The sequence below is a fragment of the Carassius carassius genome, chromosome 46 (genome assembly GCF_963082965.1).
Source record: "Carassius carassius chromosome 46, fCarCar2.1, whole genome shotgun sequence".
Classification (NCBI taxonomy): domain Eukaryota; kingdom Metazoa; phylum Chordata; class Actinopteri; order Cypriniformes; family Cyprinidae; genus Carassius; species Carassius carassius.
This window is the reverse complement of record NC_081800.1, coordinates 9,539,016-9,611,104: the sequence shown is the minus strand read 5'-3', so window position 1 is coordinate 9,611,104 and position 72,089 is coordinate 9,539,016. Positions and strand designations below refer to the sequence as shown.

The 72,089-nt window shown below is 38.4% G+C and overlaps 1 protein-coding gene across 1 annotated transcript; it reads right to left on the bottom strand.

Annotated features, from left to right (window-relative positions):
• Positions 1-25,144: 25,144 nt before the first annotated feature.
• LOC132129712 (protein SOGA1-like) lies at positions 25,145-71,888 on the bottom strand. The gene is made up of 14 exons (XM_059541394.1): positions 70,593-71,888; positions 68,826-69,050; positions 58,924-59,082; positions 42,403-42,465; positions 40,445-41,758; positions 39,214-39,342; positions 37,820-37,945; positions 37,451-37,681; positions 34,980-35,126; positions 34,676-34,843; positions 29,933-30,193; positions 28,562-28,632; positions 27,028-28,477; positions 25,145-26,883 (listed from the first exon to the last, which is right to left on the bottom strand). The coding sequence occupies exons 1-14, from the start codon at positions 71,457-71,459 to the stop codon at positions 26,731-26,733; spliced, it is 5,364 nt and encodes a 1,787-aa protein (XP_059397377.1). The 5' UTR covers positions 71,460-71,888; the 3' UTR covers positions 25,145-26,730.
• Between the last annotated feature and the right edge of the window lie 201 nt (positions 71,889-72,089).

The following is a 72,089-nucleotide window of genomic DNA, read 5'->3' as shown; positions in this document are numbered from 1 at the left end:
CTGAAGCCTGGCTTTAATCCACGACCCTTCACCAGTCAGGCTGTACCGTTCAGATGCTCTTCATGCCTCCCTTGAGTTACTTCACGCTGTGCTCTGCTAGATGTCATGTTTAGACTGTTGAGACTGTTTGTGTCTAAATCACTGTGCGTTTGACTTCATTGTGCCAGCCTCCAATCAGAAGACATTATGTACAAATACTCATTCACACATGCCGTTGTGACAGATGGATATGCTAATCTGTGTTGACACACCTGCCGCTCATGAGCAGAAGGGCAGATCAAAATTGGGATTCTAGTTTGGGATGGATCGGGAAGGATTTTTAATATTTTTTTCTGGTTACAAATTTCTTGTAGGCTCATTTTTTCTCCTTTATATCTGCCTCCCGCTCCACCAAAAAAAAAAAATAATAATAATTTCAAGAGAATTCCTTAAAAATAAATGTTCTCTCGTCTCAATTTTCGGTTCTGTTATTTCTTTCGTTTTCTATTTCAGATGTTTCACTGGCACGCTCAATGAGGCTTTTAGGGGCAATCTGAAGCTGAGTCATTTGCCCAGTGTGTTTCAACAGAGGAGCTGCTCTGTGTGTCTGAAAGAGATGCTTGACACTGTGAAAATCTGAGCATTTCACCAGTGAATTTTGAAAGTGCCTTCAATGCTTCTCACAAAACCACTGCTGCTGCATAGTTATACAGTTATATTTAACTTTATTGAGCTCCTGTTTTAACTTTTCAGTTCATTCATTCAGCATTAATTGCCCATAAAAATTATAATTCACATACCATACAGTATATATATTACACATACAGTATACGTCATTCAGCGTGACAAAAAAGCGTGACTGAAAAATTAATCACACTAAATTTTATTATATTTTAAATTATTAAAAAGTTCTGGCTGACAGATGGGTAAAACCTGGTATCACATGGCTACTCGTGATATAATATTGATAATGGTGAGGGTTTAAAATGCAACCTATAGAAATCTGCATACCCCTACTGTATGAGACATAGCAGGTACTCACATTTTCTTTTGAAAATATATAATGGTCTATTTCACAGACCATAAGCACCAATCAAGAATAAATGCATAAATGTGTAATTTGTGAAGAGACTGATGAGATTTACTCTTATGATAAATCATAAAAAGGATCATTTGGGGTCTCAGAATAGCATCAGTTAATCAGTCCCAGTAGTGAAGACACTATCACAGCTTAATAGGCACACTATGATTTCCCAGAAATGCCTCAAAGTTCCAGTCTTTAGGTCCGTCTTTGAGGTACAAGCCTGTATCGAACAGCCTGCATTTCAACTGATCTTCCAGACTAATGAGCACAGAGGAAGATAGATGTGAGGAGCAGTCTAGCAGTAACAGATCTCAGACTTATTGCTCCCATTGACTGCTGAGTGATGGCACTGTTAATGTCTTTGTGGGATAAATAGCTAGGAAAGGGTGAAATTTACTATCTATTAAGCTGCCTTTCTGAAACCTAATATTGATCCAACCTGGTAATCCTGTACAGACATGCTGTTGAGGTGAAATGAGGGGAAGAGGCTTTACACATGCACTTTTCTCAAGATTACAGTATTATAGAGATCATCTGATTTGCAGCCTGTCACAGCGTGTTTGATCTCGCTCACTTTTTGCCACTTAAACGGTCTCTGTCTTTTACAGTACATAAGTGGCATACAGTAGGTTAAAAGTCAGCTTTTATGTGTCTCATTGAAACAGTGCATTATTTTCACATTTCTGTTTTAATAGTAGGAATTAAAGTACGTTTTAAAAAGAAATTACTACTTTTGTTTAGCAAGAGAGCATTGAATTGACAATTTATAATGTTACATAGAAATATTTCAAATAAATAATGCTCATTTCTATCTGTTCATCTAAGAATCAGATCAAAAATTAACTAGCACAACTTCTTGCACGGATTGTAATTAGAAATGTTTCTTGAGCAGCAAATCAACATAATACAGTATATCGTGTGACACTGAAGAGTTATGATGCTGAAAATTCAGTTTTACTATCACAGGAATAAACTACTTTTTAAAATGTATTAATATAGAAAACAGTTATTTTTAATTGTATTAATATTTCACAACATTACTGATTTTTACTGTATTTTGAATCAAATAATGCAGTTTGGGTGAACCTAAGAGACTTATTTTAAAAGCATTTTAAAATTAAAAGCATTGAAGCATTGAAAATAAAGCATTGAATATTGAGGTACCATCTATCTTCATTGCAAAGAAATTCCCTACTGAATGTTTGCCAACAAAAACTAGAGCAGCGCTGTTCCAGTTCCAACAGTTGAGACATCAGTCCAGCTCTCGTGGTTCTGTTTTGTTGTTGTTTGTCCTGTTTTGAATGGTTATACAAGATTTGAAATGCAACACTTGAAATTTTAGAAAAGGATTAATTTACATGATATTTTAAAAGATAAATCATTTGATATTTCTACTCAAATAAAATTTCAAAGTGCATACAGTAATCACACTGTGGTGAAGGTCATTGTGACATTGAAACTCATTTGTGTTCAGTGTCCACTATCATATAAATCTATATGATAATCTTATATTTTCCTATTAATTAGTGGTTTGGTGGAACAGTGACTGTGACTTAAAAACAGAGAATCAATGTTTTTTTTTTTTTCAACATTCTATACTTTGTCCCACACATGCATATTTCAGAGATAAGGGTGTGCTGATCTTGGAACATGCCTCTCATGTCCAGTTACTGGGTCCAGCGGACTGTCACGCAATCTAAATGTCAGTGACTGTCAGACAGACCAGCAAACGCACACACACAGCATTCTGTCCTCCAATCAGGGCTCTGATTTGAAAGCATCACTGGTGTGGAGAGGTCAGGAGGGGTTAGTGCGTCTCAGTGCATGCAGATGAGGAGGAGGATGTGAAGACGCTCTGAGAGCAGCCGGGTTTATTTTAGCTTTTTATTTTCAGCTTATTTTCAGCTGAGGGGATGTAAGGGAAAGGTGTGTGTGTGTGTGTGTTTCAGCAGTGCATTAGCACAGCCCAGCTGGTGGTGAGGACACTGTGGGAGAGACCTGAGGGGCCCTTGACATTTTCACTTCCTGTTCTGTATACTGTGAAAAAAGGTGTAGCATCTTATTTAACTACAGAAACAAAACACACATACGCATATAGTGATGATGGTTTCTAAGAGAGAAGACAGCCATAAAAACTGTAAAATTGTGAAATATGTTTTCTATTCTTTGATGTTTAGTGAGCTAAATTTACAGCAGTCTTCAGTGCCACATGATCCTTCAGAAATCATTTTAATATGCTGATTTGCTGTTCCAAAAACACTTCTTTTTTTTTATTATCAACGTTGAAAACAGTTGAGCTACTTAGAGGGGGGTACAAGGGTGTTTCGTGTATTCAGAGTTGTTCACAGTGTTAAAGAGATGGATTCTCATGCTAAACATGGCCAAAGTTTTAAAAAATAATTTAGAAGAATGACTGAGAATTTCTGTGCCGAAAATCTTACTTCCGGGTTGGTACAAGTTTCGGCTGATTTTTTTCGACCGTGGATCTAATGACGTAGACGAGAGCGGAACTCCTTATATGAGCATTTCTATCGGAAAAGCATTCCAGCGCACACACATTGACCAGAGGAGAGCGAGACCGCGCACATCAACGCGCTTGGAAATCAGCACATGAGTGAATATATGTTAATGGAAACAACACGAAACATCAGTATCATAGCTCCGCCCACGTTACGCTTCCAGGAGCTCGACTTTTTCTGGAAAGCTGTATTTTTCTTGTATAAATATGATCAAACTAAAGACTTTTTGGAGATATGAAGGATGCAGTACTACTCTATAGGTACTCAAGATTAACATGAGATTAGGTGAAACTGTGTATGTTATGTACCCTTTAATATTTTTGTAGAAGCCATTCCAATAAATAGAAAGCTCAAACAAACAGTATTTATTTTAGATTGAAAATCTTTTGTAACATTTCAAATGTCTTTAATGTCACTTTTCAATTTAATGTATATTTGCTGAATAACAGATAATGCATTGCAGCATTAATAGAAAAAAAGACAATTTCTATATTTTGCAATAACTGTGGTAATCAATTAGTTTTAAAATATTTATGTATTTTTATAGGCCAAGTAGAATTACATTATAAAATGTTTCTAGGTTTTTTTAACATCTAAATTAAATGTTGTTGATTTAAATAGTATACAATTTCTGCCTTTTAACATATTCAAAAATGATGTTATAATCTATTCTTTAATTTTTACTTTTTTTTTTTTTAATCTCTAAATTGTTATTTTGAGGCTGGTGCTCGTGTACGATGATTTAACCCCTGTAGCTCATCTGTAATTGGTTAAGCTGATAGTTGAACCTCACCGCACGCTCTTCTCTACAGGTGTTCAACATTAGTATCTCTGAAATGAATCACACAGAAATAATCACTTTTATGAGAGGCTCCTTTATCTTTTTTTCTCATCTGCCTAAAATTCCTTTTTCTTCCCATTCACACTCTCGTATTCTCTTTCTTCTTCACCTGTCACCTTTTCCAATTTCCTTTTCTTTCAGCTAAAGAGGAGCTTTCAGAGCCGAGCATGTGGGGGTGATCATTTGATATATAAAAGTGCCAGATTATCAAGACTCTTAAGGAGACTTCTCTCCTCTCTTAATCAGCATGTTAATAAGAGAGCAGCCCACACACCTCCTACATTTCTAGTGAAAAAGCTCCACCTCACCTTTGATGAGTAATTGAAGTAAATGTTGAATATCAAATCTACTCTAGGTATTATTTTCCCCTTGTCTGAACCATCTTGAGATGAAGTCATCAGAGCTTAAACTTGACCATCACTCCATAATTTCTAATCAGTCATGATAGAACCCAGAGATTTAGACTGATACCTGTTTCTCTCTTTTCTAATGAGAAGGTGGATTTTATGGCAGTGGTGTCTGAATGGAGTTCATGATTGATTTGTATGATAATTGGTAATTTACTCTGTTTCACCTACTTGTACAGTTCACAAAATGAACCCCTTACACAGGTGTAAACATCCTGATCACATTTTTATTTTGTGATAATTATTTGTTGCCTGTTCCTTATATCTTATGTGCACTACTGTTCAAGTTTGGGGTTGGTAAGATTTTTAATAAAACGTCTCTTATATTCACCAAGGCTGCATATATTTAATTAAAAATAGAGTAAAAACAGTGATATTTGTGAAATATTATTACAATTGAAATCTTATAATCAACATTTAAAACATTTGTGGTGCTTAATATTTTTTGGAAACAATATATATTTTTTCAGGATTCTTTAATGAACAGAAAGTTAAAACAAAAGAAATAGAAAAAAAATAATTATTATTTAATTACATTTAAATGTCTTTACTGACACTTTTGATCAATTGAATGCATTCTTGATGAAGTATTTAATTATTTATTTATTTTTAAAAAGCATCTTACCATTTTGAACCATATTATGTTTTAACTACTAAATTTCCTTCATTTAACTTTTCTACTTAGAAATGATAAGAAATAAACTGGGTAGTATTAAAGGGATGGTTGATTGCGATTTCACTTTTTTAACGTTAGTTAGTGTGTAATGTTGCTGTTTGAACATAAACAATATCTGCAAAGTTGCAGCGCTGACAGTTCAATGCAAACGGAGATATTGTCTTTTAAAATGCTAGCAGTTTAATACCTACAAAAATAGCTAGCTGTCCTCATGCCCACCTCATCTCCAGCTCTGAAGGCAGCGTTCCATGTCTTCAGGAATCTGTAGACCTCCCCTGTCATCTACGGCTTCTGATTGGCCTGGACAGTGTTGGTATTGGTGACTGTTACATCATCAATACACTTGGTGATGTAGGCAGTGACAGTCTCTGAGTACTCTTGGAGGTCTGTGGTGTTATTGTATGTGGCAGCTTGCTTAAACATATTCCAGTCAGTTGTGTTTAAACAGTTTTGAAGAGCCCATGACGATCCTTCAGGCCACACTTGTATTTGTTTGTGAACTGATTTGGTGACTTTAGCAAGCGATCTGTATGCAGGCATTAGCATGACAGTTCATTTAGTGCCTCGCTCTGCATCTCTCTCTCTTTCTTTTTCCCTCTCTCATTCAGATTGTCAGATCAGCTCCAACAAACTGTTCCATTTATACACTTATTTTCACAAACCAGAGAAGTGTTATACATGGACCCGTGTACGGTTGCTGTGCTGTATTTAAGCTTTAATCAGAATAAATCCGCATATTAAAAGTTAACAGAAGCAATAGCATTTACAAACAACAGTGTATCTAAAAGTATGAGACAACTACAATCAAACATACCATGCTCGCACAGGTTATGCGCAATCCACTTCATTAATATTCTCTGTCTCAATCGGGCTCAGATTAATAAGCAAATTGATAAACCACCCCTTTAAGTGTTTTTTTTTTTATTTTATTCAAAAATCACACTATGAAAAGCCAAAGCACTAATGCTTTTATATTTTAATTTCAATCTTAATGTGAATCTCTTATAATGTTATTTTGAAAAAAAAAAAAAAAAGCAAGGACATAATTGTGACAGTCATTGTGTCCTTGTGAGGATAGTCTGAGAAAAAAATCTGAAGAATAAATTTGCGTCTCAGTTCTGCAATGCATTATTCAGTTGTGTTATTTTCTGTTTACTGCACTGCAGATTCCATTAATTACTGAGATGAATGTTTGAGTAACAACAGATAATGGAATAAAATAATGCATTTTAAATTGCAAGTGCTGTACAAATGCATTTTGCATTTATGGGCAAAGTTTAGTTAATATTGTGCATTTCCGAAATGCCTTTGGAAATGTCAATTCTTTTTTTATTTTACCAATTCTGTTTTTATTATACCATTAAAAGCAGTGTAGGTGTAGCAGATTTGATCTGTAGGTGATTTTAAGGACGTCGGGACCTCACAGTGGTATGGAAGGTGACCTGACTCACTCACGGCATTTGTTAAGGTGATGCAGCTATTTATCATATCGTTACCGCCACCAGTGAACGCCCTCGCACTGACGAATCCCCTCATGGGATTCTCCTCCATTAGGGCCAGGGCATGCTGGGAAATAATCTGCTGCTGTATCCTGCCACGTTGTTCCCTCCACGTTGACAACAGTTTCCATGGAAACAAGGACAGGGCACAGGAGGGAAATATATGAGGGGTGCACAAAGAGAGAGAGAGTAGGGCTTATGTTTAGTTTCAGAGAAAGCAGGGTGGCAGAACTGTGAAATGTCTACTGTTGGCTTTTCTTGAACAATAGATGTAATAATGAGAAAGAATAGTGTCTGAGGCATGTCAGTAATTTATCATGAAAATAATAGTGATAATATTGAGAATTTATTTTTTAGTTGAAGGGCTTAGGATAAGATGCTTAACTTATTTTTCAATTATGGATTATTATTATCCCAAAATATTTCCTGGTTAAAAATGTATGTGAGAAAATGCTTTACATTTTTCTAAGACGACTTGTTTTTGTGTGCATCAGTGTGTGATAGAGAACATGGTCTCTTTGCTCTAAAATGAGTTTCTTATAGGAACATTTCCACATGGATCTTTTCACATACTAATTAACACCGTGTGAATGAAACCGCTGCAGATGAAAGCAGCTCCCGCTCGGTTTCCACACAACACACACACACAAACACAGACTGGATTCCTGCTGTAAGTGAGAAGCTTGTGATCCAAAAGTGTTGACACTGTGATTTCTGCTTTAGCATGGACAGCTTAAATATCTGCTGACTCCCTCTCCTTAACCCTTTCTCATGTGTGCAAACATAAACAATAAACTTAAATGGGCATTAAAAATGAATTACTGTAGAATCAAAGTCTGTGCAATGCAATAAACAATCATCATATTATCCATAAAGTCAGAATAAGGTTAATAAGTGATAAGGGTTAGTGATATAAGCAACCTCCTGAACCTAAACTGAGGCTAAACTCTTTGTTTCAATCAGTGTGAAATCATTAATGCTAAATAAAGTGCTCAGGTTGATGTGCTTGCTTATATGTCACAATTTGTTACAAGTTGTTACTTATTACAAGGACTGCTGTGTAAGAAAAGTAAAATGAAAAGTGTTTGAAACAGAGAGATTATTTTCAAATCTATCTTTATTTACCATTCTTAATTTCACTCCGATTGAAACAAAGAGTTTAAGCTCAGTTTAGGTTTAGGAGTTTTCTTATATCACTAACCCTTATACACTAATTAAGCTTAGTCCCTTCTCTATAGATTTCTTCAAAGCATTTTTTCATATGGCTGATTTTTGTGTCAGAAGGGACTTTTACTTCCTCTTTTCTCCTTGAATTCCATTTGAACAAAAACCCAGTGCTACAGGAAACACACTGCTTTAGTTAGTAGGTATTCCTAAGTAATGAGCTGTGAAGAGTGTGTGTGATGGATGGGAGATTCTCCTGTCTCCTTTGTAGGGGCTGAGATTGTCCTACATTAGCAGTAGCTATCGCTTCTGCTAAATGTTTTTCTTTTTTTTCTTTCTGTTATCAGCACCAGACTTTAGCATTGTTCTGTTGTTCTGTAATCATAGAAGATGACTACAGGCCAGGTAAATGTCAATATCTGGTTGTTTTATCTTGTGTTAAAAAAATTCAATTTTTAAATTGAAATGTAAATGTGAAGTTATCTTTTAATTACATCCAGTGTAAATTGTCCAAACTCTAAAAAAATGTTAAAAAAATGGAAATTATACTGAAATGTGGAAATGTGAGTTAAAAAAATGGAAATTATACTGTGTATATATATATATAAAAACCCACATGTACACATAAATTTATCATAATATTTTTCCATAGTGCATGTTTCAATCTATTTGATGTTTGAAGGAGAAAAGAGAGAATTTCAAGTACTCTCCTCTCACCCCTGATACTTCCACTTGATTCTTCTTTTTAAATTTTTATTGTAAAGCCAATAAAAGTTTTGAGATCAAGATTAAACAATATTAAACAATCTTTTGTTTTTGTTCGCTTATGTCTCTAGTAATGTGATAAAAAAAAAAAAAAAAAAACTTTGTTGGCCCACAAACACCTTGCATATCCACAGTATTTACGGCAATCTTTTAAACTCAGCAAGCCTGAATGATGAAACAAAAACAGTTTCAGATGAAGAAAGAATACACTTTTGATGTCAGTGTAGACTGCTTTTGAACTAAATGCTAAATGTCAATGGAAGCATTTACTTTTTTCAAGATTTATATTCAATTAGCAATGCTAAAAAAGACTAAAACCATGTACAAAAAAGGGGGGGGAAAAGCCAAAGCCTAAACAACAAACATTGTTTTTCATTCTTTATGTCATAACAACTGTAATACTCAGCAAGATGTGACTGTTCCTAACCTGTAACATGTTCTGAATGACACTTTTAACAGGGTTATTGTGTTTACAGGGTGTACCCAGGGCTCAGTTCTCGGCCCCCTCCATTTTTAATTTACAATCTTCAATTTAGACAAATAATCACATCATGTTTTCAGTTTCCATAGCTATACTCAACTCAAACACAAACTCTACATTATAAATAAAAGTTAGGCATATTTTATTATTTAATATGTATATTGTAATTATTATTACTGTAAATTATTTTATACATTTAATATTAATTTTTTTGTCAATGGATTGTTTATTATTAATGCAAAATGTATATTTATGTTATATTAAGTTTTAATTATAGAAGAGATTATTATTATTATTCTCAGTTTAACAGAAATCCAGGTCATGTACCTAATTTGAATGTGTAAGGCTGATTATGGTTATGATTTATGTATTTGCGTGGAGTTGACCGAGAGATGGATTTAGCAGACAAGCAGCTTCAGGCCAAGAGGTTTTGTGACATTCTGTGTTGACAAAAAGAGACATGACTCTGGGGTCAAGGTTGGGTGAAGTGATCATGAGGCTATAGAGGAGGGGAGATTAAATATTTCCTTTATCTTTTTGATGAGATGTAGCCCCCACCATCACCTCACCCTCCTCTTTATCTCATCTTGTAAGACAAGGATATTCTGAATACAAAGCTCAAGGTCAGAACTGTTATTTAAATGTTCAAAAGCAGGATTGCAATGTATATTTTTTGGCTTCATTTCAATCTTTTATAGGTCTTTGGTGTCATCCGATGAAGTAAATATTTGTTTGTTAGGTTAGAGAGCAACACATGTCATAATGTAATTTGAAAATACAGCAGATGTCTTTCATGCCTGTCTGGTTTAATAATGATTTTGCACTCATAAAGCTCTTCGCACTCAAACTAAGAAAAGGAAAAGCTCTTAGCTACAGCATCACAAACAATGACATGCTACTGTTCACTACGGAAGCATTCAACACTCAGAAAAGACACTTTTAGCAGGAAAATCAGCTTCTCATTTCACTCTTCTCAAGTTTTCCTTTCCTTCCACTCGTATGTGTCATATTTCACTCTTCTCTAATTTGATTATTAAAAGTGGCCTTTTTGTAGCTCATACTGCAAATGACCCTTACTTGAATTAAAGGACAGTGTGGATTGTGGATAATAACAGTTGAGTGTGTATAATAAAGAGGGAGATAGTGTCTATGTGTGTTTCTGGTGCTCAGAAAAGCACTGCAATTCAAAGCAACTAAAATAGTCAAAAAAAAATATAGCACTTCCTCTCGCCTTTAGTTTAATTGCATGCACAAATGGTAGGGAGGCTATAGCTAATTCTGTATTCGCATTTTGCAGCTTTGTGTGTCTGTATTAGTATGTGAGTAACTGGAACAAGGAATGCCTAAGCACAGCTTTGAACTTTAAATGACTGCATTACTTGAATTATGTATTTATCAATAATATATGGTGTCGCAATGAAGAGTGGTAAGTCCCCAGGCCTTGATGGGTATCCCATTGATTATTATAAAAAATTTAAGGAAAAACTTGCACCAATTCTTTTTGAGGTTTTTAAAGAAACCTTGGAGGCAGGCTCCTTGCCTCCAACTTTTTTGCAAGCATCTATTACACTCCTCCTTAAAAAGGATAAAGACTCTACCCAGTGTGAATCGTATCATCCTATTTTAAACACAGACATAAAAATTTTAGCTAAAGTGTTGGCATTTCGTTTAGAACATGTCCTTCCCTCGATAATCTCAGACGATCAAACAGGATTTATTAAAGGTCGCCAATCTTTTTCTAATATTCGTAGACTCGCTTACATAATGTATCTTTCTAATACTGCTCTGCACCCGGAGGTAGTTATCTCTTTGGATGCGGAGAAGGCGTTTGATCGAATTGAATGGCCATATTTGTTTGCAGTCTTAAAAAAGTTTGGTTTTGGTAATAATTTTATATCTTGGATAAAATTAATATATAATTCCCCTTCGGCATCAATTCGGACTAATTATTCTCAATCAGAATTTTTCCCATTAACGCGAGGGACTTGTCAGGGATGCCCATTGTCCCCACTTCTTTTTGAAATTGTGATTGAACCTCTTTCAATAGCTTTGAAAACAGCCACAGCATTCCAGGGGGTTAGGAGGGGGGGTATTGAGCATCGTGTGTCTTTATACGCCGATGACCTTTTGCTTTACAAAAGTGACCCCGTATCTAGTCCTTTAATTATATCCTTATTAGGTCGGTTTGGTACCTTTTCGGGATACAAATTAAATTTCCAAAAAAGTGAATGTTTCCCCATTAATGATTTGGCATTACAAATTCAACAAGAATCATTACCCTTTCATTTTTCTCCAAATGGCTTTAAATATCTTGGAATTCATATGACGCGCTCCTTTTTTCTTTGTTTGAAGCCATTTATAAAACTCAGTTCAAAGAAGTAAAGGCTGAGTTAGAAAGGTGGCGTAGTCTTCCTCTTACTTTAGCTGGAAGAATAAATTCAGTGAAAATGACAATTCTTCCCAAGTTCCTTTATTTGTTTCAGTCCCTACCTGTTTTCTTGCCCAAATCCTTTTTCCAATCAATGAATCAAACTATTTCCTCTTTCATTTGGGAAAATAAGATCCCCAGAGTTAACAAACATATTCTTCAGTGGACCCGTGATACAGGTGGTTTAGGCCTCCCAAATTTTACTTATTATTACTGGGCATCAAATATTCAGAAAATATTATTTTGGCTTCATTGCCCAGAAACAAATTGGTGTTTAATTGAAGCACAAACATGTCACTCTTCCTCTCTCCATGCTTTAGTGTACTCTTCCCTACCTTTGAAAGCTTCTCGATTCACATGAAACCCTGTAGTACTTTCCACTCTTAAGATCTTTAATCAGTTTCGCTGCCACTATAAATTTACATCAGCATCAGTTTTGGGTCATATTTACAAAAATCATTTATTCCCTCCCTCTACAACAGACTCATCATTTAGACAATGGGCAACTTCCGGGTTAATATGCATTAAAGATTTATATACTGAAGGTTTATTTAACAGTTTTGAGAACCTCTGCAGACTGTTTGACCTCCCAAAAAGCCATTTTTTTAGATACCTTCAGATTCACAATTTTGTTAAGAACAAATTTCCACCCTTCCCTGATTTTCCTCCTACCTCACCCTTAGATAGTCTTACTCTCAATTTTACTAATAAAGGATTGATTTCCAAATTATATTCCCAGCTCATGTCTTTGAAAGGGTACAATCTGGATAAAATAAAATCCAGATGGCAAGATGAACTGGGCATAATGTTACCTGAGGCTTTTTGGAGGGAGGTGCTTAAAAGGGTCCACTCATCATCATCCTCTGTTAGGTTAGGGCTCATACAATTTAAAGTGCTTCACAGGGTTCACTTGAGCAAGGAATGGTAAGCAAGAATATATCCCGGGTTAGATGCAGCCTGTGACAGATGCTCTTTCTCCCCAGCCAGTCTGACACATACATTTTGGTCTTGCTCCTCTCTAAACAATTACTGGGAATTGGTTTTTAAAACTATCAGTGAGGCCCTTGGGGTGACATTGCGACCTTGTTCCTAAATAGCTATTTTTGGATCTCCCAGTGACACTATAACAATTACCTTAACTGCAACCCAGAGGGACATCATTGCTTATACTTCTTTATTGGCCCGCAGAAGAATTTTGTCAAGTTGGAAATCCCCTACCCCTCCATCAAAAATTTTATTATTATTATTATTTCTCTCTCTCTCTCTCTTTTATGTATGCATTTATAATGATACTTTTATCATCAGTACTTTTGTTTTGGTTGGTATGCATGGGTACATGCCTTGAGATGGTGTAGTGACATAATGGTTATATTTTGCCTTTGTAACCAGACGCTATGTTATTCTGTTGTATTTAAGCTGCCCAGGGAAGGGATGTTTGGGTGTTGAGGGGCGTTGTTATAGTTACAAATAGAAGGAGGAAAAATTTAACTTTCATGGTTTCACTGTATATTGCTTTACTCCTTTCAATAAAAAAAGAAAAAAAAAATAATAATAATATATGGTGTCAGCTCATTCTCTCAGAGAGAAAGAGCAAGGAGCATCTGAAAACACATTAGAAGTCATTAAAACGCTGTCATTATTATCATCATGAACATCCCCTTTTGTGTCTCTCTATTGAGTTTCACTCTAAATATGTCCACAACAAACCTGTGATGAATTAATTATAAGGAACACCTGGAAGCTCTCTAGACTGTAGTCTGAGTCAGAGGAACCCACCCCATCACGTATAGAAACGTCTCTAGGTTACGTATGTAACCCTAGTTCCTCGAGGGAACGAGACGCTTTGGGGAACGCGCCCAGCGTGAGCGACTCTGAATATGATATCAAATCTGTCTTATAGAAGAGCGTGACGTCACAGGCGGGGTGACGTAAGCGACCAGGGAGCTATAAAGGCACGAGCCGCGCAGCTGCTCCAGCTTCGAGTACCAGCAAGCGCCGGCAGGGGTGCCGGGGGTATGGCTCCGAGACGCAGCGTCTCGTTCCCTCGAGGAACTAGGGTTAAATACGTAATCTAGAGACGTTCCTCTTCAGGAACTCGAGCTGCGTCGAAATGCTTTGGGGAACGAGTACCAACGCCGCCAGACTACCAAACCCCTGTCTAGTGTGTATCCGGAGAGCACAGCTTAGGACGAGGGGACTGAAGTGCCTGCAGTGACTGGCATGTCTAAGCCATAGAATCTTGCAAAAGTAGAAGGCGTGGACCACCCCGCAGCATTGCAGATGTCCAGCATGGACGCAACTGCTAGAAAGGCCTTCGAGGCCGCCATACCCCATGTAGCGTGAGCCTTGGCTCCCGACAGCGGGGGACGACCAGAGGACTCAAAGTGGCGTTGATAGTCTCAACTATCCAACGACTAATAGTATGCTTAGAAGCAGGAAAACCCCTCTTGGGGGGGACCGCAGCATGCAAGCAATTGGTCCATTTTTCTCCACAGGGCAGCTCTGTGGGCGCATGCATCCAGCGCTCGAGCTGGACACACACAATTTAGCTTCTCTTGGTCGGGCTCCCGAAAGGGAGGAGGACAGAAGACCTTCAGCACTACAGGTTGTGGTGTGATAGAGGGCACCTTAGTAACATATCCCGCTCGAGGGTATATGAACACTTTGGTCATGCCACGTGCAAAATCAAGATAGGTAGGGGCCACTGAGATCGGTTTGAATGGAGATTTGCAAAGAGCCTCTAACACCACACCAAGTCCCAGGGGGGAACACGGGACCGTACTGGAGGTCTCAGCCTCAGCGCACCGTGGAGGAAACATGTAACTAAGGGGTGTCTTCCCAAAGACTGGTCATCGAGAAGGGCATGGTAGGCCGCAATGGCCGCCACGAAAACCTTCAGCGTGGAGTGGGTCAACACTGCAGAGAGCCTGGCCTGTAGAAACTCCAGAATTGTACCAACTGGGCAGTTTGCTGGGTCTAGCTGGCGGTCTCTGCACCATGAGGTGAAGAGTTTCCACCTCAGGGCGTACAGTTTCCTCGTTGAAGGAGCTCTGGATTGGAGTAGGGTCTCAACAACCTCAGTTGAGAGACCAGCTGCTAACAGTTGTGCCCCCTCAGGGGCCACACCCACAGCTTCCACAACTCCGGGCGAGGGTGAATTATCGTACCCTGCGCCTGTGAGAGTAGGTCTGTCCTGATCGGTATCTCCCATAGAGAGCCGTCGAGGAGCGAGACCAGATCTGCGAACCATACTCGGCCCGGCCAGAGCGGGGCTACTAATAACAGAGGGACCCCGTCCCGGCGTACTCTCGCCAGAACTCCCGGGAGCAGAGCAATAGGGGAAAGGCGTACAGACGAAGCCTCGGCCAGGTCTGTACCATAGCGTCCAGTCGCAGAGAAGCTGGATGAACTAGAGAGAACCAAAGGGGACATTGTGATGTCTCTTGAGTTGCAAAAAAAAGGTCTACTTGAGCCCTGCCAAATACTCTCCATATCTGCTCCACCACCTCTGGGTGAAGCATCCATTCCCCGGGCCTCGGCCCCTGCCTCGACAGTATGTCTGCCCCCATATTTAGCTTCCCAGGAATATATACTGCTCTTAATGAGAGGAGTTTGCTCTGGGACCACACCAGGATCTGGTGCGCCAGCTTGTACAAAGGGCGCGAACGCAGACCTCCCTGGTGGTGATGTAAGAGACCACTGATGTGTTGTCTGTGCGCACCAACACATGGTGACCCCTCAGGTCTGGGAGGAAGTGCTTCAGTGCACAATAAACTGCTAGCATTTCTAGACAATTTATATGCCATGTTAGATGGCGGTCGCTCCACAGACCACGGGCAGGGTGGCCACTCATGACTGCACCCCAGCCGGTGAGGGATGCTTCCGTCGCTAGTGTCACACGGCGACAAGGAGCTCCCAGCACCGGGCCCTGATTCAAGAACCAAGGTTTCTTCCACATGTCTAAGGCATGGAGGCAGCGCCGCGTGACCTTGATAGTGCGAGGTGGATTGCCCCTCGGGGAAAATCCCTTGGTCTTGAGCCACCACTGTAGGGGTCTCATGTACAGCAGTCCAAGAGGTACCACGTTGGACGCAGCTGCCATCAGACCCAACAATCTCTGAAATTGTTGGACAGTGAGTGACTGGCCTTCTCTGACTCTCCCTACTGAGCTGAGGATCGACTCGATACGAGCAGGGGACAATCGTGCCTGCATCGCGGTCGAATCCCATACTACGCCTAGATAGGTGGTTCCCTGAACCGGAGAAAGTACACTCTTCTTGGCGTTCAGTCTCAAACCCAGCTCCCCCATATGTGCGAGCACGACATCTCGATGCCGAGTCGCAACCTGCTCTGACTGAGCCATAAACAACCAATCGTCGATATAGTTGAGAATGCGGATGCCCTGCATGCGCAGGGGGAACAGAGCCGCATCTACACATTTTGTGAACGTGCGGGGTGAGAGTGCAAGGCCAAAGGGAAGGTTTCGATATTGGTAGGCTTCGCCCCCGAAACTTCCTGTGTTGTGGAAGGATGGAGATGTGAAAATATGCGTCTTTGAGATCTATTGTGACAAACCAGTCCTCGGACCTGATCTGAGCTACAACATGCTTGATTGTGAGCATTCTGAACTTCAGTCTCATAACTGAACGATTTAAGACCCTCAGGTCTATAATCGGACGCAGCCCCCCATCTTTCTTTGGAACTATGAAATACCGGCTGTAAAATCCGGACTCCCTGTCCTGAGGAGGGACCACCTCGATGGCCTCCTTCTCTAATATGGTTTTCACTTCCTGTTCCATAACCAGACCCTGCCCGGGGCCGACTATCGTCGGCATAACCCCGTTGAATATCGGCGGTGCAGAGCCGAACTGAATCAGTAGCTTTTTCTACTGTGTGCAGGACCCATGAGATACATTTGGCAGTAGTTTCCACGCTGCTAAATAATCTACTAAGGGAATCAGTCTCTCGAGACTGACCTCTGGTGTAAGAGGCCCCCGACAACTCTGACTATAGACTGAGAGGGCTGCTCCCGCCCAGCAGCCCCTCCAGTATATATAATTTCTGAGAGTGAGATAAGTGTCATTATATTCCTCAGAATTTAATGCAAACAAACAATCAGACGAGTAAACACGGTCTGCCTTGTCGGTATAATGCCGCTTAGTCACACAAACAATATTAATCTCCTCGGAGATAAGTAGCTGCAGCTGCGAGTTCACAGAGGGAGAAGGAACCGCTTCGCGTGCTTCCGAACCTCGAGAATGAACTCTATATCTAGGGAATACGGGTGGAGATAGGCAGAACCGTCTTCGCCCCGTCCTTAGATATGCGAGAAGCACAGTCAGCCCCCTTATTTTATTTTTTCTCTCGAGAGCTGACTGAGAAAAAAAGGCGGTGCGTCATGGCCGTCACTCGGGGGGTCTGGCGGGTGAGGTAGGAGATAGGGACGCGCCCGTCTCCATACCCTCCAGCAGATCTTATCTGCGAACCCAGCGAGTGCAGGCGCCGCTCCGCCTCGGCGAAAGCGGGACCGACACCGCCAGGAACGCTGGCGAAGACTCCCCCTCGAGAGAGTCCTCCGGGATCGAAGCGTCCACACCGGCTTGTACCAGTGCGGGCAGTCGCCTCCCTCAAGAGCTGAAACAGCGTGCCTCAATCCCAGTCCCCCAATTCCCACTCGTGATGAACACATAATCTGAAATGCGATCTGGATTCGCCTTTCAGATGTCTCGTCTTAACTTTGCTCTTTGACTATTGCTTACTCTTCGAGGAGCTAATAGTGACAAACAACAATAAATAAGACTGACAAGACAGAATGACATGCACACACAGAGCGCTTGCTGAAAATACGCGAAGCTGGAGCCAGCTGCGCGGCTCGTGCCTTTATAGCTTCCTGGTCGCTTACGTCACCCCGCCTGTGACGCCACGCTCTTCTATAAGACAGATTTGATATCATATTCAGAGTCGCTCACGCTGGGCGCGTTCCCCAAAGCGTTTCGACGCAGCTCGAGTTCCTGAAGAGGAACCGCAGTATTAATACACTTTCTCTAAAGTTTAGGGTCAGCAAAATTATTTTTGTCTTTAAATTCATGTTCTTTTCAGCAAGGATGCATTCAAATGATCAAAAGTGATTGCAAATACATTTTTATAACGTTACAAAAGAACTTACAAAAGAACAAAACAACTGTTTTCAACAGATAGTTAAAAAAAAAAAAAAGTTTCTATACCTTTACCATCACAGGAATAATACTTTTTCAAAATATATTAAAATATGAAACCATTATTTTACATTTTAATAATATTTCACAGTATTATTGTTTTACTATATGTTTGAGCAACTTAATACAACCTTAGTGAATACTGTGTAAGAGAAGAAAGAGTGTTTACTATGAGATGTTGCAAGAAATAATAATCATTTTAGTGAAATAAGAAGGAGAGGGATTCCTGAAGATGAGGTTGAAACGAGGAATGAGAGATACACATAATTCATACATTTATGTAATTTCTACATGTTCTTTCATTCTAATACAGCTCATCAAATGTTTAGCAGTGCGCTGTTATTATATACTGTCCTTTCAGTGACCGTATGGAACACAAGTGGTGTCAGCTAAATATATTATTCATGAGGGTCTAATGTACAGCTTTACATGATCCAGAATGTGCGCCAGAACCAAGGATACTAACATCACATAATAACATAGCATGCATACTATTTTTACAGTAGGCTATATAAAAAATATATTGCATTAAATATCCATTTACTATAATGGCAAAACTAGAATCAGACAATCCAATGCACTTGACTTGACTGCACAGTGTTTAATGTATTACACCAAACAAATGCAATCAAATGCTGTTTCTTGCAATCAGTGTGAGAGTGAGACATAACAGAGACATAACAATGTGTTGCTTCATGTTATAATTGCATGAAAAATGTAGATTTCTTCTACTATCATAAGACCCTCAAAGTCCCCTCGAGAGAGACAAGGATCTGTCTTTCTCTGGTACTTGTTTTTTTCCTTCTGCCACTTCTGCCATTGACCCAGATTTCCTGGCAAAGCATGATTGTGTTTTGGCGAGAGAGAGAGAGAGAGAGAAGGAGAGAGAGGCTTGAGGTTAAGTGAAGTTCAAACTAGTTTAATCCCTAAAACTGATGTTGTTAACATATGGTTTATGGTTGTACCCTAACCTCTGGAGTACACTTGTGTAGTCTGCGCAGGGATTGGTCATGTAGCTGCTAAACTGTAATCACACAATATAAACTCTAATTATGGGATGAACTTAATTACCATCATTCTGTTTGGTCTTGTGGTGTAAAAAGAATAGTCTTCCTGTCTGGGACTTTCCGGATTTCTTTAACTCTCCTTATCTGTTTTATGCTGTTTTGTCTTTACTCTGTCTCATCTTTTAACTTATCTGACCTGATTTTCAATTTGTGTTTTATCACACTTTGTTTTAAATTAAATCCTAACTAGTGACAGCATGGAGACCCACAGGAAAGACTAATCACAAATTAGATCTTTTTAATATCTGAATAGTTTCTTCTCCTAGACAGTAATAACATTAAATGGAGGGCAAATGAATGCTTTCGGAATAGTGTCCACTAGAGATTCAGAAGAACAAGAAAGAGCTCAAGAATGTTTTAAAAAGTGCTCAGGTTTATGGCCAGTATATGGCCAAATATCAGTGTTATTTCTAGGATTAAACGCTATTATCTTTGAATGATCTACTTTTTACATTTTCAAATTGTATTTTATTTTAGTAAAAAAAATCTTTTTTTTTTACTTATGTATGAGGTTGTGATTTAAATTTGTATCATGTGATTCATATGAAAACATGATTTTTAGAAGTAAACAACTGTCAGTGGGGCATAAGTATATCAAACAAAATTACAAAAAATGTAAAAGAAAATATTACAAATGAGATTCATATGAATTACCCCTCAGTTCACCAAAACATAAAATAGTTATAAATTGCTATGTGTGACCAGTAAATCATCTGAATAAAACACACTATGGACGTTTTCTGTTACATTTTCACCTAACAAAACTGTTTTTAGTCACTGTGTTGTTGTGTTGGTATAATGCGTGTGTTTACTGAGAGGGGATTTGATGTAGCACTCTCATATGATTTTTTTTCAGTATGTCTATTCAACCTGCTTGTTTTTCCCTAATTTCACGCCGAGGAAACACACACCCTTCCTTCACATAGAGCACTGTGGCCAAAACACACCTCACAACCATCTCGGTGCACTGAGATATTTAGAGCGATATTTCCAGCTCAGGTTGGCTCTTAATCTGCAGCGACTGTTTGCCTGCATCCTGTGTTTGTATTTTATCCGCCTCCATCAGTGTGACGGCTGACTGAGAGTAATTGCACAAAACAAAACAAGCTGGCTTCATTTGATGCCTGCCGTTATTTATTTGCTAATTTGTTCACCTTGTTACTTCTTTAATCATTTGCTTGCCAACATATGTAGACCTCAGATGCAAAGCAGACTGCAGAAGAAACGTTCAAGACTGTACATGCTTCTGCTGGCTCTTTTCAGTAAGTTTGCTGCAGTCAACAGGGACACTCTCGTTTCCCAGCTCTCCTCCTCCAGAATGACCTCAGCATGGGTGCGGAGTATGATTGATTTGGTTGGGAGGCTTCAGTCTTGTGGGATCTCTGCCTATCTGGTCAAAGCACTGACAGCTCTACAGCAGCTAAGTGAATTCATTCCAACCCCTTTCCCAACCATTTGAGGGACAGGAAAGGAAATAAAGGATGAATTTAGTATTTTACTGAATGTTATACATTTTAAAGTTAAATGAATCAGTCTGGGAACTTAGGAGGCAAAATTAAGAGCGCCAACCCCTTTTCAGTGACCAGACCGAAAAGAGTAAAAGGTCTTTACAATGACCTGCACGTGGACTTAAATGTGAACGCAAACATCTTTTTAGTTGTGATAGTGTCTCAGTCCATATCACATTCACACTGGTTTTTTTAAGAAGGAAGTTTTTTTTTTTTTAATAAACAAGAGTTAATAATAATAATAATAATAATAATTGTTATTATTATCTCTATAACAGTAATATATTAATATTGCAATACAGCAGCACTGTAAATGTAAATGAAAATAAATAAGTAGGTTAATAATCATTTTGCTTTTCAGCAGTAAAATTAAATATTGTATTCCAACAGCTTTTATTATGGCGGAAAACTGCAGGGAGATCTCTAAGCTTCTGTGGCAACAGGTTTACAAATGCTTCTCATTACAAATCTAGTGAAACACTGTGTAATCAAATGTTGAAAATTATGTGAATGGAAAAATAAAGTGCAACTGGCACATGCACTTTCCAATTTGCCCAGAACAACAATATACGCTATACTTAGTTAATTTGATCACAGTTACAATTTTATAAGTGCACAAAGCCATCAAAATTTTAACTTTAGCTCAAATGATACTTTGCCAAAGAAATCATGCAAGACATGATGTTAGAGATCTTTTTGTTATTTTGAGAGGTGTAAAAGCCCTATCTGTTAGTTCTGTCATGAAACTCTAGAAAGCATAGACTGGTGGGTCGTTAACGCAAACTGATGACATTCACAACGTTAAACTACTTGTCACAAGCTGATTGGTTGCATTCACAACCAGTGAGTTTGCTGCTTTACATTTAAATGGCTGTTTAGCCTTCACTACAGAGTTCCTCTGAAACCCTCCACCTTCCCCAGCTCCACCTGCAATCTGCTGTGGATTATTATATATACTGCTTGTGCAGCATAAGTACTCACAGCACTGTATCGGCATATGTATTGGCAGTAGCAATAATCTACAACAGCAATAAACACTATTTCTTTGTTAGAGATCACTTGATATGTCCTGATTATGTGTACGTGTCTAACCAAAGTCACAGAAGGCTCCACCTATGAAGGACATAGCTTGTTGAACAGACACATATAAGTTAGCTTACTATGCAAAACTGTTAACCAATCATATCAGTGGGCGTTTACTTCCGAGTCTTCAATGCAGCACACCCATAACAACAGAGCATTTCTCTAGCCGGCCTCAAAACCAGGGTAGAAAATAGCCTATTAGTTTTTAATTTTGATGTTTTTGAATGTATAATCCACTCAGACGTCGTAAGTGGACCTCAGACAACAGTATAAAATCATTTTAAAAAGCCAGTTCATGAGCCCTTTAAGTAATGGTGCTGAATGGTGAAAAGTCGATGGTATTTAATAAATAGAAATAGCATTTAAATATAAAACTCAGAAAACGTCTAAAATATAGAAATGAACACAAACAATCACTTATTTCCAGTTAGTAGATAGTTGTACTGAAGTTCATCCTGCCCATTTGTATGGACAAGACAGCACCGGTTGCATTGTTTATGCTCAGTGGAGAATGAAATGCAATGTATTATTGCTGTGCATCACAGATTGAAAGCAAAAAACCTCATAACACATTCAGAGTCATAGTTTTTCCCTTATGGTTTCTTTTTCCCTTTTCTTCTCTGCCTCTCGCACTGAATCACAATATGAATGTTAATGCCGTTGTCATCACATTGCGACAGGAAATCTCTTTTTTTGAATGATGCAACTGTTTGGTAACATCCCGTATCTCTCTCTCTATCTCTCTGCACTCAGATTCAAATGTAAACTTGTTTATTTTCAAAAAAAATTTAACAAATCTTGGTGGGCAGGCAAATTATCCTGAAGAAAATCACAGATGTTCTTCCCAAGTTAACCCAACACCACACACACAAGCAATGATACACAAATGATCGAGAGTTTCCTTTCCGTGGTTCCAGTTATCAGCTATGTTGTGTGTGTGTGTGTGTGTGTGTGTGTGTGTGTGTGTGTGTGTGTGTGTGTGTGTGTGTGTGTGTGTGTGTGTGTGTGTGTGATGTAAGGAGGAGGAATCCAGCTGGACTGAAACTTACAGTCCACAGCTGGACATGAGCCGTTATATCCTAGAGCTACAATTAACACACCAAACACACTACCCCGTCACTCTTTCTACATGCTTCATTTTCTTTTCCACCATTTTAATTCCAAAGGGTAATAAATAGATGAGTAATTTTCTCCACAACAGATGCATGTACTTAAACACATTTACGCTTAAATTAAAAGAATGTGCTCAGTTTAAAGACTCATTAAAATGGCTTGAGTGCAGATCGAAAAGTTAAAAATGAATCACACAAAAAATATTAAATTAATAAAAAGAAACACTTAAAGTAGAAAGTAAATAATTATAAATAATAGCGTGTAATATAAATAATATATATAATATATATATATATATATATATATATATATATATATATATATATATATATATATATATATATATATATATATATAATAAAGGACAGCTGGTGCACTTTGTTGTGCAAAACAGGTAATAAATGCTAATTACTTTTTTTCTCATTTCAGATAACATATGAACAGTTAGCCTATAGTAAGCTGATGTTTTTTTGTAAATTGTGAAAAGTATAAAAATTATGTTTGCAATAATACTACTTTAGTCCCTAACCAGATGTTAAAAAAGAACAAAAAGTCTGAGGAGAAATTTTCAGCACTTTTATTTTTAAAATGTTTCTATTTACACAAAATCTCATGTTTTTATTTCAGGTGTGAAAAGGTCAAGTTGGCAGAGACATTAAATATATCCTACACAAGGATAGAAAGAGTACAAATTGTGTATTTATTTACAGTATATTTGACTTCAAGTTAAAACATTTAGAAAGTTTTCTCCATGTCCATCTGTCATCAACATTTCTGATTCAAAAGAGATTTCAAATGGAAACAAAAAAAAAATATACACGCATTTTCTTTATAATAATTTAGCAGACGATATTGACAACAATGACCGACAAAGTGTTGTATATATATTGCTAGGCATTAAAACAGGGTGTTGAAGTGATGAAGACCAACATCGTGAATGGGACGGCCAATCAGCGAGCTGCTCCCATGAAAACAACATCTTTAAATATAAAACCAGCAACCACATGACCTTTTAAACTTCTGTCAGCTGGTTTAAGAATTGCTATAAAACTGTCTGTAATTGCTGTCATTTACAGCCTTCTGTGAAACCAACAGTGGGGTTTGATGTAGGACTTCAGCATTTGATAAATTGACTATGGAAGCACTCAAACGGAAAGCTCCTGAACTAAGATCATTCCCCCTGCTTTTTCAGAGATCATGTGACCAAAATTAGAAGCATGAATTCTAAGACTAAATGGTTAAGGGGCACTTGAAGGGACGTTACACCATTTGTCTAAAATATTTACTAGGCAAAGCAACATCATCAGACTCAACTCAGGAAACATTCAAACAAGTTTAAATGGCTTATAAATAAAGGTTGGATTGATAACAAAAGCAGATTTCACTCATAAATGACTTCAAAATGTATTTTGGCTTCTGTTATAAATTACAATATACACTATAGATTGAATACAGACTTTGTCTCATTTTTGTCTTTTTCAAAAAACGGGTTCAGTAGCTATCAAGCAGTCTTCTGATCTGTAGTATCATTGCCATCAGTAGATGGTTCCTCATAAACCTACTTCTAACAGATTTTTTTTTTAAAGGCACTCTAGTGACCTTCAAAATGAAACATGAATGGGTTAAAAATTAATGTAAGATACAGACTTGAGTTAAGAGGTAGCTGTGGGACATGGCAAGGCTGTGAGAGATAAAGAGGACACATTGTCTGGGATATAATAGGCTGGGTTTATAATATCTGACTTTGTTTTTGTTTTTGTTTTTGGCCAGGCATTGAACAATTGAGAAATATAATATTCTGATACTTTACTAATGCCCGATTTATAAAATAGCTGAATCAACAAATCCTTATGGCTCGGGAAATGCATACAAAAATGTTTCCTCTAATTTACTGTCATTAAATCTAAGAAAAGCACCAGCATGAAGGACTAAACTTCAGTTCCTGCAGCACCACTCCAACTGGAGATTGAAGAAAACACATTACAAACATACTTGACTCTGATGCAGGAGCAGATACAGGGAGGCACACACTCATATTACGGTAACTGCATAGCTACATGAATGGTCAGATTATGGATTATATTTTGGGATCATCTGATAAGATTTTACTAATCTCAAAATCTCACTGAAGCATTCAGTGTTTCAGTCTTAAGCATAATTCTGTTGATATATGTGATATCTGCATAATTAATATTTTGTGAGGCTTTCAAATGTGTTCTGGAAAATAGGATTATGGGGGTTTATCAGGGTAGATGACATTCAATTGGGCATTAATGAGACTGACGTACTTTCCCAAGTGCTGCAGTAGTTTATAGGTTTCAAAAGGGTGCTAACGGGCACCCTCTTTAGGCCGATAAGCAGCTTTTATGTACACTTTTGCTGAGCCTGCACTGATGCAGACTCCACAGTTACTAGCTGACAGTCTATGCAGCATAAATTGACCAATGTTTTGACTTAAAGGACAACCACAAGCGCTTAGAATGATATTTAGAACAAGGTCTCAATTCAGTAGGTTTTCTAGAGTCACAACTAATTTTCCCAACTCATGTTGTGTAAAGTTTTTCCCAACACACAATAGTAACAAACACCTACTAAACTGACTATACTTCTATCCCATACGTTTTTTTTTTTTTTATTCCAATCAGATGAAAATTGGTGCCTACCCCAACTAAAGTCCATTAGGGTTATTTCAGCATAATGATGGCGTATGAAGAGGTAGAAAGAGAAATTAAAGAGGAGGACTGCAGAAGATGCACCCAGCAACACATCTTCTGTAGAACTACAGGGTTGAATAAAAATGATAATTACACTTTAAAATTTGTGAGGACATCCTAGACAGGGAACAGAGATTTACGTTAGTGCTATAATGTTCAAACACTTTAAACACAGTACAAAGTACCAATGCAAACAAAACAACTGCTTTCCTCCTGCTCTACAGCTACCAACGTGCTCTTCATAAACATCTTCAGACAGCATAATGAGAATATTTATTTTTAAAAAGAACACACTCATAATGCAATGATATATCATGTCATCCAGTCCCTTTTTTTTTTGTAAAGAGAAATCCAAGGGTAGATTCAGAGTTTAATATTTTATATTGGCTGGTTTGAAAATTGATGATGATCCCAAGTATTTGCAGAGTCTATACAGTAGTTAAAACAAGCTTGTTTGTTTGATGATTGTCTAAAGAGAACATAAACGAGATACCACGTTGGATTTAGTTGACAACATTTTTTTTTTACCAATGAAGGCAAAAGTGGTTCATTGTAGACTCAAAAAAGGCGAGTTGAACAAGAACTTGTAGAATCCATAAAGGGCTGGTTATGGGACAATTTTACAGCTGCTCCAAGCATTGCGGTTTGTGGTAAAATGTAAGGGCCACTGGGCAACTGTGAGATAAATAATCTTACTGAAGGCCATGTTGAGGTTCTTGGTTTGAGTAGTTCAATTGCATGCTGTATGTTCCCTTTATATCTACATGACTTCATTAAGACATGGTGTCAAGTTCTTCCATGGGGATTGAAATGGCTGGCTAAGCTGTCCTGTTGGCTGGATGAAGAACAGAGGAATGGCAGACTATAAGAAGAGATCTGACTGGATGACTGTGGAATGGTAGAATGATGGACTTTAAAGGCAGGTCTGGCTGGTTTACTCTGTAATGATTGACTTGTAATGTGAAATCTGACTGGTTGACAGTGGAATGGTGGACCTAAAAGGGAGGTCAACTCTTTCCCTTTCCCCTCGTAACCCTGAAGACTTTTACTGAAGCTATGAAGTATGTATTTGTTTGTTTAAGGGTGCGTCTCTGTGTGTACTGGTGTGTAGCAGTCTGTGTGGAGTGCGTGTTGACAGTTGTTTTCTTTGTATACTTTCTGGGTGTCAGAAGAGGCCACCTTCATTCTCATTCATTACTGGTATCGAATTGTTCTTCAGGTCCTATGGGTGACTCTTGCACTGGATGTTTGCACTGGCCATGGGTATGTCGTGTGTCGGAGCGGGAGTGGCGGGCAAAACAGGAAGTGACAGTTTGTGAGCTGCAGTCACAAAGTGAATCCTGCAAAGAAAAAAGATTTAAAAGATTTTAAGATATTTACTTCATTTAGGGTGTATGCTTTGGAGGAAGAGGAGATGTTCATGATTAAATGCAATCAACCAGCTCAACGGTGGAGAAACTAAAACTTGTTTTAGACTGTCTCACCTCCAGGTTACTAGAGCTTGAGCTCACTGCATCCTTTCCGCTTGCTACAAACTCGTCTCTTTGTGTTTTCATAAACCTCTTATTGACGATCTTCGTGATGTTGTCTGTGCCGATTAAGGCTCCAGGTAGGCATTCAGGCTTTGGTTCGTCAATGGTCCCTGCTGGTGCAGTCCTGCCACAAACATTGCGCAGAAACTCCTGGACCAAGCTGTACTTCTGAGCTCCCGCTTCCCCCAGACCAATTCCTATGCTAGGACAAGAGGGTTTCCCAGCAGCTTGTCTCCCCGGGCATGTACTTGCTTTCCATAAAGATTCAACACTTCCAGAGTGTTCCACCACACTGAAGAGACTGGTCAAACCATCATTGAGGCCACTACGCACTGGGCTTTCTCGGGTGGTGGTGGAACGTGCCCAAGCAGATCCGTTCTGAGATCCACTACGGTTATGAAGATTCCATACACTGCGATCCCTTGAGGATGTTGACGAGGTCTCAAGTTTGGAGGAAGAGGTGGAGACCCTGCGGGTAAGCTTAGGTGAGCCATATTTCGGTGAGCAACATGGTCTATCAATGCGACTGTGTACTTTCTCTAGAGATGAAGAGATCTGTCGGGTGCGTGCAGATGAAAGTGAGGTGGATGGACGAGGAGACCATGCTTTCCCTTGAAGGCCTCTAGTTGTTGAAATGGGGCCATCAGTTTGTAGGCCAATGCTGACAAACTGTGCTGTTTGTGTTCCTGTACTTGAAACACCAACTGTCTGGCTCCCAGTATCTTTGCTGCACTTCCTCTCCAGGGAACTAGAACGAATGGCCTGTCGCACACAGTTGGTCATCTCCTTCATGTCATCACTAAGGTTGCCTGACATTTCCAGTCCGTGGAATGGTGCAGAACCTCCTGTCCGTCCTTCAAGTAGGCCTCTATGCTGCTGTGAAAGTGAACTCAACCACTGCTCATAAGAGGATGAGGAAGTGGTGGACAAAGGTGCAGATGCAGCAGTCTGACCAGATGAATCTATCATAGGTCTGTCCCAAGATGATAGTCCTTGCTGAGGATCCTGCTGGGACTTTTCTTTGACTGGCCTCTCCATTCTCCTCACAGTCGGAGGGCTGTAATAGATGCGAATACCCGTCTTATCTGGTGCGGTGTAGCTTCTCTGGATGTACTCCTTGCTCAACTCCAGTCCTGGGAAGCTGCTGTTAGAGTTGGTGCTTGGGCAGTCCCATGTCTTAAACTGGTCACCCTTCTCCAGCATTGCAGAATCATTGGTCAAGTATTTCCAATTCTTCTTATTGAGATCACTTAAGTCAGTGCAAGCCAGAATGGAGGCAGGAACAGTAGATTGATGCTGTGCAACATTGCACTCTGGTACCCCACTGACCTTGTGACCAGGAAGGAAGAGACTGGTGTCCAGCAGACTCTTAAAATCAGAGAGGGAAGAAACTGATTTGGTCCTGTAACGAGAGAGTGGGGATTATCATAAACAATCACGTCTGACAAAACAAGGCACAACTGAGACTTTAATCAAGTCAGTTTACCTTTGCAGTCCTGAACCACTGGTGGCTGCATCTGCTGAGATTTCTTTTTCAGAAGTTTTATCATGAAGAGACTGAAAAAGAAATTATCTATTTTAGAGAAGTTTTAAAAAGTGGCATGCTGTAGTCATCCCTTCGCACAGTACTCCCATTCATTCATGTGGTATTACTGAGTCAGTATTCTCTTAAGGAAATGAGGTCATTCAAAACAGCTAGTTTCCTCTGTGGGGTAATGCTGGTGGTATGATTCACCACGTCTATGAAAATGACCTAAATTCTCTCAGTGAGACATGGTATCCAGGATGTCATTTAAAACAAAAAAATTAGAACACAGAGCTTGATTGTCACAATATGAAAGATGCAGGGAATGAGTGCAAGAAAGCGAAAAACTATATAGTCTCATCTCTTTTTTTCCAGTTTCATTACTTACAGTGTGGTTAGTACAGACACACTAACCACACTGTCTCAGGCTTCTTTCCAATTGGACTAAACACACTGTGCACAGCCACATGGATATGCAAAACCAGCAATTCCAGATAAGTGATGCAACATGCAGAGAGCCTGTCTGCAGGAGCTCTGCGGAAATGTTTAGAGATACTGTCATATCCACCCATTATGTGAGGGCAACCCTAAGTCAGTGAAGGAAGTGTGACATGATGAAATCCTCACAGACCCAAATAAAACAGAAGATTAAAAGGACAAAGATTTGGTAATACAAAACAAAGGTTCCAAGGCATTTTAATGCACTTGAAACTTTACCATAAATGTTAATGTTCATGTTCTTCTAAAACCATATGACTTTCTTCTGTGAAGAACAAAAAAGAAATTCTGCTACTGTACTTTGCGAAAAATATGTTCCAAGACTCGGAAAAATGTACAGAATTGTGTTTGAGTGTCCCCTGAAACTTGAAAGTGAAAAGCAGAGTCAGAATTTGTATTTTTGTGTTCCACAGAACACAGTAGGGGCCCTTTAATACACCCCGCGCAATGTGATGCAAGGCTCAGCGCAAGTGTGTTTGCTAGTTTCAGTCCGGCACCGTTTGCATTTTCCTGTCCAGCGCCACGTCGTTTAATTAGCAAATGCATTTGCGCTCATTTGTGCGCCCATGGGCGTGCTGGTCTAAAAAAGGCGCATTGCTATTTTAAGCAGCTGAAAATAGACTGCGCCATAGACCAACTCAAACCTGCGCCAACCGTTTTTCCCTCGTTAAAATAGCAAAAGAGTGCACCAGTGCCGTGCGCTTTACACTTTGCGTTTAGATCGTTAAAATAGGGCCCTAGGTCATACAGGTTTGGAATGACATGAAGGTAAATAAACAATAACATTTACAATTTTGAGTGAACAAATCCTTTAAACCCCATATGACATTTGACCTGTGTGCCTTTGTTTTGGACATCTCGTAAACGCTGTTCCCATTGACTTCTTTCCTGGTTGAAGTGCTCCAGAAGCTCTAGCCTCTCTCGACTCCAGTTCTTCTCACTGATCTGCAACTGTTTGGTGAGGTCCATCACAGCAGCGTAAGAGTCCGCCAACAGGTGTTGATGCTCCTCCCTCTCCTTTTTTAGTGCCCCCTTGAGGTCTGGAGAATCCTTTTCACCCCCAGCCACAGATGCCTTTCCCATCTTACCCTCCAGCTGATAATAAAAATAAAGTACAAAATGAGAGGGTGAGATAAAAAAAGAACACTTGATGTTTTAAAAATTGGAAGAGTAACCACAGAAACAGCCCCATGGTACACAGTAAGCATTTGCAGTCAGATGCTGACAGCTGCTCCATCCAGACCACTTTATAGATATTTAGATATATACAGATATTTATTTCCCCCACACCATTAAATAAGAAGATAGAAATGCAATTAAAGACTTTGTTCAAAATGTAAATTTACTCACCCTCAGGCTACCCAACATGTGTATGAGTTAGTTTCTACATTGGAACAGATTCTAAGGAATTTAGCATTACAGCAATTGTTCCACCATTGTATCCTCTGCAGTCAGAATGAGAGTCCAAACAGCTGATAAAAACATCACAATAATCCACAATTCACATGACTCCAGTCTATCAATTATTGTTTTGTGAAGTGAAAAGATGTGTTTGTAAGAAACAAATCCATCATTAAGGCATTTTAATGTTCACTCTTGGCCAAATTATGAGTCCTTAATCCATGAGGGAAGTCATGGCCTAATGGTTAGAAATTTGGTCTCCTAACCCAAAGGTTGCGAGTTTGAGTCTCAGGCCGGCGGGAATTGTATTGAATGTACAGTGCTCTCTTCACCTTCAATACCATGACTGAGGTGTCCCTGAGCAAGGCATTGAACCCCCAACTGCTCCCCGGGTGCCGCAGCATAAATGGCTGCCCACTGCTCTGGGTGTGTGTTCACAGTGTGTGTGTGTGTTCACTGCTGTGTGTGTGCACTTTTTGATGGGTTAAATGCAAAGTATTGGTCACCATACTTGGCTGTATGTCACGTTACTTTTTTTTTTATAACACTTCCTCCATTTAAAAATGTCCATCCCCTGCTGGCCAGTTTAGAACTGTTTTCACCTATAACCTGTTTTCACTGGAGAAAGCAATAATAGCAGTAATATAGATGGAGAACTGTCTTGTAAATAAAGGTATTTTAGCCAGAAGCAAAAGTTTTAAGTTAAAAGGTGCTTTTATCTGCTGTTTGAACTCTTATTCTGATGGCACCCATTCTGATGAACAAACTCATCTAAAACTCCTCATCACCTAAGGGATTTTAGGGTGAGCTATTCTTTTAAATGTGCTTAAATGAATAAAAGCAATAATTACATTTATTTGCAGTCTATTCAATATACTACTTGGTATATTGAACACACCTCTGAACACACCTCTTTTTTAGACCAGCACGCCCATGGGTGCACAAATGAGCGCAAATGCATTTGCTAATTAAACGACGTGGCACTGGACAGGAAAATGCAAACGGTGCCGGACTGAAACTAGCAAACACACTTGCGCTGAGCCTTGCATCGCATTGCACGGGGTGTATTAAAGGGCCCCTACTGTGTTCTGTGGAACACAAAAATACAAATTCTGACTCTGCTTTTCGCTTTCAAGTTTCAGGGGACACTCAAACACAATTCTGTACATTTTTCCAAGTCTTGGAACATATTTTTCTCAAAGTAGCAGAATTTTTTTTTTTGTTCTCCACAGAAGAAAGTCGTATGGTTTTAGAAGAACGTTAACAGTAACATTTATGGTAAACAGAAGATTATTGTTCCAAGTAGTATAATGAATAAACTGCATGTTGTTTGCAGGCTCTATACATCATATTGGCAGTTTTACAACTGCTTCAATCACAGCTCAGCCAATTAGATTGTTGTGATATTTGGTTGTATTGTGTATTATGTTTCCAGAAATAGTAATTATGAAGCCAACCTACTCTTTATCCCCCATTTAAATTCCTTCTGCTCTTTCAATTGAAGCCACAGATCTTCAGAACTCATATATTTTGTGAGCTTACGTGAGTCAGGTTATTAAAACATGCAGCCTGCTGGGAACTCATCAGACAATCAGTGACTAGCTTCTCACGGTGATAATGCCTAATGAGTTTTGCTTTGGATGGCAATAAGAGGTTAATGGGCTGATGAGGTTTAGTAAAGAGGGTGAAATAGATTTGTTCCAGATACCTCCTCATAAACCGTAATAATTAAAGGAAAGAAGAATGATCCAGAAATGTTTTTATTTCTATTAGACTGCTGACGTGGCTTTGTGGATTGTGATTTATTTTAATCACTTTTGACTTACATCATGAATTATTAAAAGCAATGTACAGCACCAACAGAAGACTTTATAGCATTATGCTAACAACATTACTGGGGTGAATAAACCTGTCTTATTAATGCAGTGATAAATCATTTTCTGTGACAGGTTGTTATTAGTGCCATGGAGGTCACAACTAATACTAAAGCGTAAAATCCCACCTCTCCCATTCCTTGTATTATTGCATGACTTATTCTCTGAATAACAGTCTTAGAAAAACAAACGAAGTGCAGATAAAAAGGAGTAGTGGCAGGGAGGAAGGGAGCCCTGTAATATTGACCTATCAGAGCAGTAATGGTGAAAGCGGCAGTCTAGTATCATTAGGTTCTCTGGAGAGCATAGGGCTATTGCTTTTGGTGCAATCTATGGTATGTGTGCTTATTTTTTCTGCTGTAACCTTTTCAACAACAAAGGGAAAAGAGTGAGTATTTTAGCTAATCTAAACACAACTGATTGCATGCCCTGGCTCTCTATGCACTGATTAAAGCATCTACAAAGTAAACATACTTGACTTAAAGCTGCAGTGCAATTTCTGCTCCATTAGCAGCACCAAACAGATTAGCAAAAATATTGACTATCCAAATAGTTTTCTTAAACACTCCTCGTGTTCTACTGCATTTTTTTTTTTTTTTTTTTTTTTTAGAATAGTCTAAAATGCATGCACCACTGTATTATGATATATTTACTTATATTGCTATATTACCTGCTTTTTAGATATTTTTTTATTGTGTCAGCCATTGAAAACCCCATATTGGTTGACGACTATTTGTCAAGTGCCCCAGTGTTTATTGTAAAATCATACTGTGATTGGCTTACTTTTTATTGTCTCTGCACATTAAACTGGTATATGTATTTTAACACTGAAAGATGGCACAACAAAATGAAGTTTATTTGATAATCAATTAATCAACTTTATTTATAGTCATCTCTCAAAAAAAGATACATTTAAATTGCATATAAGGCCGTTTTGCTCCGTTACCTGTTTTAGCTCATCCACCAATACTGACAGTCAAAACTTGCCATTTCGCATATTCGGCCAAATTCATCGCATCGTTAATTTATTCCATATTTGTTTCTCATCTGTAGCCTTCTGTGTTTATCAGACAGATCCACAAACTGTGCCTAAGTTCTCTTCCTCTCACAGCTCATTAATTAAGCCATTAAGAAAACTTTAGTCATGAATGCCTCTCAGAGTAAATATATTAAACTCATCTTTCACCATCATGCTCAGAAACAAGCGTGTGAGCACACACACACACTCCCTCTCGGCCCCCTGTGAAATGCCACATTGCTGCTGATCCACTGCAGATGGCTTGCACAGCTCTCTTCTCAGACTACTGGTGCATGTCCTAACCAACACCAGTTCAAATAACAAAACTACAGGCCACATCCAGCATCTTTTCAGCCTGTGTGACAGCAAACTGAGCACAAAAAATGTATCTGGCTTCAGTGTTCAAAAGCTCTTCTGCCAGAGGTTTCCAGAATGAGTCTCCCAAGAGGAATTACTGTAATCTGTGTATGTTAAATCAATGACAATGGAGTTAAAACACCCAGTGAGATCAATGTTAAAGTAGTTACTTTACACCTACAGTGCAAAGTACATATAAAACGATTCACCTCTATGGACTCTTTCAGATTTTATTGTGTTACAAGCCACAATCTATTTAACAGAGAATTTCCCCACTCGACAAAGTACTCTGTAATGTATCCACAGAGCACTCTCTGAATCAAACATTTTATTAAGTTATTAAAAAAATAAGTAACAGAAAACTACTGTATGACTAATTATTCCTTCCACTGCTGTACATCTTTAATAGGCGCATCTCTAAAAGACATTACTAAGGCCGATGATACATGGGGCAACTTTCTGAGCAATTTTGTCGAGCAACTTTTTTTGAGCAATGTTTCATGGCCACTTTCCCATTAAGAAAGGGTAACAAAACTCTATATGGATACTTTAGATCAGTCGTCAGCCCTGGGTCTCACCTGATTGCCCTTTAACGGCAACATTAGCCAAAGTTGCCCGGCAACATTGCTCAAAAAGTTGCCCTGTGTATTATCAGCCTAACACTTTAGTTGTATTGATTACAACTGGCTATATCAGTTTTGGTCTCTCTCTACATACCATACGTTTTCCCTCCAATCTGATTAGGGTTTCAAATCAAAGCAGGGAACAAACTGTATTTTCAGGTAAAATGAAGACATCAATTATGGAAATGACAAGTTATAAATTCAGCCAGGCGAAGCTGAGGTCCAACATTTACTTCCTGCCCTAATAGTTTTAATTGTTTGACTACCGTAAGTTGCTTCTCATCTGGACTGTCCTCCGACTCACCTGAGTGATAATGCTCTTGAGTTCCAACCGTTCGACTTCCCATGATGCTTTAGCACGGGCAAACTGCTGCGTTAACTCCTGTGAACTCTGACGCTCCTCGCGCAGCTCAGCGCTCAGGTCCTGCAGCGCCACCTTCAGGTCCGAGACAGTACTTCCGAAAGCGCTAGGCTGCTGAGGGCAACAAGAGATGAAAATAGGTTACATTTGTGTAGCCTTGAAGACTTGACTATAAGGAAATCCAGATGTAAAGCATGTTAGTGTCCTGCAGAAGTTAGGTGTTCTGCCAGTCTCTGTTGTAACCCACCTGTAGGAAGCTTTTCTCTGCCAGGCTGTGCTCTTTGGGTGTAGTGTTGAGTGGCTGCTCCTCAGCAGCTGCCATCTTGTTGTCGCCATAGTGGGAAGACAGGCCATCTTCCTCAAGCAGGATATGGAGATCTTTGACACTGTTAACCTGGAAAAACATATCAGACTTAAATGGTATTTACAAAGTACACCAAGGCTGCATTTATTTGATTAAAATAAAAACTGTGATGCAAAGTTGAATTTTCAGCATCACTACTTGAGTCTTTCAGAAATCATTCATTATATGCTGATTTTGCGCTCAAGAGACATTTCTTATATTATTAATGTTGAAAATTGTTCTAATACAGGTGCTTCTCAATAAATTAGAATGTCGTGGAAAAATTCATTTATTTCAGTAATTCAACTCAAATTGTGAAACTTGTAGATTAAATAAATTCAGTGCACACAGACTGAAGTAGTTTAAGTCTTTGGTTCTTTTAATTGTGATGATTTTGGCTCTCATTTAACAAAAACCCATCAATTCACGATCTCATCAAATTAGAATACTTCATAAGACCAATAAAAAAAAAACATTTGGTAACACTTTAGAATAGGTAACACTTGTTAACTATTAACTATGACATTTCTCTCAATAAATTCTTCATTTGCTGCTAATTAATAGTTAGTAAGGTAGTTGTTAGGTTTAGGTATTGGGTAAGATTAGGGATGTAGAATAAGGTCAAGTAGAATAACATTAATATGTTCTTAATTAGCACTAATACATGGCTAATATTCTAGTAATATGCACGCTAATAAGCAACTAATAGGTGTTACCTATTCTAAAGTGTTACCAAACATTTTTAGTGAATTGTTGGCCTTCTGTAAAGTATGTTCATTTACTGTACATGTACTCAATACTTGATAGGGGCTCCTTTTGCTTTAATTACTGCCTCAATTCAGTGTGGCATGGAGGTGGTCAGTTTGTGGCACTGCTGAGGTGGTCTGGAAGCCCAAGTTTATTTGACAGTGGCCTTCAGCTCCTCTGTATTTTTGGTCTCTTGTTTCTCATTTTCCTCTTGACAATAGCCCACAGATTCTCTCTGGGGTTCAGGTCTGGTGAGTTTACTGGCCAGTCAAGCACACCAACACCATGGTCATTTAACCAACTTTTGGGTCTTTTGGCAGTGTGGGCAGGTGCCAAATCCTGCTGGAAAATGAAATCAGCATCTTCAAAAAGTTGGTCAGCAGAAGGAAGCATGAACTGCTCCAAAAATTCTTGGTAAACGGGTACAGTGATTTTGTTTTTCAAAAAAAATCATCTCAGACTGTGGAAACTTAACACTGGACTTCAAGCAACTTGGGCTATGAGCTTCTCCACCCTTCCTCCAGACTCTAGGAGCTTGGTTTCCAAATGAAATACAAAACTTGCTCTCATCTGAAAAGAGGACTTTGGACCACTGGGCAACAGTCCAGTTCTTCTTCTCCTTAGCCCAGGTAAGACGCCTCTGACGTTGTCTGTGGTTCAGCAAATTCCTCGACACGTCTGTGTGCGGTGGCTCTTGATGCCTTGACCCCAGCCTCAGTCCATTCCTTGTGAAGTTCACTTAAATTCTTGAATCCAGTTTGCTTGACAATCCTCATAAGGCTGTGGTTCTCTCGGTTTGTTGTGCATCTTTTTCTTCCACACTTTTTCCTTCCACTCAACTCTCTGTTAACATGCTTGGATACAGCACTCTGTGAACAGCCAGCTTCTTTGGCAATGAATGTTTGTTGCTTATTCTCCTTGTGAAGGGTGTCAATGATTGTCTTCTGGACAACTGTCAGATCAGCAGTCTTCCCCATGATTGTGTAGCTTGGTGAACCAAACTGAGAGACCATTTTGAAGGCTCAGGAAACCTTTGCAGGTGTTTTGTGCTGATTAGCTGATTGGCATGTCATCATATTCTAATTTGTTGAGATAGTGAATTGGTGGTTTTTTGTTAAATGAGAGCCAAAATCATCACAATTAAAAGAACCAAAGACTTAAACTACTTCAGTCTTGGTGCATTAAATTTATTTAATACACCGGTTTCACAATTTGACTTGAATTACTGAAATAAATGAACTTTTCCATGACATTCTAATTTGAGAAGCACCTGTATTAAGTGTTTCTGTGAAAAGCATGACAGATATTTTAGGATTTTTTAAATAATAGAAAGTTACGAAGAATAGCATTTAATTGAACGTTGAAACAGAAATCTCCTGTAACATATCTTTACTGTCATTTTTGATCAATTTTATTCACTAACCACCAAACGTAAATTAATTTTGCTATGCTGATTGCATTCAGACCTTGTGAGCATGTTTTGCACTGTTTCCTAATTTGCATAGTTCCTTCAGTGAATCAGGTGATAAAACAATGCAAACAGTCTGTGCAAATAAACCTGCGTTCAGCACAAACAAACAATTCCTACTGAATTCACCCTCAGCTGTTAAATAAAAAAGGCTCCATACCTCTAGGATATCCTTGCTCTCGGTGTCTAGTTTCTTGCCGAGTCTCCACTGTTTGAGGAGCCAGCGCAGCTTGAGGCTGATAAGGAGCAGGCTCTCTTTAAGCTGCTGTGACTCCTGCACCAGCAGGTTTCTCTCCTGACTCCATAGCTTCTGCTGCAGACGTGTCTGTAGACTCAGACTCTGCAGCTGGAAGTCTCGACGGAGGAGAGCCTTCTGATTCTCTTCCTGAAGCTAGAGAGAGAGAACGATAGAGAGACTTTAGGAGAATGATATCTGGATCAGATTTTAGGGTTAGGGTTAGGGTTTTGCTTTATTCGGATGTTCAGAGTTTGATCTAAATTAGTACAGCATCTATTAACATGTTTGCACCTGAGAGAGTTTATGTGTGTCATTGTGGCGCGCCTCTCTCTCTTGTGACAGCTCTTCCTGTGCTCCCTGAGCCTTCTCTCTCGCCTCAGACAACAGAGCGTGCAGCTCACCGACCTGCTCTGTCAGCTAGAGAACAGCATGAAAACAGAGAGAAGGGGAGAGAGAATGTAAGTAATTGGTAAAGGCTGTAGCTGCACAGTATTTGTAATAGAAGTTATCTGGAACAAATAGTAAAACTTGCTGCTTTGTAAATGTCAAAATGTTTCTGTGCTACAATGCCAAAATAATCTGTCTGATGATCAAGACATCAAGTTTGCAGAGAACACAGTCTGTTTTATTTGTCTATCTGTAAGACCATGGATTAGAACGCAACCCACAGTCCTAGGTTTTTTTTTTTTTTGGTTTTTTTTTTTGCATGCTTAGTCTGTTTCTACTCTAGCAACATCAGTCCAACATTGAATGAGACCTCCCTAAATTTCAAAACATGAGACCCTGAGCTTGATTACAAGATCACAGTTTTTTTGTGAAAACCACATTTGCTAGTAAGTGGATACGGTGGGTGATAAATTGTTTGGGTGAAAACTGTTGATGGCTGGAGGTTTTGCTGGAATGCTTCAAGGGCGTTTGGCACAGCGTGTGGGACACCAAATTACATAATGCCTTCTTTCATGATTTAAAGCTTGGCATAATGGACTACTTTTAATCATGATGTCAATCCTTTAAACTGTCTTTAATTAAACAACTGATTTTTATGAAGTCTTGTACAAACATAACGGATCCAAACTGCACCAAATTTACCAGAAAGAAATAAAGTAGGCCTCAGGCTCATAAGGCAGTCTGTACAAACACATCAGTTTCTGTACTGAGGTAAATATAGTGTAATGTAAGAACATAGTGGAATTAGGGCAAAACTAAACCACCCTGGCAGTGATAACTACACTGCTCATATCTCTGCATGGGTGAACAAGTCTTGTTTTATTTATGAACACCATTGGTATTTTTATATTTTAACCACATAAATATTCTTCAGAGTCTATGAATGTCCCATTTAATAGACTTTGCAGTCATTACTTAAACCATAATTTCCCAATTCTCTATGAACCTTGTATTGACCATAGCCTTCATTGTAGCTTCTGAGATTTTGAAATTTACCAATCGTCAGCTGAAAGAACTAAGAGCACCACTGATTCTATCAATGAGATTTTTGAACTTCTTGTTGTGCATTCTAGGTATGCCTTATGCATGATGGATGCACAACATGCTGGCTCAGATTTTGTCCAAAAACAGTCTAGGCAAGCAGTTCACTGGGTTTTGGAACAGAGCCATTATGCATTCAATTGTAAGACACAAGCAAAAGTGAAATGGTTTTGTGTGTACATGTTTTAGTGCCTTACCAGATCCGAGTTTGTTTCCTTTAAGTCATATACATCAACTTTGTTGCTGTCTTTGTGGCTGTTGCTCTCCTCCTCTGCCTTGCATGGGTGAACTTTGACCTCACAGTCTGGCAGGTCTCTAGAGTCAGGCTGTTGCATGCATGTATGGGCAAGTTAATGAAGAAAAAAAAACAATAAAAGATGAGCATGATAGAAGACAGACAAGATCAAGAGAATTACGATGAAGGAATTAAAAAGGTGATGTGTAATGTGGGTAAAAAAATAGATTTATTTACATATTTAAACAAAATGACAAATGAAACACAGAAAAAAAGTCATAATGATACCCATAAAACATCACCAGAAAATAAAACATCACAAGACAATGAAAAGTATGCAAAGAAAAAACAGTTTGGTCATTGTGGTATAAGACAAAATGGCAAAAAGAAACAAAATGACAAGGAGTGAAAGCATCATCTTTGGTTTGAGGAGGAGGAAACAAGAAATTGGGTAGAGGGAAATGAAGGAATCATAAAGAGAGGGAGAAGAAGAAGAAAAACAAAGGAAGAAATGTAGCAGCAACCACAGGTCATGGTGCCCATGCAGTGAGGAAAAAGAGAGAGTGGAGGAGAAAGGGAAGAGTCTGGATTGGATCTCAAGAGTTGGGCCTCTAATGGAGCCTAAATGAATGCCTGTTCAAACTTTACGGACCCTACTGACTTTCATTAGATGAACAAAAACAGTTGAAACAGTATCTTCTTTTATGTTCCACAGATGAAAGAAACTCAAACAAGTTTTGCATGACATGAGGGTAAGTGAATGATGACTGAATTCAATTTGTTAGGTGACCTGTTCTCAACTTATTTTGAAATATCTATGAATATAAAATAATGATTTTACACTTATTTGCTAACATGCATGGATCGGCTTGCTTATTATGTTTGCTTTAATAGTCAGGCCCAATATGTATTGGAAATAGCAACAACAAACCTATACTATTGGGTCTCATCTGCGATATCTACTCCATTAGAGGCTTAAATGCTATCCACTATGAGGCCTTATAACACGGTACAAGCATGCATTGTTTTAGTGGTCAGCAAACCTTTCTAAAGGAAAGGGTAGTGTAAATACAACTTAATGATCTAGCAAAGCAACAAAAAGAAAAATTGCTGATAAAAACAGACAAAACTCCATGCAAAAAAGGGAGAACAAAGATGAAAGGGAATATTTGACTAAGAGATTGTGTGCATACCTTCTGTTGGTTCATATTCTGGTTGAAATGAGCATCTGCAGGGCATGAGCAATTTGCTGCAGGGTTTTCTGCCTCAGACAGCAGGGGCATCAGGGACAGCCCTTCTACATGCTCCCTTTCTGAGGGCTGACCCAGGGCATCGACCCTCTCACTGAGCGCTTGTAGCTGAGCCTGGAGGGACTTCAGTCTGCCATGCAGAACCTCCACCAGGGGCAGCATGGAGCTTTGGGTCTGGCTTCTATCCAGTAGAACTGGTTCCGCAGACTCATTTGTCATAATCTTATGAGAGACAGTGTCTGTTGAGATACAGGAGGGGTCGGGTGACGTCAGAAGCTGAATGGCTGAGGTTACAAGTTGTGCCTGGTCGCGGATAGCAAAAAGGTATTTTATGCTGAGGCACTGAGCAGTATGAATGTGACTTGTTCCTGAAACTTTCAGATTCTTCTCCTCCATAATATCATTCTGCTCATCACCAACTGGACCTTCGCGGTGCGCCTGGATGGGGACGCACTCAGCCGAGTCCCCTGCTTCAGCATCGGTCTCCAGCGCTGGACATGTGGAGCCCTGGTTGGAAGCCAAGTCGCATCGTTGAAGGTTGGACAGTAGCACACGGTTCTCGTACTGGAGCTTTTTTACTTTGCTGTTCAGCTCTGTGATCTGAAGCCTGGCAGCAAGTAGTTCTTTATGGCTGGCTTCATTTAGACCAGATCCTTCATCTTCAGAAGCACCAGGAATGATCGTGGGTGAAGTGATGGCTGTGGATGATGACAGCTCTATCTCGGTGACAGTGGGAAGCTCAGACTTGTAGTGGTTGAGCTCGTTCATCAAGAGCTTGTTCTGCTCTTCCATTTCTATCAGGGAGCGCCGCAGCAGATCTGCCTCTTCTTCCACAAACTGTAGGTGGCGCTGTAGCTCCATCACATTTTCAGATGTGGAAAGCAACAGATGACTTCCGACTCCACCCATGATGCTAACTCCACCTGGGGAATCTTGGATCTTCATGTCGTCCATTTCGGCACGAAGGCCGCGATTCTCCACCTCCAACTCTACGATCCGTCGGCTTAGAAGGTTTGCCTCCTCTTCCACGAGTTTCAGGTGAACTTTGACCTCAGCCTCTCTGGTGTGAGGAGAATCGGCAACCTCTTCTACAGTAAGTGAAGCATCAACCTCTCCATACAGAGAACAATACTTTGCCAGTTCCTCCCTCATGGCCTCGTTGTCTTTCACCATCTTTGTGAGCTTCTTGCACATTAGAGCTGACTCCTCCTTGGCGAAGTGAAGCTGGCACTTTAGGTCTGAACTGTCCTCTTGAGGCTGGAGATGAACATTTGCAGAGACCAAACATCTATTAGACACTACAACATTAAACAATACGCTGTCCCTTTATACCCCTTTTCCACCACCACAGTGCTGTTTTCGGAGCTAGTGGCCTTGCTCCACACAGTTCTTGAATGGAAAATCTGGCTCTGCACAAGCTTTTTAAACTTGCTGATCTTGAACTAGGTTTCAAAATTTTCAAAACACTTGTTTGACTGACTCACCAAAAATTGCCCAATGTTACACATGTTTGTCATGCTACACAACTACTCCAGTCTATTTTATCCATTTGATTAAATTATCTAAATTTTCTGAAGATGTTTAAATGTTCTCAAAACTCAAAAAAGTTGACGTCAATGGCTGTGATGCCTCATGTTTTTGTAGGTTATGTATTGACAGATATGTTGTGGTTCAATTCTTAAGTTCCGGTAGGAGAGATTATGAAGGAGTTTTATGGATACCTCTATAGGATCCCATATAGGATTACAATAACAATGAAAGTTTTAAATTGATAACACCCACTTCTAAAAGTACAGTCTGCTATAAATGCTTTACTTTACCAGTCCTCTTTCAGATCATAATAATATCACAACTGAAGCAAACTAAGACATCAAATTTATTGTAGTATTAGAGTGTATTACCTGAGGCGATGCTTTTTTATCAGGTTTGTTGTTTGGTCTGGCACCTCTCTTCTTCAAAGAGTTCTAGAGGGAAAAGATGATAAATTAATTTAAAATGTGTAAAGACATGAATGAGTAAATCTTGTTATCCTCCCCTCCCCACTGCATATCCACTCTGATATCACACCATCACTTCTGTCACTCTCTTTGTGATATTTTCACTCATAAATCATAATTTGGCAGCAAACCAGCATGGAATTAAACTGATACACATCCCAGCGTGAGGTATTTCATTGTTTCCATGAAATGAAAAAATTATTCAATATTCTTGAGCGCAACCTCTTGTATATTATTGCAAAAATCAAACAGGATAACTTCTAGTGTAATTTTTCCCTAAATCATGTAATTGCACCAATGTTTGTCTTCAGAAAAACAGGATTGGGTGCCTTATGTGTGCTGACAGAATGGCACAGGTTAATGGCAACGCACTTTTTAATGGCACTAAACTATTAAAACCAATAGATTTGTGCTTAAAGAAAATGAAAGCATTGACATAACAGTGTATCGAGCATTTTTTGCCACTGTTTATTTTAATTTAATGTGGTTTGCTGAGTCTGTGGTAAAGAAGTCTGAACATAATGAGATTATAGCACCGCTATTTATCCCACTGGCCTCATACACAAGGGCTGAACATGTAAAGGCTATACAGTGTGTATGTGAGGCTTGTACGGGAGGGTTGCAAGAAAAAAGCCACTCCTCGAGAAAGGCGACATGAAGACATGACTGAGCTTTGCCAAAATGCACCTTGAAGATTCTGAGGCAGCTGAGACTAAAACTGAATTATTTGGCCTCAACACCAAACGATATGTCTGGTGGACATCCAATACAGATCACCATCCAAATAACAGCATTCCTCCAGTAAAGCATGGAGGTAGTAATATATTGTTATGGGGGTGTTTCTCTGCAGCAGAGACTGGAGCACTTGTCAGGACAGAAGGAAAAATGGATGGGGCAAAATACCATCAAAATCTTGAGGAAAATCTGCTGCCCTCTGCCAGAAAGTTGTGATTAAGAAGAGGATTTGATGACCCAGTGACCCAAAGCACACAGCAAAACTGAACAGACATTGGTTAAAGAAGAAAAAAGTGAATGTCCTTGCATAGACTAGTCAGAGCCCAAACTTAAACCCCACTGAAAAACTGTGGAATAATTTGAAAGCCGCAGTCCATCAAATTGAACTGAACTTGAGCAGTTCTACAAGGAAGAGTGGGCAAATATAAAAAAAATGGTTCAACAAAATACTGACACAAGGGGGTGATCCTTTTTCCAACTCTGGGATTCTGTTTTTGCATTTTTTTTCTGACATGTTGGTGTTTTATCTTTTATGAGTAAATACAGCTGGATAAAACAAAAACTGTGTCCGTCTTCATTTCAGGCTGTAAAGCAACAAAATGTGATTATTTTAAAGAGGGGTGGTTCTTTTCTATACACTCTGTGGGATTTTCTTCTGTTTATGACTCCTCCAGCACAAACCCTCTCACAGTGACTCTAGTGACTGAGTGTTTCCTACTCTGGCGCTCCATGCAGTTATGATAAAATTCCAACCACTCACAAGGCTGATGCAATTCTGCCTTTCTAATGCAATAGAAGTGTGCTTCCCAAACAGAGTCTCTTTCTTTCACCATTTCATATATACAAATGTATATAGAGTAAAAATTGGCATTTGCAAGAAAATTTGTGGCAACATGAATATGGAATATTCCTCACATTAAGCAACCAACATGAAGATATGGGGAACAAAATCACAGTACAAGCAGTTTTACTTCCTGTCCTGTGTATAGGACACTAAAACACAATGTTATTCTTGGTAAGAGATATTAATGGTCTGTAAATTTTCTCAACTTAGTAGCACTGGCAGGCATGGCAAAACATTTTGGACAGGTTATGGACTAAACTTTTTTTTGTTTGTTTTTTTCATATGTTGGGAATAACAACAAAACAATAACCTGTTCAAAAACTGATCACTTCTGGTCGAAATTCTGCAACTACAAGTCAAGATGAAAATTAAGTATCAAGAGATCTTTTCTTTCACATTGTGACACATCTGAGTGTAACATTATTGAAAAATAAAAAGACTTGGCTCTGTGCATCGATTGCTTATTAGATGTTGAAACTGTGGGTGTTGCACTCACAAATCACAAGTTCTAAAAAATAAAAATAGAAACATAAATGAATTGTTAGCAATCCATAACATGCTTTTAGAAAAAGTGCATTTTCATTTCATGCCAACTTTAATAAGAAACATTATGGTAAATGTTTAATCATGTTAATCACTGCATAATGTAGTCTGTCATCTGATCACTGAATTCCCACCTGAATTTCAACAACATGTAACCTAATGCAGGTATGGAAATCTGAGAACAAGCACACACACACACACACATACACACACACACAGGCCTATTCAGCCATGGCCTAATCTTGTGCCTGCTTGATTTATTCTTATGAAACACTTATCATCCAACACTGGTTGTAAGGAATAAGTTGATGTCATGTTACAGTCGCATACATATATAATCATACTTCATTTCCTTTCATGAGAATAGAGGTGACAGAGAAAGCTGGGAGGAGAGACACATTGGTAAGTTGTTGATGGATTATCTATTTTGGGAATGAAAATAATTCCATGACCAACAGAAAATGCGAACTAAGGTGATGTTAGTATGGCTGCACAAATAATCAAAACCAATATCACAATATGACTCCAAATCATGGCTTTTTAGCGAAAGCTGTGATTATATTAAATATAAATGCTGCATGTTTTAGAGTGAAACACAGCACTGTGTTCATTTGCACGTGAGCAGCTCATGATCTGGTGTTTCAGATATCAGTCACTCAGTTCACAGTAAATATTGCTCTACACAAACTTATGACTAATAATAATTATTATTATTTTATAGTCATATTGATTTATAACCTAAATTTTGGGCCAAACTTTGCATCCACACAATAAAGCAAAAAGTGCATTATAAATCCCAATGACAAAAAAAAAAAATTTTTCTTCAATTGCTTATATTGCTTACACAGACTATCCCAAATTTGTAAGTAATATCAGCAACAGTTATTCTCTTTGTCTTGACTTTAAATATTTTGCAATTTTTGGATTAAAAATCAGGGTATCAGCTCAAATGTAAGCTGACCTGCACAAATAAAACTGATACCGTCTGAGTAGGGCAGTAGGGCAATGTCTATGGTTACATATTAAACTGTAAAATAACTGTAAAAAGCATGATTTACAGTTCAGATACAGGTTTTCACAAAAACAGTTTAATAAAAATAAAATTATAAACTTCACATTTCAGCCTTTAAACCATTTTTAACTAAATGGAATCATCAAAAGTATCAACAACAATTATCAATCAATTCTTAGCTAAATAAATAACAAATATATTTTACTTAATTGTTTCGATTTTTATAAATGCATTCAAAATCGTCTTGTCTATCCACCAGCTCACATTTACAACTCGTTGTGTTTGCAGTGTAAAAACATATAGGTTTTTACATAGGTTGATTTTCACATTGGTCTTAAAACAAACAAACAAAAAAAACAAGACAAGGGCTTAGAAATGTACATTCTGCCAGCAGGTGGCGCTTTTGGAATGGCAGAAATAAAGCGGTTTCCCCGGTAATGGCAGCACAGCACCAGACTTTGAAACATGCAGTGCTCATATTTATTCCATGAAATCATAGACTTCTTAAGTTTAATCATCACATTAAGCTGGTCTTTCCATCCCCAAATTTAAGACCTCATGAAATCATAATTAAGACCTTCTTGTACCATTTAAGACTTTTTATGGCCTTCAATTTGATGCAATTCAATTAAAGATTTTAATGACCCGCAAAAACTCTGAAAATGTAAAATAACTGAGCGCCACAACAAGCAAAACATCTTGTGACTACAATGCATTGTATCATGCAAAGTATTATACTACTGTGTGAAATGTTTATCATTGCAAATGCATTCTGATTCACATAAAAATTTGGCTGGTTCTGTCCAGTAGGATGGATGGAGTGCACACTCCACACCACTCCAAAAGCTGGATATAACCAGAAAGAGAGGCCGTGGTAAATCCATTTTCACTTTGTATGTTTTGTCTCAATTCCCAGACCACAGAGACATGAGTCCCCGACCGTTCCAGACCATAATGGGTCCCATGACAACGGCTTTTGTGAGCAGTTCCACTGTAGAGTTAAATGGAACAAATTGATGAATAAATGGGGGGAGGAAGTTGGGAGAGGGAAAACAGGAAATCACAACCTTTCAAATCTATTTGACATGACGAGGCCCCTCTCCTCCAGCACAAACAGGCAAAACAACTGCAGAAAATGACCATGCTTCTCCAGCTTTCTCTCTTACTAACTGCACTAAAACACAAGGGTGCTAAAAGCCAGATCATTAGCATAGCGTTTTTCATAAAGCAACCGAGAGCCTGCAGGTGCTGCGTGTTTCCCACACATATTCTGTCCCTCTTCACATGATTAGGAAATGAGATATCCTGTCGCTTTGATCCACAGCAACAGAATGTTCACAACAGTAGTATGGAAATGATAAACACTATGCCTTACACAAGTCGCTGTGAAAATTGTCTACAGCTGTCCCCAAATAGCCACAGGTCCACAGGTTTTCTGTCTACATTAACCTGAGGCAACTCAAGACCAGTATCCACTTTAACCTACTTCTGTTCATCCTTATAACCACATGCTGACATTTCAGTGAGATGGTCACAATTTTCTAGCATGTTATTTTGTACCATGTTTAATGTTAGCCAAGGTGTATTGAAACAAAACTATCAGATTTCATCATGATTTACCTCTCTGTGCTATGCTTCAAATTAAACCGGCTGTTTTAGGTACTGTACCTTTAAGATCTCAACATGTAAATGACCTCTGATTGGCTAATCTCTATGAACACTGTTAGAGCATGCAGAACATTAGAGTAAACATACAATGCGCATCAAATGCTATACATTTTTTTTTTTAAAGTAAGGAAAATCCTAGTTTGCAGATACATTTCCTTCAATAGATTCCTAATTGAGCACATACACTTATTTCTTCATGCACACACACACAGGTGCATGCAGCTTCTCTTTCTGCCAGGTTCTGCTGCTTGCATCTGTCACCAAATCACAGTTGCCATTTTACCAATGCAAACACAATGTGTGACATATTGGGCTCATCCTGTTCTTGGATAACTTATTCAAGATAAAGTTTTGGCATATAGCAGCATTTGCCTCCAGCTTTCTCGCACTCAAGAAGAGTGACATATGCTTCTGTCCAGCCATGAGCGGGACGCTTCTTTTACATGCATATCAGGCTGAGTGTTAATTAGAGCTGGGAAACACTTTTAGAATCACACATGATGTCCTGATGCCCTTGAGAGAAACGTAGATATGAGTGTGTGTGGGGAAAAAAAAGAGAAGTGATAGATGGAAAGTATTTCATGTGATCCTTTAGAAATCATTCTAATGTGTTGATTTGATTTTCTTTGATGAAAGTTCAGTAGAATAACATTTACATGTATTTGAAATAGAAATTTTCTCTAACATTATAAATGTCTTTACTGTTACTTTTGATCAACTTAATGCGTACTTGCTGAATAAAACTATGGATTTTTTCCAAATAAAAATATTAACTGTTCCCAAACATTTTAATAGTAGCCTATATATACACGTTTGTTCACATGGGCTGAGGAACACTGTGTCCTTCAATCTCGTTTTGTTACACCTCTACAGCCGTGGCCAAAAGTTTTGAGAATTACATAAATATTGGAAATTGGAAAAGTTGCTGCTTAAATTTTTATAATAGCAATTTGCATATACTCCAGAATGTTATGAAGAGTGATCAGATGAATTGCATAGTCCTTCTTTGCCATGAAAATTAACGTAATGCCAAAAAAAACCTTTCCACTGCATTTCATTGCTGTCATTAAGATCATTTCAGTAATCGTCTTGTTAACTCAGGTGAGAATGTTGACGAGCACAAGGCTGGAGATCATTATGTCAGGCTGATTGGGTTAGAATGGCAGACTTGACATGTTAAAAGGAGGGTGATGCTTGAAATCATTGTTCTTCCATTGTTAACCATGGTGACCTGCAAAGAAACGCGTGCAGCCATCATTGCGTTGCATAAAAATGGCTTCACAGGCAAGGATATTGTGGCTACTAAGATTGCACCTAAATCAACAATTTATAGGATCATCAAGAACTTCAAGGAAAGAGGTTCAATTCTTGTAAAGAAGGCTTCAGGGCGTCCAAGAAAGTCCAGCAAGCGCCAGGATCGTCTCCTAAAGAGGATTCAGCTGCGGGATCGGAGTGCCACCAGTGCAGAGCTTGCTCAGGAATAGCAGCAGGCAGGTGTGAGCGCATCTGCACGCACAGTGAGGCCAAGACTTTTGGAAGATGGCCTGGTGTCAAGAAGGGCAGCAAAGAAGCCACTTCTCTCCAAAAAAAACATCAGGGACAGACTGATCTTCTGCAGAAAGTATAGTGAATGGACTGCTGAGGACTGGGGCAAAGTCATATTCTCCGATGAAGCCCCTTTCCGATTGTTTGGGGCATCTGGAAAAAGGCTTGTCCGGAGAAGAAAAGGTAAAATAAAAAAAATAAAATAAAATAATTTACGCCACTACATCTCCCTTTCTTTCTATTATCCTTTCATTTTTACATCCTTTCACGACTGCACCACAGTGCCACTGTTTCCATATATCAACTATTTCAGCTGAAAGATTTTACCATTAATTAAAACACTGCAGACCTGCTCAACCATCTCATGAATATAACAGGATGCAGACCTGTGAATTTCTGGTTGACAGTTGGCCATCACTTAAAACGCTGCATTTGGTGAAGTTCAAAAGATTAATGACTGAAAAACTGAGAAGAAAGAGGTGGTGAATCACACCTGTACTGAGCATGAAGTAATTGCTCCCAGGTGTAGGCCAATCAAATCTAACTACAGCAGCCTGTTTCTCATTAACACCACTGACACAGCAATCACAAGCAGTCATAGTTTGTTTTACATCCAGAAAACGCTGTCGGATCTCTTTATCTGTAATCTGAGAGAAAACTGAATCAAAAACCATGTTAAAAAGATCAAATTTCTTTCCATAGATATGAAAATCTTTACATTTATATTGATGAGAACTGACTATAAACCTGTTTCGAATCAGCCTGAAGGAACTGCCCCCTTCATCTATGACCTGTTCTAGATAACACCAAAGCTCTAGATCGAGTATCTGTCCTCATTTCCTGCATGAAAGATGGGAGAAAAACATCTAGCTCCCCACAGCCACATAAACTGCTCTTTGTCTTTTTATCTCGTCCTCCCGTATCAGAGGAATTAAATCAGGGAGCCCATGTGCTTGTTAGAGAGAATAGCAAGCACTTGACGCTCATTAGTGTGTCAGCTTGTGAACCCATGCCCTCTTGATGGATGAAAACTCTCCAAACATTCCACTCATTGCTCACTTTGTTCTCTCATTTGTATTGAGATTGACATTTGGCGTTCAGAAAGGGAGGTTGGATTTGGAGGAGGTTTTTGGAATCTGGGGAAAAGATAGAAATAGGTCAGATTCCTCAGTTTACAAGCATAACAATTGATGAAAATATATGGGTAAAGTGTGTAGGTTTGCAGACATCTGAATGGTCTATTCTTCACTTTTGCATTAGCAGACTAGTCTGTACTGGTCCTGAACTAGAACACATCTCAGACTCAGTTCTGAGGCTATATGCAAAATCTGAAAGTCTGAGCAGGAGAAAATATGATGGACAAGTAAAACACAACAGCACTATATCATAGGATATGGAGGGGAGGTCCTGGAGAAAGCCATCCATAAGCATTCTCATTCATCTCAATGGCAATTGTTTGGCTGGATAAGGATGTCAATGAAAGCAGGCAATTTGAAATCGCACTCAATTCTGCAGCCAGGCTGATTTGAGCCATATGATCCATTGATCCATGAGCCATTGATGCTGACTGAAGAATTATTGATTGATATGCTTTCCAAAAATTGCTTGGTCAAAATACACTGACAGGGTCAATGGATGTTACAAGGGGTGAGGTAGTGTGGTTATGGCATACTAAAAATGCTAACAAACCCCTTGATGAGACACTTTATATATTTCATTTTTTCTATGGTTCACTAACTTATCTCAAGCACAAAATTAGATCACTGATGCAGAGAAGTCATTGAGACAGCTACAGAGTTGGTGATGGGTACAGAAGACAGGGACAATTACAGAAATTTACATTACTAATTACATTTACATTAGATTTTGTGATTACCGTTAAAGCTCAAAAGGAAATGTTTTAGATACTGTCGCAGCAAGCTATTGGAAAATAATTGTTCGATTATTATAATGGTCAAGCATTTAGTCATTATGGAGCAACATTGTTTCAATGTTAATCTGTTTCAATAGACCACAGTCGTATAAACCAGAACGATTTATCCCGGAGCTATGTAATTAGATTGTGAACCATTTAATGACTTGTTAATCAATGGTCTTTCTCTATTAATGAAGATACTGGTCTATAGTACATAAAACAACAAATGCATTGCACCTCAATTAGTATTGAATGGATCTGTTGTTAAGTCACTTTGGATAAAAGCATCTGCAAAATGACTAAATGTAAATGTAAATTCCACTGAACTGCACTGGCTGAACAACCTGGAGTATGAATTCAGTATGAGAGCATGATGAATCAGTTTGCATGCTGGTATAAGGATTTCAGTTGTACTGTAACTCAAGGCATACAGTAAATATATTTATATATTGTGCACTTGCAGAGAAAACTGGAGGTAATACTGAATCCCGCCACAATGCAATGTATTTGCAGCATTGAGCTGGTTTTATGGGGCATTTTTCTTCTGTGTGTATATATGTCTATGTCATGACTTTACGCACTGTAAAAAAAAAAAAAAGTTATGCATTGTAGAAAAAATTATTATCAAAATTAACTTGCTTTATTACATCAAAAAAGTATTACCTAATATCACTTGATTTGGATCAAATAGAAATTACTTGGCAAGGTAAGTACAGTTAAATATTATATATATATATATATATAATATATATAATATATAAAAATTTAATTAAATGTATTCGCATAAATATGACTGTTACATTTAAAACAAAATCTGGATCAATGCATATTTTATGTTATCCGTATCTATACCTAGGCCTGCGTTAAAAGACTAATAAATCGGATATTAAAATATAAAAAATTGAAATCCCAAAAATGTTTAATTCCAGGGTCACTTTCAGCTTTTTTTTTTGAATCTGATATATACTGTGCAGTATGTAGTAAGGACTACAGCAATACTCCATTCTAATAGAGCTGTAGTTTCTGCTGGCCATGTCACCTCAGGTTATTGGTCTAAGCAGATTACATTGATAAGGTGAGCAGGTCACTGGCCTGCAGTAATAAAACCAATTTGCTGAAGAGAATCACTGAAAGTGGGATTAAGTAATCAATCTCACTCTCTTCTCACTTCTCAAGCCATTATATCTAAAACAGAAGATCCTAACTACAATCACACTTCACACCCACAGCGCTTTTTCAAAAGCATTTTAAGAGCTTTGTCTGTAATGAACCAAGCAGATTTTACGATGACTCATGAATCTATATTTAAACCACAGGATTCCCATTTTTGAAAGGCTAAAATAATAAGAGTCTGCGGATTCCAACAAGCCATAATGAATAACCCTTTAACAGATCAGTGAGGTAAAGACGCAGATGATTGTTGATAGTTAATCTTATGCAAAGGCAATGAAGCGAAGACTGTTATCCATGCTCTATATAAATCAATTCAGCAAAATGCATGCGCATGCTTTTCTATAGCACTCAGTGTGTGTGTGTGTGTGTGTGTGTGTGTGTGTGTGTGTGTGTGTGTGTGTGTCATGAAAGTGGAAGATTGTTGATTGACCCAGATGAGGTTCACAGGATGTGGAGTTCCCGAGAGCCTGGATGTGAGAAGAAAAGTTTTATATAAGATCCGTCTCATACTCAAAGTCAAAGCAACAGCTCAGGGGTGGACTTACCCATTTGGCAAAAGTCCGCGACTGCCTTGGGGTCCCAAAAGCCAGGGACCCCCTAAAATGCTTTTCATATAAAAGATTTGGTTGCTCTTCACGATATTTATTACCAGGACATTCGTCTGCATGTCCACGTTGAACATGCTTCTTGTGTATCCTGCCTGTAGCAAATGAAAATATCATGCATCTGAGGCTGTAATTAAATATTGAGTAACAGTCTGTATTATATGCTTATTGTTTTAAATTTTGCTTATTTAAGAGAAGGACCCAGGTAGAGGACGCACAAACAGTTACTTTTTTGGTTAATATAGGCCCAATCCTTAGGTGTGTAAATGTAATTTTTATTATAAAATTTAAAATTTTAAACAATTGAGGTAACAATTAGTGCAGACTTTTCTCTTTTTTTTTTGGTCTGTCAGGTGCTGGCTTCACATCTGAATGGCTTGTCTTAAAGAGGAAGCATACATGCACAATATGGTGTCATAATCCGTTTTGACCTCTGCCACACGGAAAGACTTATCAGACGATGCCAGTATTTAAAAAATTCCAAATATCAACTGATATATCGGCCACAGCGATATATGACTATATAAATGACTTGATTAAATAATATGGATTTTATACCATAATCAATAGCATTGCAAATGAAATTCATTTAACCTCAGTCCTGAGAAACACAAGTGGATGGGAACAATTTCTAAATTTCTAAAGCTTCTGCAAGGTTGTAAAATACCTTTTTTTAAGTTTGGGGTCAGTAAGTTTTTGTTGTTGTTGTGTTATTAATCAAAAATACAGTACAATTTTAAAATATTATTACAATTTAAAATAACTGTTTTCTATTTAAATATATTTTAAACTATAATTTATTCCCTTTTCAGCATCATTACTCCAGTCTTCAGTGTCACATGATCCTTTAAAAATCAATCTAATAAGCTGATTTGCTGCTTGAAATATATATATATTTATTATTATTAATGTTGAAAGGCAGTATGAAGCATAATATTTAGTGTAAACCATCAGGATAATTTGATAAAGTTCAAAAGAACAGCATTTATTTGAAAAAGAACTCTTTTGTAACATTATAGATTTTTTTTACTGTCACTTTTGAACAATTGAATACATTCTTGCTGAATAAAAGTATTTGAACTTTCAAAAATAATGCCACTAGCACTAAACAATAATGAATGGGTTTTTATTTTATTTTTATTATTTTTTACTAAAGTCAACTATTCAAACAGGTTATTTAGTATGTACTTGTCTGGACAGTATTTCAAAGATTGTCACAGCAGGGAACCTGACAGATCTAATCTTGTCCGACATGCTAAACTTCTTTCAAACAGCTGATCTCAGCTGGTTTCGACAGCCACAATCTTAATACATGACATGCTATATAATTACATACAAGCACTGCAGCACTGTCACTATCAAATCTAATAACCTCTAGCTGCATTATACTGTATGTGTCTCTGTATGTATGTGTATCAGACTTAAGGGTCCAGACATAAATCACACACATTTCCCTTTCTTTGTCTGTCAGTTCTGCATAGTGCTGAGCTCCATTAAAAAGAGCTTGCCGCTAACTCCCTCCCTCCCAGCATCCTCTTATTGTTAGTTTTGCCTGTGCCATTTGTTCAGTCCTGTAATTCTCAAGAGGAAGCAGTGGGAGATAACAAGCTCTCTGTCTGATGTGTACAAACATACACAGACATACAGAACTAATAAGTGTTCATCATATAACATCAGAGCCCTGGTTAAAGTCAGATAATGGCTTTCATTTAAATGTGCAAATCTAAATCCTACTACAATGACTTTGATGTCAGATCATGTAAGGACTTTTTTTTACCAACCTGACCAACACGTCCGCAGGGTCTAGTGATCTGACATTCAAAAATAGCTCTTACGCATTAACGGCTCGAAAAGAAAAAGTGGAAGACATGATGAATGACAAACAACAACACCAGTCAATCAGTCTAGTCATGTATGCGAACATGAGAAGATGTCATGCACACAGGCATCTGCTCTTGCCTTTAGTTTGCATAAAGGCTGTAGACTTGTGTATGACAAGCCAGAAAAAATGTAAAACTTGGTTTAGCTCATTTGTTTAGAAATTACAATACTGCTCAAATGTTTGGGGTTGGTAAGATTTTGTAATGCGTTTATTTAAATATAAATACAGTAAAAATTTTAAATAGCTGTTTTGCATAATTTTATAAATTTCATTTACTGTATTTTTTTTAATTATTATTACATTTAAATATAATGCAAAATTCAGTAATCATTCTAATATGCTGATTTGCGGTCAAGGTGTATCTGGCTGTTTTCTAACCTATATAGTGCCGTCCAGGCCTGAATGTGTGTGTTCATGAGCTTTGCATGCTTCAGCCGTGCTTGTCTTGTGTAGTATGTTCATTTTTTCATGCAAACCTTTACTAGAGCATGAAATCATCTCTCACTCCCCGAGGAAAGAATATGTATTTGTATGTGGATTAAACCAAGGGTTGGTTGTGCTTCCTGTAATACAGGAATACAGCTCCAATATTAACGTTGGTGTTTGCTAATGCCATCCTCAATATTACTCTTCATGCTCACAATCATTCAGTAGAAATTTGGACAAACTCCTAACTCCAAGTAGTAAACTCTGTGCTAAGAACATAAATGATACCCCTTGTGAAAAAGAAGCGCATTTAGTTGTATTAAACGTGCTTCATTTTAGTGTACATCAAATCTTAAAAGTGTATTTAAACTGTACTTGCAGATTTGAAGCTTTACTTTAAAGTGCAGCACTCTAAAGTTCAACTTACTGCATTTAAATAGATTTAATCTACAATGTATTTTAATTTTATAGCAATTAACATGCAATTATGTGTCCAAAAAACATTACAGTCAGTTCACACTTAAGTATATTCTTTTCAAATATATTATTTATGTAATAAGTTACTCTTTTAAAAGTATGCTACAATTTACTTTTTCACAAGGGACTTGGTTTTTGAGAAAATAAACCTATCCAGGTCACACGCGTGTGAGTGTGTATGTGTGCGTTTCTCACTTGCTTTTATTCTCTGTTTTTCCCATCGTGTTCCAAACCTCGAATGCCATGTGCTTTGATGCTGCTTTACAGGTCAGACCGCACAATACAGAGAAACACGGCAAACACAGCTGCCAAGCCTTCCCAGCCTCAAGACCTCACAAACCCACAGCTATTGTGCCTGCCTTTAACTCTCCTTCTTTGTGTTATTTACAGCAATGTAAATATCAGATACAATGAAAACTGGATATTGTAAATATTTCTTTATCTTCACTGAACTCAAAAATATCTCAGAGGCTGAGAACACTCGCTTTATTATGACTGTGTTCATTGTGCGTTTATGAATCAAATTCACTGAATAGTATAATAATAGACAGAAAAGGGAAAGTTGAAATACATCACTATAACCACACAAACAAGAACTACAAAGTATCATTGTACGGTGACATTCTTCCAGGGTTACTGGACCATTTATGTACCAATAGTATCTTCAAAGTACCATGTTAAGACCAATGTACATGAATATAGTGATCATTCAATACTTTCCAACACCATCACTGTACCATGGCAAAGCCTCTGTAAGAGAAAAGTAAATCAATTTGCTTTGAAATGACAAGGCGCATATATCTGAAAATGGTTTCTTATAAAAGCTCATAGCACTGTGCTTACTGACCTATGACTGTAATCATCAAATAATCTTTGAGTCAGCTGGTCATCATTTCATTACTCTAGTTCTGAAAAAAAACAGAGTTACATGACCACCTGCTGAATCCCACACCATCTCTCCAACTCTCCAAGACTTTTTAGAGATCTCTGAATATTCTGGAATCCACATCTAGTGTGTGTTTCCATCAGAGCAGCTGATGTGGAGTTAATGAACCCTGCTTCAGTGACCCTGCACTTCCTTTCTTTCTCAGGGTTTCCCCTTCAGAACAAAACAAAGATGGCAGCTTCCTGAAAAACACAAATAAAGATTCCATCAGCCTCATAGGACTGTTTCCTCTAGCATAGTCTAGAACGGCTCTGGATCAACAAATAAGCTGTATATGGATAATTGCATTAATACATGCTGTTTAGGAGGCACATTGGGCTAATCCTAACATTTTACTGTACCGAAGCCTATTAAACAGCTGTAAAACAGCCCCTCCACCATCAGAAGGCCTTAAACACACAAACACACCCTCTTACACTCCCAGCAGCAGCAGACACGTGACCCTAATTACCCTTGAGACTTCACACCAGCTGTAGTAACGATCGATACTGGTTACGAAGTATTAAGAGAGAGTTTGAGAAAGAGGGATGGAGTATAAGAAGATTGAAAACCATTTGTAGGACTGGAAAAAAGAGGACTTTTGGGGTGGAGTTTTATCTAGATTTTAAAAAAAGCCTACATCAGCAGCAAGCTTTTATTTTGAGTGTTTATTTTTCTGCAACGCAAAACACCCTGGCAAAATAACACGAAGGAAAAGAAGGGAAAAAACTATAATGAAATGTATTATAAATTATAATAAATAAATAAAAATCATTAAATTATATTAAATTAAAAAACAAATGTGATGTTGCACACAAGGGATTCTGGGAATGTATTGTTTTTCACCACAATTCTTATGGGTAAAAAGTACAAATTTGACAGTATTTTACAGTGAAATTACATATTATGCGATATTAAACCACTTATGATTTTTCACTGTATTATAACAGTTTTCCAGGTAGGTAAGTTTTAACTTCAATCTTTTTTTCTTTTTTTTATTACAAAAAATTTTATACAGTGTGCCATTGTTGCAGAAAAATACTAATCTGGAAAATACGTGAAAACATTTTTCTTTCTGTACAAACACACTTCAGCTGTCATTACACAAAAATATTTCACTGTAGAAGGCCATGATTAAACCATCAGAATCGAGGTTTTGCTCTAATAAATGTTGATTCATCTCTTTCATCCTGTACTTTGTTAACTTGTATGTGTATGTATGTCAGAGTGAGGTATCGTGTTCAGCCAGATCTTCAGATCATCTTACTTTTCATGTAATGATCTATCGTTTCTTCCCATATCTTGTCTTTTCTGGATGTTCAGTTGAGTAGGAACTTTCGCCGTACACCATAAGTGCCCGCTATGCCGACGATTCACTCAACAACAGAGAGTGGCACGCATCCTGCACTGGGCTTACAGCCAATAAGAACGCAGAGCAAACCTGTGAGCCAAGCCAAAAGATGAGCAGCCGAGCGAATCTGAGCACTGGCATTGACTATCACAGCAGTATACAACACCCCGAAAATGATTCTCAAAGAAAAGAGTGAACCAACCAATAATAACCATTGTGTCATACAATAATGCATTCATCACTTTCAATGTGCAGCATACATTGCAGGCCAACATAGACCATCCTGCCAATAATCCAGAACACAAACAAACATTTATTACCAAAATACAGAATTAGCCAAACACAAGGAGCATGCTTTATGTTCCTCCTCGTTAAACTGTCAGTTGAGAAAATCTAATGCTAAATTCATGTGCTCCCCATCCACCCGAGCTGACATTTACACAGAGAGAGTCAACAGATCAGTCCGAGCTCCTGCCGTAACACACACAGCGAAGCTCTGCACCTCAAGTTAAACTAAAGCATCAACATCAAGAGTTGTGCCCCAAGCCAAATTAACTACAATATAAACACTTTTCCCTTCAGAAACCTTCCCTGGAGCTCTTAATGAAGCCTTTTCAGAGAATCTGAAACTAATTAATGATGCCATTTTTCCCCAATTAGTGACTTCTTACAGAACTCACACTAATTTCCCTCACTGCATCTAAAATCACCAAAAACTGACTATTTCAAATCCAAATGGCCTACATCTGTGGTCAGAGACATGTGACTTAAATTCTATATTAATCTATACAGGCTTATGCAATATATTATTTGGCAGAAGAATGGCTTATTTAGGTTATTATTATTAGTGCTGAATTCTAAGGCAATCAACATTATTTTTATGAGGAATATTACCTCAAACCATGCAATTTGTCACCAAACAGTTTTTGCCCAGTGAAACAATCTAGAAAATCCCCCAAATCCCATAGATCTACAATGAAGGAAGGACCTGAGTCATATTTAGGGACCACAATATCCTAGAGATTTAGAGTTGGGATCTTTTCACTTAGGCCAGTAAATAAACACCTAGCAACCACCCAGAACGCCTTAGCAACCACCTAGCATTGCCCAATAGCACATTGCAAAGCTTTAATGCTTTAATATATTTATTCTCTGGTAGCACCCAGATCACCCTAGCAGTATCTTTTCTTCAGTTTCATAATGCATAACAACACAATACTGTGGTCAAATTCACAGCCACTCATTGGATTTCCAACAAATTTGATACGTGTCATATCTACAGCTCATTTTAAAGCCCACCTGGTCTCTACTCAACACGTCTTACCTCTCTGGCCTTCTCCATCTCTGCTTGCAGGACCTGCTTGGCCACCTCCAGATCCTGTAGTTTCACCCTCAGCTCTTCGTTCTCCTGCTCCAGACGAGATCTCTTCTTCTCCACAGCGTCCAGCTCATTGTGCAGACGGATGGACACGTCTTTTGCCACCTAAAACAACCACAACAGTTTTTATGAGGGGAGCATCAAAATATTCTTTGAAAAAAGCTATCCTGTGAGCAGCCTACAAAGACAAGCTTAGTGAAAAATAATGAGAGATGGTGAACGAGGCAAAAATTACAGAAATGGTTATAAACATAGTTCACTTAATTCTGGTAAATACAGAAAATGTGTTCAGTGTAATATTAAATATTGCACACTGTAGTAATTAATCCTATCATAAAATACTTTCTTCTTTTTTCACTCTTAGCTTTGCCAGTGAAAAGTATTGAAGATGGCTGGTTCATGAGTCTATAATTCATGAGGGTAGAGGAAAGCTCATTAAAAGTGGTTGGTCATAAAGCTGCAGTACCTTCTTAAGGAGGCAATTATCTGTGTTTGTGCAAACAAAGACCCATCTCTACCACAGACACTCATACTGGTGTTTGGAGCATTTTAGCAACACAAGACTATTTTTCATTACTGACAATTTTGTTATGTTTCTACAGGGCACATATAAAGGGAGGATGTAGGTTTGTGTGAGAGGAATGAGTAAAAGAGAGATCTCCAGCCACTGAATGGGCTAAATGAGGATTGCGAAGGGCTAGAAGTACAGTCCCTGTTTGTGAGGGAGGGCTTTCTCTTCTCTGCGTGTCTGAACCACAGCCAAAGTGCAGCTGGGTACCCACAATGCTCCTCTGTACCAACACCACGCTCTAATTCATATCAGATCCCTCCATTTCTCATTCTTTCCTTTATCTCACCAACAGCCTCTCTGTCTTTTCTTCAATTTCTCTTTGTCAGGAGCTATAAACACCTGTCTATCTGTCAGTGTTGCGGAAGAAACTTACTAAAAGCGGCATAACTTCTAACTTAACCACATTTAGTTACAGTAGCTGTTTTCAAATCAGCTTAACAATGCTTTCAGTAAATGCTATTTTTTTCCAAAATGCTGTGCTATGGTATTATAAATGATGATTGCTGTTTTGATGTGGCTTTATATAGGACATGCAATATTAGTCATTAAAAAAACCCTTAAAAAAATGTACAATAATAAAAAAAAAAAATGTTCACCGCATTTGGTACAAATTGTAAAATTTTATTTAAAATATAAAGGCTATGTACTAGTACTATACTGTATATAATATTATTAACATTTTAAATATTAACTATTTATTGACATATTGACTATTTACTGATCAACAGTAATAGGATATTCCCAGAAGTTTATGTGTGGCCCATAACATTTATTTGCTTCCTATTTTTGTTATTAATTATGCAATTTTGTATTTTAGTTTTAGTTAAGGTTTACTGCATTATAAGTGTCATGTGAGTTCCTCTGATGGTGTTTTGTCACAGTTCCTAAAAAAACCTTTTTAATTAAATGTAATAAAATGAAATTTTTAAGGAAATATCCAATTGATTATTTATTCAAATATCAAAGACATATTCAGGTATTAACTGTAAAATATACAGTTATCAAAACATCATAATTAAAGCCTGAAAATTTTTTTATTCACTCTGTTTTTTACAATAAAGTTCCAGCAACCACAACTTTAAGTTTTTTCATGTTACTATAACAAAAGTTTTTATATAGTCTTTGTATGGTCAAACAGCCATTCATGATTTAGTTTAAAATGTTTTTCTAAACCACAGGCCCAGGGTCTTATGGTAAGTGTGTGTCTGTATTGTCACACAAAAGCTTTAATTATCAGAGCTCCATAAGTGTCTGTTGGTCCCAGATTATTTGCATTCACTCCTCCCTCCTTTCTGTCTGGACACCACCCACCTGCCTTTGTCTGACAATAATGTCACAGCCCTTCGTCATTTTTACATGCAAAAGGAGACAGACACCTCTAGATCCACAGGGACAGGGGTAGTGAAGCACTGCAATGTCTTTCGTGAGTGTGTGTGTGTTTAGGTGCTTTGTTGTCCACCCCTCTCACCACAGCCTGATGTGGAAAAAGCTGCCATATCTGAGAAACTGAGAAATCAAAGGAGTGTAATGACCCATCAAAAAGACCATTTATGGCTCATTTGCATGTGGCCATGACTGCTTGTCAGCAGAACTTGGTCACACATCTAAATGACTCTTTGGGTTTGATTATGTGTGTGCTTCATTCCTCTCTTATCCTGCTTTCCAGGATTGCTCCGCCTCTCTGCTGTGCAAATGGTCGTTTTAAATGACTTCCCTCCAGATCTGTATCTGGTTGCATCTGCGGGACAGAAGCCCGGGCACATTCACACTATAAACTCAACCTTATCAAGCTTAGAAAAAAAACAAGCTGCCCTTTGGTTAACCTCGAAGCACACATGCCGCTCAGATGAGCCACATGAAGACAGTCCAAGGGCACCAAATACTGTTGTGTTGAAAGAAACCCATTAACACGGTTTCTCTACATTTTTAAATGGTCTGACACTTTAAATACAGCTTCCAGCCATATGTTACTTGAATGCATTGTACAAATCCTGCAATAGAGTAATGGAGTCAAGATAAAATGGCATTTGCTAACCATTTTACTTACATAATGTGATGCATTTCTGAGTGAAACTGGATATTCAGTGAGGGCAAGTAAAAGGAAACTTTAGCCTAAGTCTCCTACTTCTAAATTTTTTATTTAAGAAAAGAGACCCTAGTTATCTCAAATGTGCCACCTCTAGTTTCATCTCAGCTTAGGATCTGGTATTTAAAGCAGGGCTTTGTCTTGCTGCATAGCAGTTTGACGTGTGAGTGCAGCACATGGCTGATAATGCATGTGCACTCCTCACATACAGTAGATGATAATGCAACTCGAGTCACTCGACCACGAGTGGACCAAGGCAGCTACAGAGTGAGGAGGTATATTCATTACTGTGTGTCTCTTTCTCTCCTCTTATATCCAGGATGCTGCTGCTAAGCTGATATCTGAAAAGGCGAAGGCCAAAATGACCAAACCGTATTTTCATCTGTCACCCTCACTTCCTCTTTATTATTCTCTTTCTGACCAGAGAATTATTTTTTTCTGCTCTTTTATAGCTCAGGAGACTCAATGCAGGTCTCATTATGAAGTATATTTTAGATGTAAAATTTTGTGCATATGCTAGGTTATACATACAGTGCATGTGGCATACATTTCATCATCAGCACAGTATGCATGCAGTATGCAATATGCATGTGCAGCCCTTTTTTTTAACTGTGTGTTCTCCTTATGGACATCTTGCATATGCACCTTGGTGCTTATCGAATGCTGCAGCAATTATGTATTTTTGTGGGTTTCAATACACTCCAATAGGATTGCCATTGGATTATTGCAGAAAATAAGCTCAAAGGGTTACGATTTTTACGTTTTCTTTATCGTGATAATCTTCACAAATGAGCACAACTTATAAAAATATACAAATCACTAGAAATAAAAAGCTAAACATGATGTCACATGACGTCAACGTCACCATCACTTTTTTCTTAGCAAATCTGAACAGTTTCAGTTTGAGAAATTGTTGAGATCTGTTATGAAACTCAAAAATAACTAGTCTTTTTCTTTCAGAAGAACATTTTGAGAAGCAGGAGACTTAAACATCTGCATCCTCCTTTTGGACTGGGAGTGCAAAAACTGAAATTTTCATGGCATTCCATTTTAAATATCTGTCAACAAGCAAAAAACTACTCTGCAAACTGTATAATACAAGCACTAGATTATAATATGAGTGATTCAGTTAGACGCACTACTAGTGTATCAGAACTTCCTGATTTTTGCTTCCTATATCTGTAATCAATCTCTCTGTTTCTCAGCTGATGTTTTGCATGAGCACATGGCTGGATAAGCTCAGATGGATAACTCCGAAGCCAATTTCACAAGCCACAGCAGCTGATGAGAAGGTGTGAAGCTGTTTTCTGTCCTTCCCCTGACAGATCTGGGAGACGTTGCTCTCATTGGATGAGAAATGAGGCCAGTGCTTCAGAGAGCAGGAAATGGTGCAGGGATCTTACAAACATTCACATCCTCCATCAACCCTTTTCACCCCCACCCCCTCCTGACCATGACATCACCCTTCCCCCTTCATCCCGAGAGAGATGGGAAGAAGTCAAACATGGGAAACTCGAGTCCAGGGAGGAAAATATTTGTTTTGCACAGCCTCTTGGTCAGAATATCACTAACCTCTGAATGGGGTTCATTCATAAGGTAAATACCGAACAATAACTGATCCATGGTCATGTGCTTTAACATCTGAGCCCCAGAGGGTTCACAGAAAACAAGGGTTTTATTTCAAACATATAAAACATTATGGCCAGACTGATTGATCAGCAGATATTCTGTCATTTTGAGATGATGAATTTGAATTTTCAAAACAAATGATTCATTTGTCATCATTAATTTGTATTATTTTAAATGCATGTTAATTACATAGCTCTCTTGAATACTTGAATACACAACCAGACAGAGGAGCATCTGGCTAAATATATGCACTATTATATTTTCTTTAAATTTTTACTTGTTATTGTCGACATTATTTAATGTATGTTTAAATAAATATGTTAAGAAAGTTTATTACGAGCAATAATAAACAAATACTATAGTTGTTTGTATTGCAACAACTAATTGTAGTAGAAATATAATTATAACAAAAGTTTATATAAAAATGCAATTAAAATATGACTATCATATGCATACATATATATATATATATATTAGTGCTGTCAACGTTAACGCGTTAACGCATGCGATTAATTTTTGTCTGGTTTAACGTGTCAAAATATTTAACGCAATTAACGCAGCATCCGTATTTTCTGCCATCCGTTGGCTAGCTTTACATTATATGATCACGCTCTTATTCATTTAAATGCTTTTAAACATTTCAAGCGCGGCAAGACAAAAGAGAATGCGCTGTCTGTGAATGCCCTTATGTGACACATACACACGTACACACACACACACACACACACACAATGCATAGACAGGGCACCAGAATCCAGTTCTTGAACTAACAATAAACATCCCAAAGTGCCAGTTTTGTCGATTATCCTCATAAGAGCAATCTTAAATGATTTATATAAAGTCTAAAATGAACAAAAAGAGTTGTGAGAGAATGAGGCGAGATCCATAGACAGTATATAAACGGTGAGATCTGCGTGTCTGTCTGCTCTTAAAGGGACAGCAGCCAATAAAGCTTCCTGTCAGTAAAGTTAAAGAACAAAGGGAACAGAGAAAATGACTCGCTGCTCTTGACTAAATAACTTTTGTAGCTTTAATAAGGATTAACTATTTAATTTATAGTTTATGCAGTGCAGACTGCATATAACTTTGATAACTTTATTAAATTTCTGTATATTTCCTAACTGTTAAGACAGGAAGGGCAGGAGTAAACATGACATTTATTATGGGTTTATGTTAGCATTGTTTTAAGTTTACTTAAATTAAAAACTGTTATATTTTTGAAGCCTAATAATAAATGTAAAAAAAAAAAAAAAAATCAGTAGCTGTATTAATATCAGTAATACTGGCCTTCATTCATAAAAAAGATGTCATTTAAAAAACCCTGTCTGTTTACTTAAGTAACAGATATAGGTGTCATGCCATAACATTTTTAATACGACTGACTTTATATTTAATGTGAATTTAACATTGAAAGTTAATGTGATATAAAAATTGCTACTAATCTTTCATTGTTCAGAAAGAGAGCAAATAACATTTACATTATTAAAGATCATTTTCACTGACAGTCTAGAGTTCAATCACTCTCAGAAACTCCCATTAAAATCACTGAAACTGTTAACACTGTGAAATCAATATCTTAATTATAGATTCGTACACACATTGCACTTTGTTGTTTCTGACGAGAGAATTCGCAGGAAGAAGTATTCAGTCAGCGAGCGAGTGAAGGAAGCACCGGCATTTTAGCGATGACTCATCTGAACTCCTTTGATTGGCCATTGCATTCAAAACCTCAACAGAATCTTGTGTGATTGGTTATAATGCGCAGCGCTGTAAAAACGCATCTATCTCTGGCTCAGCACCAGCCAGCGATCACAGATCTGAATTTAGCAGCTGATGATATGACTGAACGTACTCGCACCGGTGTGATTGTATTAAAATAAATAAAATCTTAATCGGCTATTTTTTGTCTTTTGGAAGCTGCATTCAACTTGACTCCCCTCTGTTATAAGCCACACAAGTACAACAAACTAATGTCACAGTGGTATTGTGTACTGTAATCGAATGTAGTCCAAGTTATTACCTGTTAAACAGTAGACAGCACACGCTGTGTTCATCTAATAAGGATCTCCATCGCTAGCAAATAATAGCCTTTCCAGATTTGCTTTCAATTCAGTGCAGTTCCATAGCCACGTTTTCAACGCTGCTGATGTTCTTAAATGTTCAGCGCGTGCGGCAGGGAACTGAACGAATCATTCAAACTGATTCATGAACCAATTCACTCATTTGCCAATTGGTTTGATCAAGCCTTTGAACAGAATTGACTCAAAAGAATGAATCATTCGCTGAAGCGTTTATAACATTTATTGCATTAAGATAAAGTAAGGAGAGGAGCGTCGCACAATGTAACGAAGTAAAAGTGCAGATTTTTCCCAAAAAACATTACTCAAGTAAGAGTAAAAGTACCCATCTTTAAATATACTCCAAAAAGTATTAGTTACCCCAAAATATTACTCAAGTAAATGCAACGAAGTAAATGTAACTCGTAGGACTGAAACGATTCCTCGAGTAACTCGATTACAAAAAATGATCGAGGCAAATTCCTCTGCCTCGAAGCCTCTTTTAATTTATTTTAAATCTCACGTCAGGTTCTTTCGCAATGATTTTTTTAATGTGACAATGCGTTTACGTCACCCACAAAGTGGAAGGAGACACAAGGGCTGCGGCCAACATTGCATACTGCAAGGAGTCAGCAGTGTTTTGATTTGAGGGCACGGGAAAACGTAAAGAGACCGTCGTGGGGTGTGTCCATTGCAAGATACAGCTGGCATACTACAACTAGGGCCCTATGATTTCAAAACGCGGAGGGAAACGCGGAGGGAATCGCGGAATCCAGTCATAAAAACGGAATTTACAGTTTAACGCGGAATGGCACGGAATTTGCCAAATTTTGAATGAATTAATCAAAAAATAGCTCATTGCACTTACATCAAATCACGATTTGGACTAATATCTGTAAATATTAAGCCAGAACAGTCTGTTTAAATACGAATCCTGCATGTTCTGCATGTCTCTGTTAATGAATGGAGCAGAAGCGCGTCTTCATTCATTAAACACACGGAAGCGCGCGTGACGCTCCGGTGATTTCAGCATCTGCTGTCTCACTAAATAAGACGTGAACACATGAACAACATCTCCAGAACTGCTCTAACAGTCACTTCATGAGCATTTGACCGTTTGATTTAAGTAAAACTAGCACATCACATACACAGAACTGTAAAGGTACGTCAACCCGTCAAAATAAAAGTCCGGTTAAAGAGTATTGTTCAGCAGAATGTACATAGCCTACTACTACTAAAAAAAAAATAATGAAACTTTTTTTTTTAAGGTTTAATCACACAACATTTCTTCCATGTTTTATTTTTAATAGTAAACCCCCTTTGTTTACCAAAAAGTTAAGTTAATTTTCAGTAGTTAAAAGATAAATTTAATTAATGTTTTATGTGTTTAATGTGCATCTCAGAAAATGCTTTATTTAAAACTCCAACTGAATGGCACTTAAATGCACTTCATTCATCTGTCAACTTTATTGTCATTATTCACAGTACAAGTACAGACAGAGAAACAATGGGCAATAATTAAATGTTTATTTTTGATGTAAGCATTGCATTCTATGCATTAAAAAAAAATACAAATTTTTTTTTTTCTAAAAAAGGAGACCCAGGAGTCTTATTTTCTCTTGCATAATTAATATTGCACTTTAATTAAGCAAAAACACATTTTATCCGATTACTCGATTAATCGATGGAATGTTTGGTAGAATACTCGATTACTAAAATATTCGATAGCTACAGCCCTAATAACTCGTTACTACCCACCTCTGTATGTTTATATATATATATATATATATATAGATATATATATATATATATATATATATATATATATAACTATTTCAGTACTGATTGTTGCATTAGTTATTTGTAAGGCTACAAGAAAATCTGACTTAGCACTTCGATCTGCACAATGCTTTGATGCTGTGCTAAGCTGAATATAAAGAAACAATGTCCTTCCTCTTTAAAGCCTAGTGTGCCTGTCGCAGCGATAGCAACCAGTATTTCAAGCAGTTGAATGCACAAGCGCTGTGAAGAACAGTGTAATCTGACCTGGCTGTGCCGGTAGTGTGGAGAGACAATTGACCCTGTGTTAGGAGGCTCCTGTCAGCAGTTAAAGAATTCAGCAGAGGCTAAAGATGTTGTTGTTGTTTTTCCTGCAGACACCATCCCCTCCTGTGTTTCACACCACATTGATTGTGTGCTGCAGCCTCTGATCCTTACCAGCTGTGTCCTGAGTGGTAAAACTTTAAGCATGTGACAGTGTGACTTGTTAAAGACTAACACATTCAGTCTCAGTAGCACAAAGAGCCACAGCATTTACTTGGCAGAGGAACTCACTCTCCGTCCTCTTTCTCCCTCTGTTACTCTTTACAAATCAGCCATGTAAAAGAGGAACACAGTCAGCGAGGCAGTGCTGATGGGAATGACATCATGGCTATTTCTCTTCTCGCTGATAGACCAGAGAAAGGAAGTATTGTGTCCTCAGCCATGTGAGACAGTTGCCTGTGTGGTGCATTACATGCTGCCTAAAGCATGATCTTACAGTCTACCACAGATGTTTATATCATTATAATTATATGAGATTCACTTTATTCAGAGAGTCCCTCAGATTAAAGGGACCCTTTGAAAATAAGTACATTTTAGCATACTTTCAAAAGAGTAATTATTATGTAATAAATTTTTTTTTAGAGAATATACTTGGTTACGGATTGAATGTACTGTGTTCAGACACTTAACTGCATGTTATTTACAATTACATTCAAATCTATTATAGATGACATTTATTTTACTATAAATGCTATTAGTTGAATTTAGGAGTGCTTTTGACCCACTCTATATGTAGTTTCATAATTATTCTGTCGTCAATATGGTTAAAGTGTGTTGCTGGCTTGCTGCATATTCTAAAAAGCAATTAGGGTAAAATAAAATGTACTTTTTTAATGTCATTTCATGAATTAAAGTATATTTGTAATTGCACATTTGCATTTTGCAATGGAGTTGCAATTTAGTGCACTTAAAATATATTGACTTCAACTGTAAAATCTAATAACACACTACATTTAAAAGGACAATCAAGTATTTCACATGTGATTTACTATGTTAGCCATAACATCAAAATAAGTGTACGTCTTTAAAGCATGACAAAAGATTATTAAAACAATGATTTAAAATGTACTCTAAAGTAAAACTTCTAGATTATTACAAAGTGCATATTTAAATGTGTTAAGAAACAACCATGAAAGTGTACTTTCCTTAAGTACACTTAAATGGGTTTTTTTTTTTCATTAAAACTATATAGGCTATTATGCGCAAACACAGTTTCTTAAAAAGATTATTTTAAAATTTCAAGTACACATTTTATACCATGAAGCACACTTCATTTTCACAAAGTCAAACTCAACTGAGCAAGCAATCATTTGCAGCTAACAGAATATGTTTGGTGGCTTTCATTTGTAATACCACCTTCACTCCAGCTGAATTACTATATCACACAGTAACCCGCTCTAACCTTGACGTCTTGCTCCAGTGTTTGGATAAGCTCCCCGTCCACTTGTCCGGTCTGGGCCACGCGGATGCTGCGTCTCTCTGCCTTCTTGAGCCGGTACTGCAGGATGCGGCAGGTCTTGTTGGCCTGATCCAGCTGCTGTCTGAGCTCCTGGAGCTGATAGACATCCTCCTCCATGTACATGTCCCTCATCTCCAGCATCTCCGAGCGAAGCTCCTCCATCTCATCCTGACATTCAAACACACACAATCCATCCTTTTAGAAATGACTAGCGAGGTTTTTTCAAAAAACACCTTGGGCATTTTAGTTACAAGTAGACGATCCAGAGCTGCCACTGGTGCAACCTCAAAACACTGCACATGATGCTCCTGACCCAGGATCAAGAGCAGCGTGAAAGATCATGTGAGATGCTACCACTATCTGCATCGAATGTATTATGCAGCATTATGATTTTCCTCGAGACCGTTTTACTACAGAGCTTACATAATAGTGCCATGTTTAGAAAGCAGTTTTGCACTAAACCCAAATAAACTATTTATACCTCAAACGGGTAAAAAATGCATGCTGCTTTCAGAGGCTGATAGATGCAGTGGGCCACCACGTGCTGCCACACATCTCCAGTAAATATATAGGTCAACAACTGCAGCGCGCATCACGTGCTCAGCACGCGGAAATACAATGGAGTGAAAAGTGGACGCGGGCGCAGTGGACTGACTGACTGCTGCAGCATCTGTACAAACAGCTGCATCACTCAAGCAATGCAGGGCAAGAGCAACTAGCCACTAGTCTCTTTAAATCTTTTATATTAGGCATGGCAAAGGAAATAGATTTGGTCTAGTCATGGTCTTTCTGATAGTTTATGAAAACCAAGATTACAAAAGAATCAGTTTTTCTCATACATATGACTCATAGTAATTCTGGAGACATTACAAACCCTTATGATAGTAAACAAACAAGGATCTTAAATGTATGCCTTGCAGCATGAATGAATGCAGTGTTTCCAGTTTCAGCAACATAGACATTTCATTTAGATAATGACATATGGCAGAAATACAGTATTATACTGTTTAACCTGCAAAAGTGTACCATTGTGACTGGTTTCCTCCAGAAAATTATAGTTACTACAGTTATTTTGACTGGTAACATGGGAAAAAAAACATATTTCTATAATCATACACCATCTTGTTTCCATCTCACACCAAATTCTGTCATTTCTACTTGGTGTTATGAATTTCTCAACTTAATTTTCCCGATTCCGTCATTAATTTCTAGGTGGGCTAAAGTGTAATTAATGTACCACTTTAATTTTTGAAATGCAAGAATCTGGCATTTTCATTGAGTGGGTTTCATTTTATAGTGTGGCCTAATAATGATCATAAGCATAAAACAGATTATGAAAGCTTCTTATACTAATATTGCATCACAGTTTTACCGTTGTAACTCTAACTGTGCACTTTGGAAAAATGTAAAAGATCTTTAAGGACTTAGCAAAGAACCTCCCTCTTCATTAAGTGCCATTTTGTTTTTGTTTGTTTCTTTGGCTGGTTATTTTGGAGCATTTTAAATGTTCTTGAGATCAGTAGGTTCTTGGCTGTTTAAAGCACCAACACAATAGATGGTTTCTGAAGAACTAGACAATAACATCAAGTCGAGCCTAAACCTGAATGAAGCAACTAAGACATTTTGGTGGAAACTGTGGTTGCCATTGCGCAAAAGCTCTGCTTTGATTTTACAACAATAATAATAATAATAGGCTTATCAATATGTTACCTTTAAATAATCATTCTCCGACCTGAGTTCCTCTATTTCCCTGACTAATTCCTCCTGCATACCATCCATTAATTCCTCAGTCAGGTCTGAGAACGCCAAGGACGTGCTGGCGGGCATCCTGCTGTCGAACGAGGCGAGCGAGCGCTCGTCGCCGGGAGAGACGCTCCCCTCTGCGGTCTCCATCCCCAGCGAGAGCCGGTCTTTCTCCACGCTGGTCTTGTTTTGTCCACTCTTGTCCAACAGTCCGTGTTCCGCGGGCGCTTTCTCTCCGTCGATCCCCCCGTGGCTGCTGGTCTCTGTGTCGCTGCTCAGCGCATCTGTGAAGACTTTATTCTCCTCGGAGGCGCAGTCGGAGAGCTCGGAGCTGCTGTCGGTGGGTGAGAGTTTCCCCGCTGCGCAGCCGGAGTCCTTACTCAAATCATCCGATCCGATGCTGGTGTCCGAAACTTTTCTCCGGCCGCTTTTATTAGACTTCACGCAGCTCTTCTGGGCACCGGGTGCGGACAGCGCGGGTTTGCCGGTGGGTTTACTCTTCTCTGTTTTTGTCTCCTTCCCGGTAACCGGGCTCCGTCTGGACACACGGCCGCCTAAATATATGGCGCCTGGTTTAACACTCAGCGTCGGCGTGCCGATACCGCCGCGGATTTTAGTGAGGGACCACCCGGGCCCATCCTTGGGTCTTGCTGGAGACGGTGCCCGGTGTATTTTCTTTTTCTCGGTAACTTGTAGCGGCTGCGCAGGCTGCTGTTGTGACGGCTGCGGCTGCTCTTGTTCTCCAGTGCTGCTCTCCATTTTCTGCTTTTGCCTCTTCTCGTTCGACGAGACAAAATGCGTCGGGGAACCGGTGTCAACCTTTGTCTTGGTCATTCATTCCGTTTACAAGACCCGAATATAGCTGAAATGTAGCTACCTCCTCTCCCCAAACACAGAAGTTAAACTGGTAAACGATTCACACCAGATCAGCCGACATCAAACCCGTTGGGAATCCAAAAGATAATGTGATTGCTTGGTTTGAGATGCTTCTTTTTTCTTTTATTTAACACGTCTGCAGGATATTCCCCGTGTGAGTCCCCTGGTTTGAACTGCGGCTCCTGCTCTGCTCTGCTCTGCTGAGTGTCGACTGGAGGGTTACTTGGGTTTCTTTTTTTCTCCGCCCAGAAAGCGGCTCTGACCGTGACGAATGAGTCTGTGAGAGCCTCGCGCGCAGAGCACTACTGCCACCCAGACACGGCACATCAAGCCTTCATCCTAAAGCAGGGTTTGAAATTGACAGTCAGTCGGTTCTTATTCAGAACCTGTTCTATTCGAATGTTCGATATACCGTTCTAAAACAGGCTGCCAGCATCTGTATATTCCAATAGTGTGAACAGTTCATTTGCGGTAGCTACCTATTCACTGATTCTCCAGCGCGAATACTCCGACCAATCTATTCCGACTCCCCAACGAATGGCTCTCTTTTAAATATCAAGATACAACATTTGTAAGATACAACTCGAC

Bases quoted from the DNA above. Each gene is read 5' to 3' on its own strand.
- LOC132129712 (XM_059541394.1), bottom strand. From the start codon at position 71,459: ATGACCAAGACAAAGGTTGACACCGGTTCCCCGACGCATTTTGTCTCG. The intron at 59,083-68,825 runs GTTAGAGCGGGT...TGGTTGTTTTAG, and splicing joins CACTGGAGCAAGACGTCAAG to GTGGCAAAAGACGTGTCCAT. The intron at 41,759-42,402 runs GTAATACACTCT...GTTCATCTCCAG, and splicing joins ATAAAAAAGCATCGCCTCAG to CCTCAAGAGGACAGTTCAGA.